Source organism: Balaenoptera musculus, chromosome 10 (assembly GCF_009873245.2).
Source record: "Balaenoptera musculus isolate JJ_BM4_2016_0621 chromosome 10, mBalMus1.pri.v3, whole genome shotgun sequence".
Taxonomy (NCBI): Eukaryota; Metazoa; Chordata; class Mammalia; order Artiodactyla; family Balaenopteridae; genus Balaenoptera; species Balaenoptera musculus.
In genome coordinates this window covers 70507089-70579177 of record NC_045794.1, presented here as the reverse complement: position 1 = coordinate 70579177, position 72089 = coordinate 70507089, and the positions used below count along the sequence as shown (strand labels likewise).

At 35.4% G+C, this 72089-nt stretch overlaps 2 protein-coding genes across 2 annotated transcripts in view; one reads left to right on the top strand and one right to left on the bottom strand.

Moving 5' to 3' along the window:
* NTS (neurotensin) overlaps positions 1 to 314 on the bottom strand; it is an 11289-nt gene extending 10975 nt beyond the window's left edge. Inside the window, exon 1 of the mRNA XM_036866565.1 lies at positions 135 to 314. Within this exon, the coding sequence (XP_036722460.1) occupies positions 135 to 207 (73 nt within the window). The 5' untranslated portion in view covers positions 208 to 314. The remainder of the gene's footprint in view (positions 1 to 134) is intronic.
* A 27453-nt stretch (positions 315 to 27767) lies between these two features.
* On the top strand, positions 27768 to 58284 carry RASSF9 (Ras association domain family member 9). Its single transcript, XM_036864805.1, has 2 exons — positions 27768 to 27955; positions 53818 to 58284. Exons 1-2 carry the CDS (start codon positions 27909 to 27911, stop codon positions 55079 to 55081), a joined length of 1311 nt encoding a protein of 436 aa, XP_036720700.1. The 5' UTR covers positions 27768 to 27908; the 3' UTR covers positions 55082 to 58284.
* The last annotated feature ends 13805 nt before the right edge of the window (positions 58285 to 72089 follow it).

Here is a 72089-nt window from a genome sequence, read left to right as displayed (position 1 = left end):
TTCTATCACTAAAAAGGAAATCCAGCATAAGGGAGAAACTCTTCTCCCTGGATACATTAACGTTAAGTGGCAACACGCTGTAAAAATGGAAAAAGAAATCACTTCAGGGAGTTGTGAAATGCAGCTGAGCTTACCTGAGCACAGACTCCAGGAGCTGAAAGCCAGGAGTATCATACACACCAGGTGGACTTTCATTCCTGCCATCATCTTCTTGAGCCTCCTAGCAAGCCCAGTCCATAAACGTCAGAGACAGGCTGAAGGGGGCTCTCTAGTGCTTCCTCTTGCCTCCAGCTGAGTTTGGAAGTGACTGAACTATGAGAGATGCTTTGACCATTCCCTAAGTATATATATATATATATATATGCAGGGGATGATGTCATCAGTATACAGGGATTATCTCTTCAGGATGTGCCCTTCATTTCCATCCCTCCCCTCCACTCCCCACTTCCTCCTCCCTTTCTTCTTTGTCCCCCCGACACCTCTCCCCCACTTCTGAACCTCCAGTAACAGCGACATCTTCCCTAATTGCCACGGCTGCTCCAGATTTCTGACACACAGGAGTCATTCAAAAGCAATTCCATACAGAGCATACTGGAAAAGAACTTCCAGTACTATTCTTTCCCCATTTCCTCTTATTCTCTGACTCGAAGAAGTTGTCATTTTGATTTTGTGAAGCATGAGATCTGTTATTTCCAATAGAATCAAAATCTCCAGGATGAATGCCTAAAATCAGTAATTCTTTAGGTTTGGAAGTTCTTAAAGAGTCAGGATTCTTTTCTGATAACCCATACTTTTGAACAAGTGTTTTGTGGTTTCAGGACTGATAAGGTCTTAGACAATACATGCTGGAAGAAGAAAGCAAGTGGAAGATAAGCAGAAAATCAGTTATAATATTGGGTTAAGCAAAAGAATTTAGAGAAAGGAGAGAGAATCAATTTTAAGAAAAGAGACTAGTAGCTCTAAGCAATAGGGTATTATTTCCTAACAAATTGAAAAGTCTATTTTAAGTAACTGAAAGGATGACTGAATTATGTATGCTGATTTATGGTTGAGTGTCTTAGAAAGACAATTTCATGTTTACAAAACCCAACTATAATTTATTTACGTGTTAGCAGGCAGAAATATGTATTATTGTATCACTGATTGCTGTTTTCTGATACTTTCCTCTTTTCCTGTCTGCATCGCTCTGCTCCTTTAGATTCATTCTTGCTGCCCCATCCTATTCAGTCTATAATCCCCTTTTCACTGGTTTTCGCCATTGCATCAGATTTCTTCCCCTGTGATAGTGATAAAGATGAGACGGTACTTCTGGAACGGAGACAATCTTAAATAACCACCATCCACCCGTCGCATTCTTAAGACCGCATCTTCATATATTTCATGAGTTACAATGACACTCTTTCCCTCTCCCGGGTTCTCAATAGAAAATTGCTCAAAATGTCTTCTGGAGTGAAGTTTTCTTCTTGCATTAAGTATTTCAGGATACATGGCATGACTGGAAAAGATGGTGCTGTTAGAAATGTGAATATTTGAAGGTAAATGTGTCTGAGACTTGTTCACTTCTTAAACATATCAACCAGATAGTAACAATTGAGAAAAGAAGTCTGGATTGATTTCTACAGAGAGTTGATTTATATCATATGGTATATGTCTATGGAAATGACTTCTCCATTTTACCCTACACCTAAGAAGAGGGACTAATTCCAAACATGTAATAATAATTTAAAATAGCAAGGAGTCATTCATGTAACTTAATGTTTAGGAATTTAACAATGGCTGATATTTTTTACTTCTTTTAGTTTGTTTTACAGACTTACATACCACACAGCATTGAACACGACTCACTTGAGGAAAGTTTTATATGTAAAGGGTAATTAATTGGCAAAGAAATTTGAAATATGTACTCTTAATTTTTGCCTTTCTGCCACTAGGGGGCGCAATAGATGTTTACAAGGTTTTTTATTTTCACTTGACGGATCACATTAGAATTCTGAGCATTATGCTTACTTTCTTCTCATGATCAGAGCATCTTTGTGACAGAATCCTTTCAAAGCCACTTTAATGAAGAAGTCAAGAAATTATATATTCTTTGCATGATATTTAAATTAGTTGTTTTATGAGCTTTTGACATGCAAATACAAAGAATAATCTTTTAAAATGTGTGATAGCAGCCTAATGGTAAAAAGAAAGTGTGAGTCCTATTTTTCTCAACTGATTTCTTTAATACATGAAGCTCAGGGAAATGTTGACAAAATTTATTCTTAATTAATTAGAAAAAAAGGGGGAGAATTAATAGTGGGAATTCATTTTGTTTCAAATATATTACTTCATTAGCTGTCAATGCAGAAATGATAAGTCTGAAAGAATTGGGGGAAATGTGTTAGCAAATGTCAAATGATTGAAAATCAGATAGATGCTATACACTATTTTTTCTTTTGGGAGAAAAAGAAGATGTGTAATTTTTATGGTAAAATTATGATATAGATAAACTTTATCTGACCTCTAAATGGTATTTTAAAAAACATCTGTTACACCTTTGCTTTTCAGCTCCAATGCCTTCGAGCTATAGAAAAGCCAATTAAACAATTTGTTTTAAGAGACAGTAAGTTAAGTGTGGATATTTGCCTTTAAACGTATTTCAGGAAGTACTTCAATGATGCCTTTTATGCAGGATTTCAGGCACCTTTCTATGGAGATGGGTGAAATATCTTTATTCTAAAGCCTTTATGCCTAAAATCCTTCTAATTTTTATTTAGCTTTTAAAATACTAATGAAGAGTTTGAACATTACCCTTGGACAATCTTCATGTGTTGGCCTTCTAGCTTGCGGTCACCATGAAGCAGCTAACTCTGAATAGGTTTTATCTTTTTCTCTATCTAAATAGGTTTATCTGGGTACCTGTAGGTTACATTTCTACTGTAGGTAGATTTCTGAGCTTCTACTGTGACTTAAATCAGACTTTTGCTAGCTAATTCCTTAAAAAAATCAACAGAGATGCCTGAAAGATTGGCAATTAGAAAGAGTGGTCTGTAACCATATTTAATTTGGAGATGGGAAAGTTCAAAAACTATTTGATAAATAGTGTGTCTTCAGTTTCAGATGATTTCTTCCTGTACCTTTGGAGGCTTCACCATCCCATTTATATACAGCTTCCTGGACACTCCAATCTTTTTATACCATAATACCAAAAACTTACACTGTGGTGTTTCTACCATCTGGAATCTGCCCTCCTTCTTCCCTTTGACCACTCTGTCTCTCACTTTCTGACTTATCTTTAATTTTTAAAAGATTCTATTTTAGGCCTATTCAAGGTAAACCTTTCCAAGTTTGAATCCTAAAAGTTTCATCTACTTCTACTCTTCCCAGTTTCTGCTAGCCGTTTGTGGTAAACTGAAGAGGAGCAGAATGTGCCCCCCCCCCCCCAATATGCCTCTTTGGCATATTGATTACTTGAGCTGGTTATTTTTAAGACACAGCCAAGGCGAGAGAAGCTCTGAAAACAGAGTAGAAGTTATCCTTTTATAAGGGACCTTTACGTTAATAAGGGGAATCTGTTTGAAAGGGTATCTCCCTCACTATACTATACCTGGAAGAGAAGGATGACTAAATCTCTGAAAACTCACCTCAGTGGAGAAGGCTCAGACTCTGTAACAATCATACCCTGGTTTACTGTGCTTTGCCTGATAATCTCCCATTAACAGGCCTTCCCCAAGCCCCTCCCCAAAAATCTTTCTTTTGTCTTTAGCTAAAGATGGTGTTTAAGGTGGTGGGTTGGACCATTTTGGGGAACCACTCAGTTTTCCTGGGTATCTCCCATGGATACAGGAAGTGTACCTGGTATTAAACTTCTGTTTTTTGTTTGTTTGTTTGTTTTTATTTTTGGCTGCGTTGGGTCTTCGTTGCTGTACATGGGCTTTCTCTAGTTGTGGCGAGCGGGGGCTACTCTTTGTCGTGGTGCACGGGCTTCTCAATGCGGTGGCTTCTCTTGTTGCGGAGCACGGGCTCTAGACGCGTGAGCTTCAGCAGTTGTGGCTCACGGGCTTAGTTGCTCCGCGGCATGTGGGATCTTCCCAGACAAGGGCTCGAACCCGTGTCCCCTGCATTGGCAGGCAGATTCTTAACCACTGCGCCACCAGGGAAACCCTAAACTCTGTTTTTAACTGTTAATCAGTTACTACGGTGGCGATGGTGGGGTGGTCTCAACCAAGAACCTAGAAGGGCAGAGGGAAAATTATTTTTCCTCCCCTACATCTGTAAACTTCTAGAAGGAAAGGATGCTCACACATCATTGTATATCCTCTTTTTCCAAGGCTTACAGACTGTAAGTGCTCAATACATATTCACTAGGTTGAATTGAAAAGCTGATTATTTTAAATTTCTGACTTGTTTTACCATGTTTCCATTTGTAATAATCCTTTTGGCCACATCTCTACTTTAATTTCAATTACTAAAAACTCTTTTGTTATCACTAATCTTAATATTTGATATGAGACTTTAACTAAGTCAGTTTTCTGAGACTTTGCTCTAGTCATTCTTTTTCTCCCTGACTGGGGAAGTCAACATTAAACATATTTAAGAAAGCACCCTGGGATCATGTGCGTTCGCCAGTTGAGTGCTTAGGATAAATTGCACGTTTACTCCATTCCTCTAAATGAGTCTCTGGTTTGGAGCTGTGACTGTGATTCATCTGAACAAACAATGATGCCAATCTCTTTGCAAACTCAATTGATTTTTCTGTTCAATTAAGGTCCATTTTCTAGACATACAGACGGTTATATGCATGCACAGACCCACACCCACATATACTATCTTACACACAAAATGCATATAATCCTGTCCTTGGAGAGTTAGGTAAATGTAAACCAAATGTCCAATTTTCCAATCTATGTGTAATCATGCTTTACCCATAATCTCTATAAATTCCCAGCTCATTTCCCTTTGGCTCTTCCTGTCTCTGCTCTTGCATCTGTATAGGTAATTAATTCGGAAAAATTGACCATGGATTTCTGTAGTCAAAGCATATTTTGCAACTTAAACTCCAATTATAACACAAGCTTTGCCTGGGATTCACATGTTAATGGGTTGCCATATTTAACTAAGGATATTCCATATTGTAGGTACTACTGATCTCACTTATAATCTTGTTTCTCATATCAAAGAAAAATATCGATATGTCCATGAAATCACTCCCCGCTATGTGTATTGCTCAAGTAATTGTCCTTATAAGCTTCCTTTTTGAGTAAGACCAAAATGAAAGCATTCCAGGAAAAGTTCTTAACAATTTTCAACTTTTATTTTTCTTAGTTTTACAGATTAGAGTGTAATTATTTAGAGTAAAAAATGAGATGAGTTTTTCTTTTTTAAAGAAAAGCTTCCGCTCTTTTTTTTTGTTACAAAATCTAAGAAAATTTCTGTATCACCTGTAATACACAAAATAGTACAAATGTACTTGAGCTACCATTTACCAGAAGCGGATTCAGTGAAATACTGTTTTTTTTTCTTTATCTGAAGAAGATATTAGATGCTGAACTTGGAACACAACGGTTTATATTATTAGTCTTGGTCCTTGGTCTTATTATTTTTTCAATTTAGATTCTTTCCCTGCTGATCTTGTTAAATCTTATGGCTGTGGATCCTACCTATTCCCTAATAACCCCTCAATTTTCATCTCTGACTACCCAGATTGCATATCCAATCACATCCGCAACAGCTCTACTTGGAGGATCATTAGGTAATCTTACTGTCCAAAATAAAACTTTTTTTTTTTTTTTGAGGTAAGGAGAGACTTTATTCAAAACAATTATTGCAAGGAAGGTAGGAGGACTATTGCAATAGGTAGATTGCTCTGATCATAGATAGGTCATAAGATCTGCAAGTATCTCCTAAACCAGTAACTTTAATACAGTGTGAGAGGTACTGGAATAGCACACACCTAAGAAAGAGGCCTAGGACAGAGATGACGGGGTGGTTAATTCTGCTGCTAGAGAAAAGTACAGAACGATGGGAACAAGTGAATTGTGTCTTGAAAAGCAAGAAGTCATCCTCAGAATTAGCAGTGGCTTAACTGAGGGCTTACCTCAGCCCTGATATGCTAAATTGCTTTCCGCATGATCTCATTTATTCCTCACCAAACTGTAAGTTGGGTATCAATACATTTCTGCTGAATTTGGACTAAAGGGTCTTCCGAGTAAAGCGCAAAGACACTGAGGCAGGAGGCTGGCAGCTTTGGGAGCAGGCAGAGGAGCAGGGAGGGGGAAACGCTGAAGCTGCAGAGGTTTCCTTCTCAAGCTCTTCTTTAGCCAATGCTCCCTGAGTCGTTGACTCCAAAGGAATCGTGGGTACACTGCTCATTCATTTGTGTATCTATTCAAGGGTCTTCTGTGTGTCCCGCATTGTGCTAGGTGCCGAGGCTACAACCAGCGGGCAAGACAGCATGGTCTCTACCACCCATCATGGAGCTTATATTCTGGTCAGTTCCACCCCAGCATGATAAAGACAAATAAGAGGGTGCTGGGAGCGACTCCTGGTTTTGCAGGATGAAGGGGGCTTACTGAAGGACCTCAAGTTCAGGGTAGCTGAGCACCATCAGGGAGGCACAGGTGCTGACATGGTCGCCCTTCACAAAGGACGTGTCCACGCTCCTGACCCTCTGCCGGCCCGAGAAGGCGGGTCCCGCTGCCACCACTGCATGCCCAGGTCCACAAAAAGGGCCTTCAGCGGGGCTTGCTCCTGTTTCCAGAGCGACAGGGTTTCCTCTGGTGGTCATGGTGCGGCCCCAAGCACTCAAAATAAAACCTTTGATTCCTTCCAACACTTTTCTAAAAGTATCCTCCTCCCCCAGTGTTCCCCATTTCAGTTACTAGCACCATCATTCACTGAGCTGCACAGATCAAATAGCTGGAAGCCATTTACAATTTTTTTGTTTTTTAATGTAGATCAATTCTTACTACTCTCTGTTTAAAACCCCTAAAGGTTTCCTATTGTACTTAGAACAAATTCCTGACTGTGGCCTATATTACCCTGAGTGGGCCTCTGCCTCCCTCTCAGCTGTCATATCCTACCACTCTCCCCTTCCGTCTGTCTCAAGCATACTGGTCTTCTGGCTTTTTCCTAAACATGCCAACCTTTTTCCTCAGAGATCGTCAATGAATGTTGTAATTATATTATTGTTCAGCAAATACTCATCCCCTGCCTCCCCCCAGAGTGGGTAGAATATACTTCCCCACTCTTGATCATGATTTTGGCCATGAGGCTTGCTTTAGCTAATGGGATGTTGGCAGACATAAGGAAAACAAAAACTCGATATGAGTTTGCAGCTTCTGGCTCGCCCTCTTCCTCTTCTGCCATTGCCAGAAGAAGAATTTTCCTGGGTGGTCCCAAAATGAGAAGAAACATGAAGCACAGTCGAACTAGCCAACTTGCAAAACTGCAGTGTGAAGCAGAGCTTCCTGAGCTGAAGGCAGAATCACCCTGGCTAACTCACAGATATATGAAGAGAATTAAATTATTTGTTTTAAGTAACTGAGTTTTAGGGTAGTTTGTTATGCAGCATTTTTGTGGCAATGGTTGACTGATACAATTGTCTATTTTAAAACCTATCCCACTGCTACTTCATTCAATCGCTATAGTCTTTATTTGTCCACTTATTTTTGTCCTTTGTGAATAAAAGCAGGAATGTTTTTGTTTTTTGGTTTTTTTTTTTTTTTTGGTCTTATTTCTTATATTCTCAGAACACAAAATAATGCTTCTCCATAGTAAGGACTCAGTAAATATTGTTAATTGGATGAATTAATGAACTAATGAAATTCTAAGCACCCTTCCCTGATGGTTTTAGGGTGGCTATTTCTCCTTCACCTCTCACAAAGACATTTTCATTCTCCAAACTGTGAACAATGAAACACAGGAAGTAAGTCTCTTCTGGAGAGATTTTTAGCCAAATGGTATAAGAGAATGCTTCCTTTCAAGGGAGTCTTGAATGTTATTTTTGACTGCAATTGACATTTTGTAAGTTATCATTAAGGAAGAGTGGGAGTATGGTGGTCCTAAAGGCACTGGCTTGATGTTTCCAACGTGGTGAGCCAATGTGTACAGAAAGAATAAGGAGGGGCAAGTTGTTAGAGGCAGAGGACTAGAGTCAACAATATAGCATTCTGAGTCTAGAAACATCCACCGTAACCAATACCACAGGCCTCAGAGTAATCTAAAGATTAAACTTGAAATTAATTTCTTGAAACCCTACTCTGTAACAGGCAACGTGCCAGATTAATCTGATTTCATGTAACATATCATACTATGAAGCAGGGTTTGCAGAATGATGTCATTCTCATTGTGTTGGTTAAAAAAATAATAAAGCCATAGAGAGTTTAAATAAGGATAAGGGGACTTATTAAGTAGAGCTTAGATAGGACTGAACAGCTTTCATTTCTAAAGCAACAGCTAATCTTCGTAATATTAATACTGGATCCAAGCACAAGTCAAAAAAAATCTTGTGTTAACATGCTGTAGAAAATACTATGCCAAATAAAGGCCAGGCTAATATTTTTAACCTAAAAGTACATTTAGTAAAAAGTCAGATTGGATTCTATTTTCAAGTTGATTCTAACTCAACAACTTATCCTTGTTCTTCTCCCTTTCCAGGTTTAGGTGTGCTACACATATTAAACAAATGAATAAACTTAAAAAAAAAACTCAGACTCCTCCTTCTTATTATAAGGGCTATGTAGAACCTAAATTGATCTGCATGCATTGAATTGTTTTAACTGGGGTAGTAAATTAGAAAGTATGAAAGAGGAATCAAGAAGTTAATTGAGGTTGCAACCCGTGGAGAGTTGGAGTGAGTGATCTGAAAAGAAGAACCCTTCCCACTTTGTACTTTGGGTGGAGGCACTAGTATGTATAGAGTAAAAATACCAGACAAGCACTGTTGGAGTACTAGGCCGTATTTCAATGTCATCCTAATTCATGTAGCTAAAGAATGTCGGAACCGAAAAGGTCCGTTATGGAATAACCAGTTTTATATTATGCTTTAATTTTACAGAGAAGGGAACATAGACCTAGATACTCTAAGGGGGTTACAAATTTCCTCCGCCTTCCTACTCTTAATTACATTGGTTCTGACTGCTCAGAGTCTAACCTCACTTCTTATCCCAGAGGAAGGTTATTCTTCAGTATCAGTCAAGCAATTTTGAGAAATTAATTTATCTTCTGTGAGTCTCTCTATTACAGTATAGCATCCCCACAACAAGCTGGAAAGCATCCAATGAGTATTACTCACTATAAAATGGGCTTTCCTTTTGGACAGGTCTCTGTTTTTTGTCTTTTTCTCTTATATAATATCTTGCTTTGGGCATTATCAGGTTTTGTTGCTATCTTTTAGTAAACACAAATCCCTTAGCTCCTAAATCATAGACTCCTTACTCATATGATCTTTTGTCCCCCCTTCACTGTGCAATATCACCTTTTTTCCCATGTCTTCTCTGGACCTGAATTCAGATAAACGCAGTCATAAATTAGGTATCCATACTCAAACGCTTACAGACACAAGCAGGTAACATGTCCTATTTAAGTCCTGTTTAAGGGGACCATCTGCTTGACACTGAGCTTCAGATGATTTTTCTGCATGTGGGAACATAGGCCCAACATGGCAAATCTTCCAATTTTCAGTATTTTCCAGAAATTCAGATTTTTATGGAAATGTCACAATCTTTAAATGCAAATATTTACTTCAATTTTCTCTTTTGCAATACCAAGCGGACAAACTGAAATGTCTATGTGCTGAACTCAGCCTCAAGATCCACCATTCTGCTAATCCCTGGTTTAAGTCCTATTCCGATAACTTTCTACCTGTGGCTTTAGACTTCAATTCTCTGGTCTCTATGATCATCTATAAAATAAAAATAATAATTACTATCTAAAAGATGGTATGCATATATCACAAAATGTGTATGTAATACATACTCAATAAATCTTAACTTGTGCATCTGATTATAAGTTACACACACTCTTTCCATTTATTCTTTTTTTTATAAATTTATTTATTTTATTATTTTATTTTATTTATTTATTGTTTTTGGTTGCTTTGGGTCTTTGTTGCTGCGCGCAGGCTTTTCTCTGGTTGTGGTGAGTGGGGGCTACTCTTTGTTGTGGTGTGCGGGCGTCTCTTGGTGGCTTCTTTTGTTCCGGAGCATGGCTTTAGGCATGTGGGCTTCAGTAGTTGTGGCACATGGGCTCAGTAGTTGTGACTCACGGGCTCTAGAGCACAGGCTCAGTAGTTGTGGCCCACGGGCTTAGTTGCTCCGCGGCATGTGGGATCTTCCCGGACCAGGGCTCGAACCCATGTCCCCTGCATCGGCAGGTGGATTCTTAACCACTGCGCCACTAGGGAAGCCCTTCATTTATTCTTATTTCCCCTGACTTTCTACTTTGTATTCACATACTTTAATCTTTTAAAAATTATTCCAGTTCTTTCCCTCTTTTGTTTTAATGGTAGTCCAGTATATAACTTTTGTCCTCCTGTGGCTTGTTTTTAATTGAGTTATAATTTACATACAGTGAAAGGCATAGATTCTAAATGTAAAGGTTGATGAGTTTTGACAAAAGTCTGAACTTGTGTTATTCAAAACCCAATAAAGATGAAGATCATTTCCTTCATAACAGAAAATTTTCTCATACACATTCCCAGTAAATTTCCCTGACATCACAGGTAAACACTTAATTTTGCCTATTCTTGATCTTCATATAAAGGTAGTCAAACATTATGTACTTTTTGGTGAGTGTTAGCTCCTAGTTTGCTGTAAGTTTTTATCATGAATGTGTGCTCAGTTTTGTCAAGTACTTTCCCACATCTATTAAGATATCATATGAATTTTGCTCTTTCTTTCTATTAATGTGATGAATTATTTGTACTCATTTTTAAAAATAATAAACCAACATTTTGTTACTGGGATGAACCTTGCTATGTCTTGTCATAGTATCCTTTTTATATACTGTTGTATGTGTTTTGCTAGTACTTTGTTAAGGATTTTTGCAAATATTTTCATGAGAGATAGTGTTCTGTAGTTTTCTTTTCTTGGAGTATACTTGACTGATTTTGGTATCGGCATTATTCTGGTCTCATAAAATGAAGTGGGGAGTGATCTTCCCTCTTACATCTTCTGAAAAATTTGTATAAGATTGGTACTATTGTTTTAACTTTGGTTAGAATCTATCAGAGAAAACACTTTGGCCTGGTGAGAAATTTAAATTTTGAATTCATTTATTTTTAAACAAATCTACTTCTATTTATATGTTCTATTTTTTTTCCCACCAGTCTAATTTTATCTAAACTAATCATGGAAGATGACATATGCTTATTTGTAAGTATTTTGATGTGGGTCTGCAAGATTCTGAGGGGGTATCACAGATTATTTAAGGCATGGATAACCAACAGTTTAAATGAACATAAATGCTAAGACCAACACTTCCCAATAATTGTCTTTCATCATGATCATTATAAGAAGTTGTCTATTAATTCTGACGTGATCCCAATACCAGTTTGAGATGCCGCCTCAGTATTTCACTGTTCTTAAATGTGTATATGCAACCCGATTGAATTTTCCTTGTTTTAGTTATTAGTCCCCTTCAATGAACTTTACTAAATTATCTAAGTTATCATCAGACTTATTCATATACCTTTATTAGTATCAATATTATTTCTTTATTATCATTTTATTGCTTGGAGGCTCTACAGCAACATTCTCTTTTTCATTGTTGATCTTGTTTGTGTTTTTCTGTTTCCTTTTTTCTTGATCAATTTTGTTAGATATTTTTCAGTTTTATTCAACTTTTCAAAACAGCAACTTTTGGCCTTAATTTTTTCCATCATTTGTTCTTTATTTTATTGATTTTCAGTCTTACCATTATTATTTCCTTTTACTTACTTTTGGTTTAAATTATATTTCCTTTTCTTTCTTTTGAAGGTTAGGCTGAGGACATTAATTTCAAACCTCTTCTTTTTTTCAAATATAAATATTTAAATACATAAATTTTATCAGATCGTGGTTTTAGCTGTTTTTCACTAATTCTGATTAAGTTGTATTTTCATTACCATTCATTTAAAACATTTTCTAATTTCCTTGTAGATTTTTCTTTGATTCACAGAGTGCTGGATCCCACCTGGTGAGTTCCTGATTTTGTAGATCAGGTTGGTGTCAGAGAATCAGCGTTTCCAACGAGTTTCCAGGCGATGCTAAGGCTGCTGTTCTGAGGACCAGATGGAGGGACCACCGCTCTCAGGCACAGTTCTTATTCTCAAGGGGTGGCCTTTCTGAAGAGTCTTCACTCTAGCAGTTTGGAAATCCGATTTCTTCCAGCACCTGGCTACTTCCAGAATCTCTGTTCTGCTCTCATTCTCCCAACAATTATTCTCTGCCTGGTAGGTGGAGTCAAGCCTTGTACAGCATTGCCATGTGTTTGTTTAGTCACATATCTGGAGGGGCCACTATGCAGATTTCTGCGGCTCCTCTGTGCAGCTCCCTCATCTCTGCTCCCCTGTGCCATGGAATACAGCAGCCTCAGCAGCAACAAAATAGAATCGCTGTTTTCTTTGGCAAGCAGGTTTGCTGCCTTCTTTGGAGGCTCTTCGTCCCTGTGCAGCAGTTTGAGACGTTCCCAGGCAGAAAACCAGAGTGAATGCGGAACTCGGCTCAGGAGTTATCCTTCTTTCAGGAATTACAGTTATATGCTGTGTTTTTTCCAAAGCCTGAAAAGAGTTGTTTCATATATTTTATCCTATTCTGTTGCATTTTATGTCAGGAAGATAAACCTGATATTCATTACTCTGCTGTGTCCAGAGCTGGCTGTGTATATACATCATTCCTGCAATCCCTTACCCTCAAGTGAACGAAAGATGTTCTCTCAAATAGCTAGTTGCTTTTCCTTTCTTCCACTTCTCATTTTCCACTCTCCAATTCCTGCTCCAACTGTAAAAGACACAGCACAATATTCAATAGTTGGAACTCAACTAAAAGGGACCATCAATGAACCAGAAATAATTCTCTAAGTACCACTTTGATTGAAACAAGGTAAATGGCAACAAACAACCTGATACAAAGAAATCTGTTTTGTGATTGTTGATTCATTTTAAATTCATTCATTCAATCATTTATAGTTATTGAACATTGACTTTTTGTCAAACACTGTGCTAAAGATTGGGAATTAAACAATGAGTAAGAGAGACATAATTTTTTTTATTACAGTTTTAAGAGGGAAAGTCTGAAAGAGAAATCTCACAGTGAAAAAAAGAACATTCCAACTGCCTAGATGCCAAGAGTTCTCTTTGGTTGGTGACTGTCTTCGTGAATTCACCATGGTTTAGGATCCAGAAAAATAATCATGTCTTAGTTCTAGATATAATCAAATCCTAGGCAACTTAATTCACGATAACTGGACTCACCGAGTGTAAAGTACTTTAATCAGAATAGCAATCTCTTAATTTATACTAAGGTCTCTAACTACCCCAGTGTCTGCTCTTACACCCTCAGACCAAGGCCTTCTTTCATTTTACACAAGTCTATTATAATCAGCAATTGCTTTGTGAGAATGAAATCAGCACAAAGATTAAATGATAAGAATGGTTTCTGGCACCAGCCTCTGGTAATCTAATACTTCACCTCCACAGTAATAATAGCTAATATTTATTCAGCCATTACTTTCTCACAGCATTTCAATGTGGTACATACAATTATAATCCCTGTTTTACAAAGAGAGATACTGTGTCACAGAAAGATTGAGTACCTAGTAAGTGGTAGAGCTGGGATTCAAACACATGGAGTCTGGCTCAAGACCCCAAGTCCTCAACTGCTCTGCTACAGGGCAATACAGAGTCCAATATATCAAGATCTGATATATTGATTGATATATATCAATCAATATTTATTGATTCTTGGGATGGGCAGTACCTGTATTGAGGAAACATTTCTTTCTCTCTACTTTTCTATGTTTCAGTGGCTGGCTACTGTCTCTTTGACTGATATTATTTTTTTAGATATGATAATGAATTCAATCAAGTTTCAGTAAAGTTTGTCAAGTAGTTTTGATCTCCTTAATCCATTATTATGGATCTCCTCAATCCATTATTGTTCATTTATAGGGTGATCTCAATCTGGAACACTGTGGGTGGTGTCTGCATTCAGAAATATTATATTTGGCTTTAGCATCTTAAAAAATTTAATTTATTATGTGTTTAATATGGCAAGATTTCACATTAAAAAAAAATCAAAGTTTCATGGATTCTCTTGAAAAAAAATCATAAAATTTAGAATCGATGGACCCACGTTTCACATAGTTCCAATCTGCTAGAGCAGTCCAGGCCACTGTATTCATTAGCATCACCTGTTAACAACTTCAGGCATTTTCCTTAGCAATCCTTAATATGTAGCTTAACTTGAAGGAAAATAATTTCTGATATCATTTCATCAAATTGTATATAGCTCTAACATTACTTTTAATAGAGTTGTCTATAAATGGAGTGATTATTTATTTATTTATATTTCTTCTTTTTTTAAATTTAATTTTTGTTTTATACTGGAGTATAGCTGATTTACAATGTTGTGTTAGTTTCAGGTGTATAGCAAAGTGATTCAGTTATACATATATCCATTCTTTTTCCCATAGAGGTTATTACAGAATTTTTTTTTTTATAAATTTATTTTATTTTTATTTATTTTTGGCTGTGTTCGGTCTTTGTTGCTGCACACAGGCTTTCTCTAGTTGCGGGGAGTTGGGGCTACTCCTCGTTGTAGTGCACGGGCTGCTCACTGCAGTGGCTTCTCTTGTTGCAGAGCACGGGCTCTAGCCATGTGGGCTTCAGTAGTTGTGGCGCGTGGGCTCAGTAGTTGTGGCTCGTGGGTTCTAGAGCACAGGCTCAGTAGTTGTGGCACACGGGCTTAGTTGCTCGCGGCATGGGGGATCTTCCCAGACTAAGGCTCAAACCCTTGTCCCCTGCATTGGCAGGCGGATTCTTAACCACTGTGCCACCAAGGAAGCCCTATTACAGAATATTAAGTAGAGTTTTCTGTGCTATACAGTAAATCCTTGTTGATTACCTATCTTACATATAGTAGTGTGTATATGTTAATCCCAAACTCCTAATTTATTTAAATATTCTCTTATTAAAATGTATCCAAAATATTTCTTTTTATGAGAGGCAGTCTACTGTAATTGATAAGAGCATAGCTTTGAATCTCTCCTCTGCTGCTTAGTAGCTTTGTGACCTCAAGGAATTTATTTCACTTCCGCACATTCCAGTTTCCCTTATCGGTAAAATAATGATTAAAAAAATGAGCTTATCTCACAGACTCTTAAAAGGATTAAGGAAAGTGCTAACATATAATAAGTGATTGTTACACAATTTGTTTTTCACTATTACACACATGATACAAAAGTGCACCCTTTTGGACATTTACAAATACTCCTTTAGGTTAGATTTTTAGAAGCAGAACCACTGAATCAAAGATACGTGTGCTTTAAATTTTCATAGATAGCACATTGGAAAATTATTCCCCAAACAGAGCATTTTGATTAAATACCCAAAAAGTGTATGCTCTGGGAAATACTGGGAATTACTATTTTTAAAATTTGGCTAATGTTTAAGAAGGTACTTGACTTTGTTGTTTTATTCAGCATTTCTCTGGTATCTAGTAAAAGTCTGATTACAATAATTGTTTGGGCTTCCCTGGTGGCGCAGTGGTTGAGAATCTGCCTGCCAATGCAGGGGACACGGGTTCGAGCCCTGGTCTGGGAAGATCCCAGATCCCATGTGCCGCGGAGCAACTAGGCCCGTGAGCCACAACTACTGAGCCTGTGCGTCTGGAGCCTGTGCTCCGCAACAAGAGAGGCCGCGATAGTGAGAGGCCCGCGCACCGCGATGAAGAGTGGCCCCCGCTTGCCACAACTAGAGAAAGCCCTAGCACAGAAATGAATACCCAACATAGCAATCAATCAATCGATAAATCTTAAAAAAAAATAATTGTTTAACTCTGTGTAACAGTGTGATTTATAATAAGAAATATATATTTGGTCTTTGTCCCCATTTCTGGCTCAGAGGTCCTAAAACCCTTGAATTTACTAAGTGAGAATGGTAAAGATGTCTGTCTTTTTTAACATAAACAAGGTAAATTTTGGACCCTCCTGAAGGATAGGGGGCTGGCTGCCAGGGTAACCAACCATTTGTTTTAAGGGTTGGACCTTTCAGTCTCCTGGCCTCCACTGCCTCCAGGGAGGGGAGAGGGGCTGGAGATTGAGTTCAATCGCCATGAATCATTCATTTCTATGTAAGAAAGCCTCCAGAAAATCTCAAAAGGATGAGGCTCAGAGAGCATCTGCATTGGTGGACACTTGGCAGTGCGGGGAGAGTTGAGCACTCTGAGAGGGCATGGAAAGTGCGCCCTTTCCCCATACATGTCCCTACGCTCTCTTCTACCTGGCTGATCCTGAGTTATATCCTTTTATAATAAACCAGGCATTTCGTAAGTAAAAGTGTTTCTCTGAGCACTCTAAAAAATTAATCAAACCCAAGGAGGGGGTTGTGGGAACCTCTGATTTACAGGCTGTTCATCAAAAAAGATAGGTGACACCCTGGGTTTGTAACTGGAGGCTGAAGTGAGGGGTCAGTGGAGTCTCGTAGGACTAAACCCTTAACCTGTGGAATCCAAAGCTATCTCCGGGTAGATGTGTCAGAATTGAGTTAAAATGTTAGGACACCCAGCTGGCATCTGCCTAGAGCATGGTTTGGTGGTGGGTGGGCAACTCCTCCTCCCCCATATGTTGGAACTGTGATCCGTAGACAAATACTCTGTTTAAGAATTTACCCCAAAACTTAGCAGCTAAAAACCTTTATTAACTCGGACAGTTGTGAGAGTCAAGAATCTGAGAGCAGCTTTGCTGGGCGGTTCTCTCTCAAGATCTCTTATAAGATTTCAGTCAAGCTATTGGCCAGGGCTGCAGTCTCTGAAGGGGGTGGGTGTCATCTGCTTCTGAGCTCACCCACGTGGCCACTGGCTGAAGCTTTCAGTTCATCATCGTGTGGGCCTCTCTAGAGGGCTGCTCACAGCGTGACTTACCCCAGAGCAAGACAGAAGATACAGCCTTTTTATAACCTAATGTTGCAAATGACACACCATCACTTCTGCCGTTATTTGTTAGAAGGAAGTCACTAAGTTGAACCTACTGCTGTTCGTTAAAAGAGTGTCACCAGACCTGTCTACACACAAGGGGGAGGTGGGATTAAGCTTTCACCTATTGAAAGGAGGAGCATCAAAGAATCTGTGGACATATTTTTAACACTTCAGCACTGAGCTTCTTTAATCTTTCTGTGAATTGCCTGTTTATAAGAACGACAATTTTTTTTTGAATTGTAGTTTTAAGGCTCTGTTACATGTGAAAAATCTGCAAGCTCTAAGCCACTAGATCGGAGTAGCAATAGAGTCACATTTTTAAATATATTTCTCCCATCAATCACTTGAGTAAATGCCTATATTTATCAGGAAATCTAATACCACCTCTCCCTCTTTCCTTTACTTCCTTGCTTCTTTGTAAAAACAAAGCAGTCCTGCTTACAGAGAATACTGGGAAGGAAATTTTGCAAATGTGAACGGCTTACTTGCGGTTCTAGTTTTTTAGCTGCCCTTGTTCTATTGCTCTCACAAGGTTTCAATCTCAAAAACTGGAACGACAAAGTCGGATCTGTGCCCACTGCCCTAACAAGCAAGTGCAGAAAAGGCGACTTGGAAGGTCACACATTTCTTCCTAACCTACACTAACAAACATAGCTAGAATTTGAAAACCTATGGTGGCAGTGTTTTGAAAGTTTTCCAGAATAAGTCTTCCCTCACAGGCTACAGGTTTTTCTGTAGAACCCTAGTGAGAAACATGCAACCTGCAAACTTTCTCCCAGTTGGACTTGAATCACCTTTGGCAACCTGGGTATACTTTCAGTCCAAGATGGCACTTTTATTCACTGAGAAATTCTATAACATTAAATCTCAAGGGGAAGGTGTGCACTGAGACCCCTGAGCTTCCCAGGAGGTTCCCAGATCCAGGTGCAAACTCACCCACCTCTTCTACCAGAACACAGGGGGTATTAAAGGAGGTGGCTTTTTTCCAAGGGAAAAAAAGGTACTGGTTTGTTCTTCCCCAAGGAAAATTAGTCCAAGTTCATCTGCTTCATATTATTGGTGTCTGAGTCTACTTGGGCTGTCATAACAAAATACCATAGACTGGGCCACTTAAGCAACAGAAATTCATTTTCTCAGAGTTCTGGAAGCTAGAAGTTCAAAATCAAAGTGTTGGTAAATTCTGTTTCTGGTGAGGACGCTCATCCTGACTCGTAAACAGCTAACTTCTCTCTGTGTCCTCATGACCTTTCCTCTCTGTGCCTGCAGAGTGAGAGAGCGCTGGCGTCTCTTCCTCTTCTTATAAGGACACCAACCCTATGGGATTGGGGCCCTACTCTTATTACCTCATTTAACCTCATTTAGATGATTCCCTAAATGCCCTATGTTTGAATACTGTCACATTGGGGGTTAGAGCTTCAGTTTATTAATTTGGGAAGACACAATTCAGTCCATAACAATTGGTACTGGTGCTTTGAATACATATGAGGTTAATATGTTCTCCACATCATAAAGAAAGGTGGCTGATAGTGGTGAATTAAAATTACATTCACAAAGTCTTTACTAAGTTTGGAAAGGAAACATTCCCAAATCTACTTAATAAAATATCTCTTAAGCATCAATTAAGGAAAATTTTTCCAAAGATTATGTAAGTGATTGTATTATAATTCTAAGCCATTATTGTTGCTAACAGTCATAAAATGGCCGTAATAATACCTAGTTCTCAGAGTTATTATGATTTTCCTCAGCTTGCCTTAAAAGATTTAATTGCTTCTCTCCCATATCACCACTGTGCTTTATGCATATTTCTATTCAAGGAACGATGCTTTATATTACAACTGCTTTTCCCATTCAACTCAAGCTCTTTGAAAACCAGAACTGTGCCTTCTCATCTTTGAATAGTAGACTTCTAATTCAGTGCCTTGCATACTCTAGGTGCCCAATAAACATTTATTGTATCAAAGAACTAATTAGCCTCAAGTCAACGTGCTTGTTAAACATGAACCAAACATAAATGGTAAGAAATACTGATCAGCAAATGTATTATTATGTTTGTATCTTTTTTAACATTAATAATTTAAATATTTTTAACCTTTGTTAAAAATCATCATTTGTCATTCCATAATATTCTCTGCAAATTACCACAGATTAATTTGAATCACTCACATAATGCATTTCAAAGGAGAAACCAGATTTCAGGCTTTTATTTTGGGTATTAATAATATTTGAGGCAAACCCCAGAGTCTTAAACCAATAAATGATTGCCCTTTGTAACATATTTTTAAGTGCTCTGAATTGAAGAATATTCTAATTATTTCCTGTATTCAGCATACAAATGTAAACTCTTTTTTAATATTTACTGATAATATCTATAACCTAGTCAGACCTGAAGACTGACAACCAACTTAAATTTTTCACAAGTAATAATTCTAGCAGTTTCATGTGTGAGTAGTTGAGGAAGTGAGAAAAGAAGAGGTGATTCCAATTCTGTCTAGAACAATCCATCCAACAGGGTCATTTTAGCCTGAATCATACACACCCAAGTGGTAGGGCCTGCAGGGTGATGGAGCTGACTTTTATTGACCATGTGTAATGGACTTGGAACGTTATCTCTGTTACTACATTAATTTTCATGATAATCACATTAGGTATGGATTCTATCCATTTAGATTAGTTAGGAAATTATATTACATGACAAGAGTTCTCTCTCTTAGAGCTTTTGATCCTTCCCTTAAGGAAGGGAATATTGCCTGGGAGCTTTTATTACCAGTATGAACCAAGTCTTGAGCACCCACTGTTACAGTTTTCTGTTTACAGCAGTCATAAGATGGGACAGTCATAAGATACCAACAGTCTGACACTTTACTCAGTCTCTCTCCTTTAGACATACATACCACATTCCTGAAGTATTTTTCTCCCCCATTTAGTTCATACACAGAAAGCATGTCTTTTGTCTCTATAATCTTCCAGGTAGCTCTACACTGAAAAACTATTTACCAAATGTCAAACTGTGTATGATTTAATTGTTCTTGACTCCATATCATTCTCTATTTCCCCCTGTGCTGACGGGGTTAGGCGCCTACAAACTATATTTCTGAGAGGCTTTGCCAAGCTAGTGGCTTCAGTGCCTACTTTCTCTTAAGTTCTCACACTGAGAAATATGGGCAGAAGTTTGGAAAGTGGGAGGAGCTGAGAGATTTGCAAATACTGACCCAGTGCTGTTGGAGTGCACACTTCAGGGTTTTCACCTGGAATATTGTAACAGTATTGGAAGGCTGAAGAAGTTTCTCCAACAGCTGAGAAGCCGTTGCTGGCTCACGGGTTCCAGCACAAGCACGGTAGCAGCTTCTTGGTATTCTGCTTATGTTTCTTTATTCTTTTCAACACCCTTGTAAACAATTCTCTGCATCAAATCTTGCTTGGCTTGAACGATCTAAAGTGGTGTTTAATATCCTGATTGGAAACATATGGTATCACCTTTTCTTACCCATTCCATTTCATATTTACTAAAAGAGAGTTCCAAATTTCAAAATTATTGTCTTTGACACGTTAAAATTTGAAGAGTAAATTTCTAGTAATAAGCATAACATATATCTCTATAAGACACTATTTTTTCAAGAAAAACTCTGCTAGTGCTTCATGAGCACATGAAAATTCTTGTCACTGGATTAAAACTATTTTCTTTCTTTATAAACTGTGAAATAGATGTAGTTTAGGCCTGTGAGATTTGAACCCAAGTCATTTAAATGCTTGCAAATAGATTAAGCACATACAGTTATATAATTTTAAAAGAAAACTGAACTGGGAGAACCGTGTTTCAAGCCTAATACTGCATGAAGTATGGAAATTAATTTATTCTCTTTTGCACTTAGAGTCCTTGGCAGGAAAATGGGTCCTTGCATGGATGAATTCTAAGGTCCATGTTAGGCTCTATATTTTTTATTTTGTTCTATTTAAAAGTTAATTGGAAAGGTGTATCTGAGTTATTAATATAGTCAACAAGGTCTGTTCTTGGTTCTACTTCATGCTAACACATGTTTTTGAGCAAGTGCATTTATATCTGAGTCTTGTCTTCTTTATTTACATAATGAGAAATTTGAAATAGAGGATATCTATGCTCCTTACCTACACTTAAGTCATATTTGATTCCAGTTTGTTTTTTGTTCTGAGTAATAGTTAAATCATCACATGGCTCTACACCTCAGTTTTCTTATTCATAAAACTAAGATAATATTTTCTCTTCTGCTGACCATAGTGGAATCAGATATCAGACATGAAAATGCTTTGCATAAAGCACCAAAACACATTATGACTCTATTATTTCATATAGCAGGTGAATGTATATTTGAGGGTGTTTATATATTCATATGCACACATTTTATTTTATTAAAGTATCTGTGTTTCATAACACTTTCTTTGAAGTTGAGCGATTTTTTTTTAAATTTTTAATTTTTGGCTGCTTTGGGTCTTCGTTGCTGGGCATGGGCTTTCTTTGTTGCGGTGTGCAGGCTGCTCATTGTGGTGGCTTCTCTTGTTGCAGAGCACGAGCTCTAGGCACGCAGGCTCAGTAGTTGCAGCACGCAGGCTCAGTAGTTGTGGCGCACGGGCTTAGTTGCTCTGTGGCATGTGGGATCTTCCCGGACCAGGGATTGAACCCATGTCCGCTGCATTGGCAGGGGGATTCTTAACCACTGTGCCACCAGGGAAGTCCCATGAAGTTGAGCAATTTCTAATAGCAGCCTTCCTTATATGGATGTCACTTTATCTCATTTAGAGTTAATAATAGCTATGGCTACCAAGTGAAGAAATTTGGCCTTTTATTTAGGACACAGGTATCTGGCCAACACCCAACCAGCCAGCTATTCAAATACTGTTTAATTAATTAAAAGCTTGGAGCCACCTATTGAAGCTGGACGACTAATTAGACATGATTATGTAAATCCTACAAAAGCTTAGACGGCCATTCTAAAGTTCTTTTTGGAGAATCAAAAGAGTATTGCCAGTAAAAGAATCCTAGAGATGAAATGGGATCTCTGCTTCTGGGCTTTTCCTAAACCATTCAAAATAGTTATCTCTTCCTTGCTCAAAACTTTTAGAGAGGTTATTTCATAACCCATGACACCTACATTCATTATTTAAAAGATTCTGTGAGAAAAAAATACATCTGTTCCACTCTTTAGACATGTTTTCTATTTCCATGAGCAACCTTAAGATAGGAAAGAACTTCAGAAGATAGACACTCATTGGAATAATAATAATAGCTCTGGAATTCAGTTTAACCGTATCCTCCACTAACTTTTTTGAGATTTTCTATCTTTTGCTATAAACAGCTCTGTTCTACATGGTGCCCTTTTGCCACATCTTGATTGTCCAAAGATTCTCATTCAAGTTTGGATTCCACTCTTCTGGCCAGTTTTAATTATTTCTGAGGTCTTTATTGTGCAAACAAAACAGGTTCTCTATCTTACTCTTTTCCCCTTAATTGAAAATGGGGTTTTCAGTAAATCAGATAAACTGATTGATTATAACAAGCTGTGTAGTATGTTATTTCCTCACAGATTACCATATGAGTGGTGACAAACTGGCTCAGAGTCAAGTACCTGTGTGTAATCCAAGATCTAGAACCTCAGCTCTGCTATTTTTTTCATGCAGGCCCTGGGGAAAACTGGCTCTTACCAGCACAGATGTGTATGATAATTACACCAGTAAGCCATTTTAATCATTAAAATGTGAAGAGTAAATTTCTAGTAATAAGAATACAACACATCTGTACCAGACAGTATTTTTTTAAAAAAAGTTAAAATCCTCCTAAACTTGCGTCTAATGAAAAATGAGAATGCATTATTATTATCAGAAATCTGAGGCTCAGACACATTAAGTAATTTATCCAAGATCTTTACTAGGAAGTGGCTAGGATCTTTACTATGACGTAGATCTCTGTGGATACAAAACTCATGCCCTTAACCCCTATAGTTATATCTGCTACCCTTTTAGTGAAGTCATATGTGCTAAAGCTTAAAGTCAGAAAAGTTCATATAATAAAAAGTCTTGAGTGTGGTCACTAGAAGTGAGGATGGGGTTGGGGGGAGGGGGAATTGGAGGTAGGCGGTACAAACTTCCAGTTACAAGATAAATAAGTACTAGGGATGTAATGAACAACATGATGACTATAGTTAACGCAGGTATATAATGTATATTAACGTTAAGAGAGTAAATTCTGACTTCTCATCACAAGAAAAAAATTTTTTTTTTCTTTTTTGCTTTCTCTTTTTATTGTATCCATGAGATAATGGATGCTGGCTAAACCTATTGCAGCAATCATTTCACAATATATGTAAGTCATTATACTGTACACTGTAAACTTATACAGTGATGTATGTCAATTATATCTCAATAACACTGGAAAAATTCAATTTAAAAAAGATTTCCTAGGGAATTCCCTGGCAGTCCAGTGGTTAGGACTCTGCACGCTTCCACTGCAGGGAGTATGGGTTTGATCTCTGGTCGGGGAAATAAGATCCCACATGCTGCGTGGTGCAGCAAAAATAAAAAATAAAAAAAAAAACAACTTCCTAATATGAAGAGAGGCTATGAATGAACTAGACAAAAAATTGATACATTTGTCTGTTATACCTCCTTCAAAAACAGGGCTTTCTATCAGAATACATGTTTTAACACTGTTTAGCTTCCGATAACACCTCAACCACAGATTAAATAATGTTCATTTGATTGAGGAGAATATTCATTCATTCTTTTATTATCAAGTATAATGTACCATCTTCCCTGTTGATTTTTCATGTTAATTTAAATATGTAAGGAAATATACCTTTTCTATTTATTTTGGCTGAGCTGTATACTTAGAGATGATTGAAAGAACATTCTATTTTCTGCCATCAAAACACATTTTACACATAGGGAAAGATAGGGATTGTATAGATAAGTAACCATCTTTCTTCTATGAAGATTTCCTATTGGTTCAGAAAAGGACAGATGCATGCTCAGAGTTTTTCAAAGTATAATTTTCAAAAAATTGCAGTTATGAATCTCATACAAATATATAGTGGGCAAGTGTCAAAGATTGACTTATTAATGAGGAATTCAGCAGAATTGTAAAACTGGCCCAAAAGAGGATAGGGAAGACTGCTATATATAGTTAGTGAATTAAAGACAGAAGGCTGAAATAAAATTAAGTTAGATGTAAAACTGGTTGATGTCCTACAGCACAATAAAACTATAACCTTTTGAGTTATCTTTCTACTTGCATCTTTCCTTTTTTTTAAAACACAACTTAAACCTTAATTTCACAGAGTCTGGGCCTAATCAGTAGTAAATAGTAAGTTTAAAAAATTGCATTCTGGAAGCAACCTAAGTGTCCATCATCGGATGAATGGATAAAGAAGATGTGGCACATATATACAATGGAATATTACTCAGTCATAAAAAGAAATGAAATGGAGGTATTTGTAATGAGGTGGATGGAATTAGAGTCTGTCATACAGAGTGAAGTAAGTCAGAAAGAGAAAAACAAATACAGTATGCTAACACATATATATGGAATGTAAGGAAAAAAAAAATGTCATGAAGAACCTAGTGGCAAGATGGGAATAAAGACACAGACCTACTAAAGAATGGACTTGAGGATATGGGGAGGGGGAGGGGTGAGATGTGACAGGGTGAGAGAGTGTCATGGACATATATACACTACCAAATGTAAAATAGATAGCTAGTGGGAAGCAGCCGCATAGCACAGGGAGATCAGCTCGGTGCTTTGTGACCACCTAGAGGGGTGGGATGGGGAGGGTGGGAGGGAGGGAGATGCGGGTGGGAGGAGATATGGGAACGTGTGTATATGTGTAGCTGATTCACTTTGTTATAAAGCAGAAACTAACACACCACTGTGAAGCAATTATACTTCAATAAAGATGTTTAAAAAAAAAAATTGCATTCTGCCAGGGGACTGGATTATCTTTGGGAAGAACTATTAGACAAGGCTCCATTATATCACTGGAAGGACATGCAGTCATTAGTTTGCCTTATTTTCACTTTGAGATAATTTTTTATCTACTTTCTACCCTGTAAAGAAAAATAGCCAGTTCCTTGTCTAATACTATGTGTCAACACTACTCTGACCATCATACTGACAGAGCTGAGAATCATCATTTTAAAAATCAGGCAATTTGGTAGATGCAAAATAAAATCTCATTTCAATTTTCCTATACAATATCTGGTTACTAGTTTTTTTTTAAACATGGTTTTGTTATTTTCTTTTCAAGTTGTTATTTGCTTACTTTTCTATTTAGATATTAGTGCCCATGTTTTTGATTCCTTTCAGCTTTTAATATCTGAGGGATATTTAATTCTTACACATCAAAGAGCTTGTCATAAATAGTATTAATAGAATATTTTATGTGAGGGATAATAACATCTTAAATGAGGTTCATTTGTGCTAACTTGAAACTCAACGTAAGATTATGCTAATAAAGAAGTAATGTTGTTTCCCCTTGTTCCATTAAACTCTTCTATTAAAAATTGCTTTATATGAAAACTACATATACAAATAATGTTAATAAGGGTGGAGAACTGAAACTACAGGAAATGCAGGGATATTTGTAAATGCAACATTCTTTGCAAATTGGCTGCAGCCATCATCATATTAATAAGCAAGCAGTATAGCTTTAGGGGATTCTATTTTGAACAACTTAGAGTAACTGGGCAAGTTTCCATGATAGTTTAAATCATTTTTTGTGATGTGCTTGTAAAATAAAGTCAAGAACTGAAACTGAAGTACACCCAATATGGTTTTATTTATGTTGCACGTAAAGTGTGTATGTGTATATGTGATATATATATATACACACATACATGTATATATGTATATATATATAAACATATAAAACAAAATATGTCATTACTACTTATGACTTTCAGTATTTTAAAGGTTTTCTCTGGTACGACTACCACAGATCCATTTAAAAGATGACTGTATTTTAAAAAAAAATTATCCTACCTTCCAGGAGTAGAAAAAAGGTAACTGAATTAAAGCATTGGCTATTCTAATAAATTGGCTAATTTATAACAGTTAGGGATATATATATATATATATATATATATATATATATATATATATGGCTTATATATAATATTTATGTACAATTACAAACAATAAACAAATTTTAGATAATAATGTTATATAAAATACATATATGTGTATACAGTATAGAGGACTAGAGAAGAATTATGCTAGTAAATTTTGGGAAAATGATTTTTTTGAGCTCTGTATAATTCTGCATAAATCAGGACATATAAAAATTATAGAAACCTTTGAGATCACTTTTTTTGCTTGCTTTTGTTGAGGGTGGAGGGTGTGCTCCCAAAGAAAGTCTGAGCCTTTTGTGTTTCTAGTGGTCCAGAGATCCCTCAGCCTGAAGTGGTATTCAGAGTGAAGCCACAGTTTCTTTTCCCTCCCTCCCTCTGCTACGGAAGCCCAAGATTAGAAGCGCGGCAGGGCTGGGGGCGGGCAGGAGTTGGGGCGGAGGGGCGGAGGGCAGAAGAGAGGGGAGTCGGAAACGGAATCCTAGAAAAAATGTCTTGGGAAGTTTCTGCAGGGCCTCGCCCCTGGTCAGCGCTTTCCCACGGCGTCGCGGTGCAGGGGCGCTCCTCCCGCGCTGCTCGCTGCCTCCCGCATCCGCGTGCGCTCGCCCAGCTCTGCCGGGGCTGCCGTGGACCAGGGTTCGAGCTCACGTGAGACTAGGTGATGTCAGCCAGCCCCTCGACCTGCACTGCACACTTCACTTCCCTGAGTCCTCCCTTTCTCAATTTACTACTCGAGGGGCGAGAGCAAACAGTTGGCTCATCTTTCAAACTCCCGTGGTCTAAAAGGGCGAGTAAGTGCCAAAGATGGGGCGGGGTCGGCACCCCAAACCCTGGCTGGTTCCTGGGCCAGTGCTGTGATCATTCAGCCCTGGAGCCCTTTGGTCCTTCAGGTCCTCCAACTTTTGGAAGACGACCTTGAAGAGTGGAGGGACGGAGTTGGGGGAAACTCGGGGGCTCAGATCCCTCAGGGGTCTGTGAGCCCCCCCTTGATCCAGCCTCCAGCTTCGCTCCTCGATGTATGTTACAGCACTGACACCCCGGGCGGGGGAGTTTTGTGTCAAACCGCTGGGCAAAGACTTCTTGGCCCTCACTCCTGCTTGCCTCGGTCAGATTACTTTTCACAGACTGGAGCTGGATGGGAGGTGGGGGTATTTACTTTTAAATCTTTTATGTGTGTTCACTTCACCCTGTGTGGTTGGGCGTGGAGAGCGGGAGAGGGGGGTTTCCAAAGCGAGTGAAATTCCCATTCCGTGGGTATTGCCATGCCTGTGGGGTGGCAGCTCTTTTAGCAAGTCTGCAAATAACTATAGAACACAATAGAGTCCTCCTCCCTTCCTCTCGCTCTCTCTCTCTCTCTCTTTTTTTTTTTTTCTTTTCCTTTTCCTGCCTCCAAACGCCTTCTTCGAGGCTGAAGCTGGGCAGGTCTCCAAAGGTGCAGCAGCCCAGCAATCCCGCAGTTCAAAGTTAAGCAACAGTTGCACAACTTCCAGCAGCTCCCTTCAGGCGGCTACTAATGAGCAGAAAGCCAGGAGCATCTGAGGAGGTGAAGAGGAAGCTTCCAGGTCTCTTCCCTTCACCCTAGAAATCCAGATATCCCCCCATCCCCACCTCCATCCCCAGAGAACTTTGAGATACTGTCCTCGCTGTTCGCTGGCCTGGCGGATCATGGCTCCCTTTGGAAGAAACTTGCTAAAGACTCGGCATAAAAACAGGTAAAGTCCAGCGTGTGTGTATTCGGGAGCTTCTGTTGTGAAAGTATGTGTTTTGTTGCAGTTAGATTCTGATGAAAATTGCTCCTGGGGAACAAAGCTCTAGGGAGTTAGGACTAGTATGTACACTCAACTGGTGAGGATATTGTTCCAGTAACAGTGATTGCAGTGACCAGTTCAAGGATGTCTGAAAATAAAGGATGATTATTTTGACTCCTTTTTTCTCCCTTTGGCCACTTCTGGTTTCCACCACTAGCACACCCTCTTCGTGTTTGTTGCCTTGCCTGTTTGAGAGTAGTGGGATGGCAAGTTTTATTTTGCTTTAGACAGAATTTTAGTATATTATAGGAAGAGTTAACATTTTGATGAAGATATAACTAGAATTTATTAGCCACTAATTAGAACAGAAAAACAGAGCTGCTGATACAATCCGGAAACAATGCTTTGCCTCCCTTTTTGAGTGGGGCATTCCTAAAACCTGGAAAGTTCCCAAAGTGAAAATACTCTGTAGAGAAACTTTTTGTGAACTCATTCTTTCAAAAATCTTTGAGAAATTTAGGTGATTTTAGGCACTAAAAAAAGGCACTGTCCTTCTTAATCCTTATTATTACTATTTTACTTTGATTTGATTTGCTGTTTTCAAGCCGGCAATGCCCATTGTGTAAATAAACATATTTCACCCACACACACAGATTTTTCTTGAGTCAGTATGTGTGTATCAGTCCTATTAAATATTTTATTAACTCAAGCGCTACATTTTTATGCCTAAAAAAATGTGAGGATAATTGTAGACACGGACTTTACTTTTTAAACATATTTATTTTGGCATAAGGGCTTTTCCACAACTCTTCTCTCAATCACACCTGTTTGTACTTGTCATAATTTACTTAGTGTCTATTTAAAAGCATCAATTACATGGTAGGAAATGATACAATTATTTTAGAGGGTCTGCATGACAATATAGTGGTACAACTTTAAAGTAAATCTCCAGACTTTATTTTGGGCATGAATGTCTACTTGAAAAATTCTGTTATTACCTCATTCCAAAGTCTTTATGATTTAGTTGACTAGCTTAAGAAACGAAAGCAGCAATAATCAATACTATCAAACTTTCTAAACCTGTTTTATTTTCTAATAATTTGATATGCCACAAATATGGTATTTATGATAATTAATGAAACTGTGTGTATGTTAAAATAAAGAAATATGTCTGGGTAGTATTAAAAAATATGGTAGTGATAGTTATCAAAAATAGGCTTGTGTTTTCATAGTGTCGATGCATTAAAAAATATTTCAGACAACTCCCCTTACCAAAAGAAAATCCTTCCTACTTTTTAAAGGATTTTTCAGTAGCATCATTTTTGAAGTGTGTTTGTTTAAATGTTGTAAAAATATATAAAAAATTACTTCAGGAAAGTTCATGGTATTACAAAACAAGTTATGTTTTTGGCATAGTGATCTTTCTGAATACTATCCCTGTAGTTCAGAGTTGTTGTGTATTTGTGTGTGTGTGTGTGTGTTAACTAATTCAAGAATTCTGTCATTGGTACGCCAAATAACAGTGCAATAAAACTGCATGCACCCCTGTGAATTTCCCTCACATGGACACTTTTGTTGCCTTAATTTGCCACTGCAAAATCTACTCTACCCATAAAACTAGCTTTCGTTCAGGAAGGTGAGTATACAAACATTTTTTAATATTTTTTCTACGCAAAATTAGGAAAAAGTGGAAGGAAACAATAAAAGATGGGGAGCTTAATAGTATTTCAAGTTGCTCTGAGAAAATGGAATGGTGCTTCCTGAAGGTGATGTTTTTTTATGAACATGAGTTTTGGCGGAAAGTGGTAATAGTGAGGCTGTGCATGAGTTGCTGTAATAACTGAGTGCCTCCCTTTAAAGATTTGTATTTTTCCAATCCTTAAGGTACACTTAAACCACAGGGGTGGCTAGGGACATAAAAATATGGGTATTTCAAACTAAGCAGTAAATAAACCACATGGTGTGTTGAAATAGAATTAATGTATATTTGTTTTTTTCAAGGTTAAGTTTTGATATAGATGAGATATTTTTGTTTTGTCTGTTTTGTTTTTTCACCTTCACAAAGGTGAAACTACAGATGAAACTCAGTTACATGATTAAGTTTATCAGTTTCATTTCCTGGGCTCCATAATGATTTAAATAATTCCACTCCAAAATATAGAAACCAAATAACTTTCCTTAAATGACAAGTGATTCATCCTTTGATAGATTCATTCTTCGATTGATGATAAAACAGTTATCTGATAACAGCCAATGCATTCTTCAAATATATAGTATAAAATTCCTTGTAGAATGTAGAGGAAAAATTTGAGCAATATTTTTGTATACATTGTGATATAACATTTATACAGTTAAAAGAACAACTTGAACATAATTGTATCTTTGTCAGCAGGAAAAAATGAGGATTTTTTGAGGGAATATTAGGATTTTGAGATCATAAAATTTTGAGAAAGTTTATTGAATTTTTCTGCATCCTGTTCTGTCTTTTCAGTTTTGTTCACTCTTAGAATATTTAATCACCCAAGATTGAACCTCCTAAGGTACCTCTGTAAATAGTCTCATAATACATGGATATTTGAGAGTTTTAGAGACAGATGGAAAACAAATGAAACTTCAAAGTATGAGGCATAAAAAGCTTTTAGAAAACACACACTGTAAAAGTTAAAGAGGGCAGGGCCATATCTGTCTAGTCCCCATTGTGTTCTAATTCCCAGGACAGTGCCTGGTATGTGATGGACGTATATAATATAGTTGTTTATATAATTTTATAAACAAAAATTATAATTTGTACTCAAATCAAAAACACAGTAATCATTTTATTCTCTAGTCATCATCTGAGATCAGCTGGTATTATATAAAAGTGAACACTTTATAAAGGATTGGTTGATATTTGATAAAATCCAAAAACCAGGGAGATGGACAAATAATTATACGGATTTGGACACCAAGCTAATCCTACCCTACCAGAAAATATTTTCTAAATGTTAAGAATCATTCGATTTAAAAATCTGGAAAACAGTCTTCAGGAAATCTGAAAATAATACTTGGTCACAAAATGATTTTATTTGGACACACAAACATTTTATGCTTTTCATTTCTTTTTTTAAAATTATTATTGGGGTATAGTTGTTTTACAATGTTGTGTTAGTTTCTACTGTACAGCGAAGTGGAGTTCCCTGTGCTATACAGCAGGTTCTTATTAATTATCTATTTTATACGTATTAGTGTATATATGTCAATCCCAATCTCCCAATTCATCCCATCCACCCCCGCCCTGATGCTTTTCGTTTCTAACTTTCATGCAAATAAAAGAAATGGAGCCAATCTAAAATCTTTATGCTTACAGTCAGAATTATTTTTTTAAAGTTTTCTAATTGTCATAACATTTAATAGGAAGAGAACAATTTTCAGAAGACCTTTTGGTCTCAGGAGATGGATTGTTTACTTTGGTTCCATAATAATAAAATGTTCTGTGACTGAATCCCAAAGATTGATAATTACCTTCTTAAGCAACTTTTTGTTCACATGAAGAATAAAAATGTTGGAGAGTCTAGATATTTTCTTTTCAATAAGCTATTCAAGTTTCTGAAAATATTTTCTAAAAGTCACTAGGTGGCTTTTGTTTCTCATAGAAAACCCAAAGAAGCAAATAATGAAGCATGAATTTACTTGACATTCATATGGTCATTCAACAATTGAAGTTAGATTATTAACATATTCAAGTATTCACATAAGTTCCATCTGTAGGTTCTATTTTCAAAGCAATGATTGCTATAAAAGCTAATGCTTCTAAATAGCAATCAGCAACATATTTTAAAATTAGTTCAGAAAAGTGGAATGTCACTTTAAAGATTTTGGGGATACTTGGTTGTGAGTTATGATTCCTTGGTGTTTTTTTTTTTTTTTTTTTTTCCTTGGTGTTTTAATTAATAAAATTTGAGGGCAGAAAGTTGGTTGGACTTTTTACCAAACCTTGCTAGAAGCAAAAAATTGCCAGAGTAAAGCAGTATTTCATATGTTTGTTGGAAATATAAAATTAGAATTGTTCTTTCAGGTGATTCATTGATAATAACAATGAATATGAAAGGATCTAATTTAGTGAATAAGGCCTTATAATTATTGTTAGGTACCATTCAGTCAGCTCTTGGCTTTCTTTTGGCTTTTCCTATACCTAGATCACAAGTGATAACAAGCATTGTCCTAATATCAACTTGAAATCAAAAAAGTCTCCAAAAAAATATATTTGTAATAAAATTATTAGAAGTAAATAACACAGCTCTATTGTTGTATAATTGATACATAAAATCTGCATTAAAATTTGCTTTTGAATGAATTAGAACATATCTAACCAAGTTTTTTAAAACCAGGTGCCTCATATTGCTCTCTTAAGCACCTCATGCCACAGTTACTTCATCAGAAGGAAGAATTGACTTTTGTGGTCATGGTAGAAGTTGCTGGCAAGCTGGATGTTTTCTTTTTGTAATTAGAAGTATGGTAATTTATGAATTCTGCAGAACAGGAAATTATCTTGTACTGTTTTGTCTAACCTCCAATAAATATTTGAAAGGGCCCTGAAATTGGCTTGAGAAATGCTGGATATTTGAGTACATACATCTTTTTAGTTCCCAGGTGTTCCTGAAAGAGATTTCCCCTGATGATTCCTAGTAACTTAAGTAGTTATTACTTGACAGCAGACAGCGCATTAGGAACAATGATTGGAATGCTCTATCCCTGGCAAAAATATCCTGAGAGCAGTGGCAGAGGTGAAACTGAGCTCTAGGTTAGATCTTGAATTGTTACTCAAAAAAACTATAACCCAACTTAAAATCCACTACATAAGATGTTTTATTATGTACCGTATCAATTTGTGAAGCATGTCAAGGTGAAAATCTTAAGGATTTTTTTAAAGTTTTTAAAAGTATATAGCTGGTTAACAATTTTATTTACATAGCCTCTTTATTAGCTGGACTGTATAACTTCGAAAGTTTTGATGTTATTTCATTGGTATGTAGTTTGGGAGATCTGATAATGGCTCTAGGTAATTCACAAAAGTATGGCTCTCTTCTTTTGATTTTAGTTCTAAAAATGAAAGAAAGTTGAAGTAGGAGTATGAGTTTACCTCTCCCAGGTGAATGTGTATTCCAGTCCTTGACAAGAGATCTCTTTGTCCCTAGCATATTGGCTTTCTAAAATAAGGCAACATGCCATCTGCACCGAGTACATGTGAAAGGAAAAAGTTCAGCATACTTCTGTGTGCTAATGTTCTTTCATGTATACTTGCTTAGGAGTTTTAAAAGACACCGCTTTGGCAAAACACACATAACACATACAACATTGATTTCTTAAGAGTCAATTATTTGGTTTTTTAAAATAGATTGTGATTCAATTATTGTGGAGCCTGTTGTAAGGCTACCCCTTCTAGAGAAAGTTTGCATATCTGGTGATAGTAATTTAAAGCGATTAGTAACGTGAATGGTCACCCTTCGGCAAAGTAATTACTTATATGAATGGAATAGAGCCTTGGGGAGACATTTAGCATTGGCAGTGATAAGAAAAATATTTCAAGAATAAAAATGAGCAATGGGTATTAAATATGCTGACAAACAAGGCAAATTATTCTCAAAGGTTTATATCTGCAGGCTAGAATGCCCTCTGTTTTTATAAGTAAAGGGACTTAAGATATCTATAAAAAAATTGAGTATACACTCAGTGAGATCAGGGACCTCATCTATCTTGTTTCTTTCTAGATAAACAGTGAGTAGGTGCTCAATAAATATTTGTTGATTGAATAAATGAATTCAACATATACTCTCCAAATACAGCTGGTCCCCATAAAGCACTTGTGTCAGAGTAGTAAATCAGTACATTTGTGGTGAATGGATTCATGGGTAAGTTAAAGAATGAATCCATAAATTCAAGGTTGATCTCTCATCATCCTTGCTTCTAGGCTTAACTCCTTGCTTTCAAATGGTTAAGGGCCATATTTGAGAAATAGATGCTGTCAGAGACTGTACTGGAGTTCTGGTAGAGAACAAACCAAGGTGCAGGGTAACTCATTCTTCTCTAGGGATGCTCTCACTTCCTTTCATGCTCCTTGAATGCAACCATGTATGTATGTGAGTGAGGTTTGGTGGATGATGGTAGTTGGCTACTATAGACCGCACGGTTGAATGTGGAACATTTCCTCCTCCTTTGGAGGTAAAAGGGAAATACAATTGGGGAAATACTTATTTTCTCACACGAAAGGAGGATTTATGCTCTTTCTATAAGATAATTACAGTTATAAGACAAAGGGAAAATGCTAGAAACAGGCAGAAAATTATCTTAGTTAAGAACTCCAGCTCTTTAGTCACCTAGACTTTCGGTCATATCTCAGATTTGCCATTACTAGTTGTATGCACTGGGGCAAATATTTCATCTTTCTAATATGACAATAACAATAATAACAAGCAAAGGCAAATTTAAGTTTGACAATTGAAGGGGTTGCTCTTTAAGTTGCTCTTTAAAGTTCTGATTAATAATATCACTAAGGTCGTTATGGGGCCTCGGAATGTGACTATGCAAATGAGGAAGCCCTTGTGCTTAAACTTCATTAGCTTCAGGGTAAATCCACCTCTGCTAATACTTCTTATAACACTTACTATGTGCACTGGTCTAAGTAATTTACATACTTAAAATTACACTCTGAAGAAGGTACTAGTATTTCCCCTATTTCACATGTAAGCCAATTAAGACCCAGAGCAGTGCCACAGTTAATAAGCGGCAGAGACAGAATTCGAATCCATGCACTTAACCATTACTCTGTATGGCCTATTTAGTATTTAGTTTTCTCATCTCTAAAATAGAGTTAATCCTAAACCATCAAGAATTTGGATTAAATCTGATTATATATAAAAATTTAGCACAGTGCTAGGACATAATAAAAGCTCAGTAAATATTCACTCCTTGTTCAGGCCTCTTGGATTAAATATGTTATGAAGTATATCTAAGTTTTTAACACCTAAACATGACATTAGGGGCTTCAAAATCTCAACCTTGACTCACTAGAACATCTGTTCTCTTTTCCTGATCATCACTGATCTCTTTTCCTCCCTAGATACAAAGAGATACATTATAAATTACTGACTATAATTAGAAGTGAGTCTATAAATGTTGTGCAATACTATCCTTGGATCTTGATGAAATATTTCAACTCTGACAGCTTTTATGTTTAATCCTCACACCACATCTGAGCAAAATTATGAGACTATTAATGATTTTGCAATGCATAACGTAGTTTAAGAGACAGTTCCTTATGTGTCTTTGTGGACTTTTGATAAGAACAAAGGATACATAATTTGAATATTTTAGTGTTATCTTTGTCTAATAATATGAGAGATTGAATTGGGTACTTAAGGTCCCTTTCATCTCTAAGCTTCTGTGGTTTTAAAATTCCCTCTGCAGAGTAGAATTTAATTCTCTTGTCCTGCTTTTTTTCAAGAAAACTTTTTAAAAAATAGAATTGAAAGAAGTATTTTTTTTGTAATTTTATTTTACCTAAACATGATGCAATGCCACATAACCTCCACCAGGAAAGGTACCATTACGGTAAAAGTCAAATGTGTTTATTTCCAATTATAAAGAGATACGATTAGTTTATAAATTATAATATCTAAGAATTATTGAGTGTTTGCTAAGCACAATTTTAAGTTTAGTAATACAAATACAAGAATGTTAGGAGTAGCTATCTTTTTATTTTATTTCTTTAGGACTGGTAAACTCTGTGTTTTGTATTATACCAAACATGCAAAGACACCACCTCATTCCTAAGGGATTAAACTCCTAATTCAGAAAAGAGCACTATAGTTTAGTATCTCATGCATGAAATTTTTAAAAAAATCACTCTTCCATGGGAAACTATCATTGACAGGGTAAATAAAGTTATCTTTATAATACAATTTATAAAATGAAAGTATAATCTCTTAGGAAGGCTGTTTCTCTATAGAGTAGGTGCTCACTAAATGTTTTTGATTGACTAAGTAGAAGTATATAAGAGAGAAGTGAATGGAGATAAAGAAAAATAAATGGAGCATCATCACATTAGATAGTGTTTATGAAACTTCCACAGTTAGGTGACAGGCTTGGACAAGAGAAGGGAACACAACAAGGTGTACAGAAAGATGTAGGAGGGGCTGAAGCACACAAAGCTAAGACTGATTCAGGATAATCAAAAGAAAAGAATTCAGGAAGCAGGCAGTAATATGGTCAGTTTGGTGAGAATCCAGAATCTTGCTTGGTTGGTGAAAACAGTATTTTACAATTGAAAAAAATGTTAAGGATGTGTTTATATAACAGTAATAGACTTACAGTCAACTGTAATTGACTGCTATTTGTTCTAATAATCATATTAAACTAGTCAGTGTATCAGCTTATAGAATTAAGTTATTCTACTATTTTGTGGATCTTTTAAATGGTAATTCCACTAATGCAGATAGCGGTCCAATTTCAACAAATTTTTATTCTTATTAATGGTGGTATATAATCGGTAGGAATTTTGTGTCTGGGGTTTATTGATGTACTGCACAGTGTATGCTTGTTGTTCTCAACCAATGACTAAGACATTTTACAGCCCTCTCCAATATCTTTGGTTACTCTAATGCTCCTCATTTACTCTGACATTTGTCAATCCTTCTGGAATTCCCTGCAGTTATGGTTAACTGAGAGTACTTTAAGATCTAGCAGCAGCACATCAGTTTGGGGGAGACCACAGTCCTCAATAGTAGAAACTGAAGATACCTATTTTTAGCTCTGCATATAATTACATTTGTGTGGAACCTATGAGAAGTGCTATTGAAAAACCATGGATGTCTTCATGGAGTAGACATATAATAACTACAGTCTCATATGAAGAAAAGAGTTGTGTGCAATTAGAAAAAGCACTTATGAAGCTATACTGGGCCTTTGAGATTTCATCATTTTTAAGAGCACAGGAAGTTAGGCACTTTACAGCAGTGGACCACAAAGTATTAGCTTTAATTTCTTGACTGCTTGTTCTTTTACTTTAGTGGTGAAAGTCAAAGAACATTTTCCTAGAATTATTAATAATCGGCATGAAACTTAGACTAAGTTATTTTTTTTAAATGATCATTTTTAGTGGTTCTACTTTTAGTTAGGAGACCTTGCTGTAATCACAGTTTAGAGAATTAAGTAAAATGGCAGCTTGTGCTATATAATGCTTTACATAGTCTGAGCAATTATAGTATTGCTTTCTTATCTACCTTAGCATCTAAAAACAAAACATTCTAAACTATCCCACTCTATCAGGTTGGGCATCTGCTTGTATATATTTCCCTTTTTGGGACTCAAGATAATGGTTATTTGATGATTTTTAAAAATTCAGAAATATCAAATGAACCTCATACTTTGAGGGCATTATTAAGATTAAATGTGAATCAGATATGGACCATACTTTAAGGAACTTGTTGATTAGTAGACACACAGACATACATAAATAATTAAAATACAAGGCAGGCATTTTAAAGTATCATAATAAAGTCCATGTATTCAACAAAAAATAGTTATTTACCTTATAATGTGTGCTACATGTTATTCTAGGTGCTGGGGATACAACAATGAGAAAGGCAGTCAAGGTCTCTATTCTCATTGAGCTTATAGTACAGTGGTGGACAGGCAGACAGCAAGCAAACAATAAATGAACAAGAAATTTCAGATAGAGATTACAGTTATAAGAGTCACTATAGAGGCGGAATTTATAGGAATTCAAAACTGAGTGTATGGGGACAACAGAAAGTATCAGGATGGAAAAAAGGATTCAGTGATAACTACAATTTGGGGTCTGAGTAAATAGGAATATAGTTGCATTATCATAGAGAACAGAAAAAATGGCAAGGGTAATTCGGGGGAGGGAAGAACATCAGGGTGAAGAGTAAAAAAATTCAAGGTGTCACTTGAATGTTTCCACATATTCCACCTCCAAACACCTGGTGTTTGGACACACTGCGCTGTGAAAGCAGCCTTTCATCCAACCTACTGCCATCGCTCCTGACATCCATATGGGACTGATTAATATGGAACACACTGCACCTGGAATGGGACTTTAAAGGCAAAACACACTGGTTTCCCAGCCAAGGCCTTCACGCTGACTAATCCTATGTTAAACCCACTCATTCTCCATGAAGCATTTCACAGCCATCCTCTTAGTGAGCCTTCAGTCATTGCCTTTGGTTGAAATTACTTCCAAACAAGGCCGTGACTTCCATGAGATCATACATTCTTCTGTTTAAAGACCACATTATTTTTACTTTCTTGTCCCCTAAAGAATAATACACAGAACTATTGTATAGATATTGGAGTTCAAATGATATTTTAGTATTTAAATAAACAAAATCTAGATTTTTGGTGCAGGTAAATCATCTAGGTCAAGAGTTGGCAAACTTTTTGTGTAAAAGGCCTCATAATAAATATTTAGGTTATTCCAGCCATAATGTCACTGTCTCAGCCACTCAACTCTGTCAATGTGGTGTGAAAACAGACACAGGCAGTACATAATTAAATGAGCATGACTGTACTTAAACAAAATTTTATTTACAAAAATATATGGTGGGATAGTTGTAACCACCAGGCCCTAGTTGACTGAAAAATTCCCTTTATATACCTCCCTCACAACCCCCTTCCTCCTCTCATGCTCCAAAAAATAAAAGAACATTTAACATTTATTGTCTTAGGCTCTTAGGCTTCAAAGATGAAAGAGTCAGTCCAGGACCTGACTGGCAAACTAGCAAAAAACGAAGGTAGAAAATGCTACCACTCAATGTACAATGGGTTCTGTAGAAGCATCAAGAATGGGCATCCATTTCCATCTGGAGTGGTGGGAATGGGGTTATTCAGAGATGATAGGGGAATTTTCCTAGAGGAAGCAACATTTGAAACAGAGTAAGAGTTAGATGAAGAAAGGGGAAAAAAGGTGTTTCAAGCCAAGGAAATAGGTTATGGAAAAGCCCAGAGTGAAAAATAGAAGCATGGCAGATACAGTTCAATCCAGTCTAGCAATTCATAGGGTGATAGATGTTACAGTGACAGCCAGTTACCCTCACATTAGATCTGTCAGAGATCAGCAAGATGTTAGGAATAGCTAGCTCAAGGTGTCTATTACAGAGTGCTTGGCTATGAGTTGGAGGAATCAGATCATGGAAGGAATTCTAGGAACAGGCAGGAGAGAAACAGAGAACAGAAGAGAGAGTAAGAGAGAGACAGAGACAGAGAGGGGAGGGGTGATGAGGGAGAGGAAGAAAGGTAAACAAATTGAAAATGCAGGACTTGGAAACCATTTAAAGATTTTAAACAAGGAAGGTACACAACTAGATTTGCAGTTTAAAAAGGGAAGCCTGACAATATTATGGAGCACAAATGTGAAGTGGGCAGGAGTTTATCATAACATAATATGTCCGAACTTACTACAGTAACTTATTGTAAGACGGGAAGGTGTCCGAATTGTAGTAGTGGTGATAGATAGGAGGGTGCATATTTGAGACATTTGGGAGAAAGAGTAAAACAGACATGGGGGCTGGTTGTTAAAGGGGAATGAGATAGACAAGGGAATCTAGGAAGACTCCCAGTTTTGAAACTTGAGAGAAAGGGTGGGGAGATAGTGATTACATTCAGTAGGATGGGAAATCAAGAGGTGGAATAGTTTGAGATATGAGAGGAGAGGATGGTGAATTAGTTTTGATGGGCCAAATTTGAGGTGGCTGTGAGTAACAGAAAGATCAAATCAACATGTAAAAACAAAGTTTGGAATATCGGTCTAGAGCTCAAGGGAAAAAATAAGTAAATTTGGGAGCTATCATCATTCAATTGGTTGAGAAAGCTGTGGGTGATATTACAGTCACCCATAAGGTGTATATAATGAGACAAGAAATGAGTCATAGAAACCTGCGGGGTGCCTATTGTATCAGTTATCACTTACTGGCAATAAGACATCATAAAAATTAGTGGCTGAAAACAACAATGTATTGTTTGCTATGATTTTCTGAGTAAATTGGGGTGGTTCTTCTGAGTTTTACTTTAGCTATCTCATGAGCAGTGGGTTAGTCAAGGGTTAGGCTCCGATGGGACAACTGAGATGGCTGGGTCTCTCTCTCTCTTGATGTGGTCTTTCATCTCAAGCTTTTTCATCAAACAGCAGTCTCAGGACAGCATTACAGGAGGAAGAAGGCAGAAGCTGCAAGATTTCTTGCAGCCTGGACTCTAGAACTCACACACATGGTTTTTTACCATATTCTATTGGCCATACTTAGTCCCAAGGTCTAGTCGAGCAAAAAGAAATAGACTCTATCTCTCAATGGAAGGAGCTACAAAGAATTTGTGGCCACCCCTGCATGACATCTACATTTACTGAATATACAGAGGAAGCAAGGCCCATGTCGGAACGGAGAAGAAGCTAGAAAGGGAAAGGAAGAGCCGCAGAGAGTGAAATCAAGAAGTCAAGGAATGGACTGCTGCAAGAATGGGAGGAAAAGGTCACAAGGCATAATATTACAAAGAGGTTGAGGCAGATCAGTTCCAAAAATGGCACTTGGGTTTGGAGGTTAGCTCTCTGATAAACCTAGGAAGAAATATTTCTGTTGTGGGTGTCTGTGGGGGGGTGGAAGTCACTTTATGGTGGTTGTTCCTGGAAAGAGGTAAACTAGAGAAAGTGACTGTGGGTTATTATTTGAGTTTGTGAAAGATAGTTAAAGGAAGGATAGGAAAGATAGTTGAGGTGTGTATGTGGTCAAATGATGGTTGTTATAATGTGACCTGGTAGTAGGAAGGCCCAGAAGTAAAGGTAGAAGATAATGAGTTTAAGAAGGGATAAATTATGAAGCAAAGTCCTAGAGGAGGTGAAAGCAGTGAAATTCAGAGCATATTAAAGAGTTAAAAACTTTGGGAAAGTAAATGGATATAAGATACTTTTGATGTAGATGACCAGTATTTTTCTCTGATCAGTGATGTTTTCAAGTAGCTCCTTTTCCTTAACAAAATGGCATGATAGGCCCTGGTATATTCTTGTTTCTAAAAGTTATTAATTTTTTGTTGCTCTTTAGGTAATTGATTTGTGACTAATGTGAAGAGCTGATTATTTTCGATGAAGTTTCCAATTGGAAGTCACAGTTTATTACTGTTTATTATAGAGTATGTTCAGAACATGGAAATCAGGGATAAAGGAGGTCATCTTGTATTTTCAGCTATCCTACTGGATAATTCAAATTCTTACATATTTCTAGTGCCATTCAAATCTGCCAACATATTTCAGAATACATTTAGAGAGGGAAGAGTATGTGGCTGCAGGCAGATACAAGCTGAAAGTCACCATCATTAGGAAATAGCTTCCACTAAGAAGGCAAAACCAATTATGAGCTTAGCTGCCAAAAGAAAAACAAATGTTAGTAGTTGACATAACTACAGCTATCGTTAAACTAAATATTCAGGCTAGGTAACTTTCCTTTAATAAATATGCTTTGTTATTATGAAATGTTTCTTTACAAAGTATAAATCAATAAGGAAACTTTAGGTATTTGCCAGGCACAGGTAACACTTGGAAGTTAGCCCTAGAATTTCCAATGAGATTAGATATTTTCTCAGCATTTCATCTAGTAAATACTACATGTTAAATATTTACATTTTGAGTATAATCAATTTCTGGAATCTTGACTATGAGCTTAGTTTACTTAACCCCCATAGTCCCCAATACACATTCTTTACATATTCCCTTCCCTTTTCTCTGTTTGTGGGGATTGTGTACAGTATTATAGCCACCCTGCAGATATGGAATGTCTAGCATTTTTCTTGTCCTACGTGACTGGCTTATATTATTACTCCCTAGAAAATTAAACTGGTGTTAGTAGAGCATAAAACTAGTGATTTTTTTCTATGCGTATGTATGTGTAAAATTTTAATTTTCAAGGTAGTTTTAATTTTTGACTGCCCCAATTTTTCATAGAGTGATTAATTTTCTGAAGGACTCCAATTTTAAAACTGTTTTAATAAAATGTTAATAGTCTGTGTTCAGTGAAAGTTATTTGATAGCACTATTTTCATGCTTCATCTATCAAAACAGTGATCCAAATTTTCATAGCGACCTAAGAAAAGACTTGTATTATTTGTGGCTGACACGCCCTGTGATTATCTTCCTGAGACTGCAGTACTGTGATCTCAAAAAATATTACTTCAGAGGGCACGTGCCATACTCTGCGTAAAATAACCAGAGTTGAGTTAGCTTGTGGGTCAGAGTTTCCTTACCATTTGCCTGCTTCATTAATTTTAATTTTGCTTAAACTTTATTTTGTGTGTGTCTGTGTGTGTGTACTTTACAGAAAGAATCAAAATTGTCACTTAACTTTTTTTTTTTAATTTTATGCATAGTGTAGAGGAATAAAAAGTTTTGCCTGACACTCTTAAGGTCCCTGACTGGCTCTGAAAATTAAACCGACCAAAACAGACTAACAGGAGAAAAGCATTCAAGTTGATTTAATATAAGTTTCGCATGACACAGGAGCCTTCCTAAGGAAATGAAGACCTAAAGAAATGGTTAAACCTGTGTTGTTTTATGCTAGGTTTAGTGAAGAGTGGACATTCATGGAGAAGTGTGGTAGGTAGGTCAAAGAATATGAAGTAAGCGTAGTAAACTGGGAGAAATTTAGCAGGGCCTGTTTGTTTGGATTCTTCTCATCCCTTTGTCTTCAGAGATAAGGATGCTCCTTTCCTTCAGGTATAGGAAGGGCATCTCTCAAGTGAGGGTGTTAGGACCTGTTTCAGGGGAGAGGCTTGGGTGGAAAGTCCAAGTGAACTCCCTGTTTCTCCCATTTTCTAAAACACCTTCAGCTTACCATATTCAGTATACCAAGGTGCCATATTTTGGGGTATCATGTCTTGAATCCCGTCAATAGTATATTTGGTTTACATCAAATGCCTTCAGGGTGCCTAATTTTTAAGTACAGAAAATAGCCAAAACAGGGGACTTCCCTGGTGGTGCAGTGGTTAAGAATCCGCCTGCCAGTGCAGGGGACATGGGTTCAAGCCCTGGTCCGGGAAGATCCCACGTGCCGCAGAGCAACTAAGCCCGTGCACCACAACTACCGAGCCTGTGCTCTAGAGCCCGCGAGGCACAACTACTGAGCCCATGTGCCACAACTACTGAAGCCTGTGCACCTAGATCCCATGCTCCGCAACAAGAGAAGCCACCGCAATGAGAAGCCCGCACACTGCAACGAAGAGTAGCCCCCGCTCACCGCAACTAGAGAAAGCCCACGCGCAGCAATGAAGACCCAATGCAGCCAAAAATAAATAAATAAATTAATTTTAAAAAAAACACACAAATAAAAATTTAAAAATAAAAAAATAAAATAGCCAAAACAAACTTAAAATAGGTTTTAAAGGTTAATATAGCTTTTAAATGAGTAGGGAACATATCATGCTGTAGAACTTCCTAAAAATAAAGTATATGTATAGAAAAAATATAAATAAATGTTAATTATATCTAGGTGCTGGGATGAATAAAATACTTTTAAAAAATCTGAATTGAATGGGCATTCAATATTTTATCCAGATGTCTACCAGGGAAACTGCAAAATAACTTTATAGTTGTTTCTTAAAAAGGTAAAAGAATTAGGAGTCTGTGTATTGACAAGCCTTCAGATTTCCAAGAAAGTCAATCATTAAATATTGTATTGATAGACGATCCTGTACATATTGACAATGTATAGAAGTAGGTAATAAACAAATGAATAAGATAAATATTTTTCTCATAATGCCACAAAAGCCTTTTTTTCTCAATAGATTACTACATCTGAATCAGATTTGGTATCTTGTTTGCAGAGATAAAACTTAATGAAATATGTTGATTATTGTATTAGGCAATAGGGAGTTCCTCAGTATGGATTCAATTCTAACTCATTTATCCAAATTATTCTTATTTTCCTTAGTTCCACATTATCCTTATTTTCCCCCACTTATTAGCTGAGGGTGGAATTGAACAAGTCCTTAATCTCTTGTGTCTCAGCTTTTCAATCTGTGAAATGGATTTTACTATAGGACCTATCTGATAGGGTTGTGACAAAAATTATATGAGTTAATATGTATAAAGCTCTTAGAACAATGTCTGGCACATATTAAGCATTCAATAAATGTGAGCTATTATTATCTAATGTCTCCTTTTACACACATCCCATTGTTCTTCTCCCTAGTCACCTTACTATTTTTTCCAAGTACCTTTTCCTCAACTACCAGGCCCAGACATAATCATGTTAAGTAAAAATCTGAAAGGGTCTTCCTTAAAGACAAGCTCCAAATCAGCATCCTGTCCCAAATGAAATCTCTTGAGGCTCTTTTACCTAATCTGACTTTCTTCAAAGGGTTATGGGAATTGAGAATGAATTGAAGACATTGAGGTCAACTTCTATGTCTTATTATTGTTTATTAAATATTACTCAACTTTGATTATTCTTGTTTTTATTCTTTAAATTTTGTAGCATATTTATACAGAATGTATCTCATGATTTCCAATAATGTTTAAGATGGTCTTGAATTTTTAAAATCTCTTTCTCTCTAAACATATCTTTTCTCCTTCCTATGTATGACACATTTCCGAATGTAAAGATCATCTTCTTTTCTTTTTTTGTTAAAAATTTACTCCCTTAGTATTTATTCTTTCTTTTTTAATACATTTTATGTGTAATGTGTGATGTGTATATAAATGTTTTTACACAGAAATGATATAATTTTTACATACATTTTAATTTTTCAAAATGAATAGTTTTAGAATGTATGAATGTAGATCTTGTTGGATTGTTAATAACAAACAATGCTGGATGAACAGTTTTATAAATGAATTTTGATGCACTTTTTTTTCTTATTAGTTATCCATTTTATACATATTAGTGTATAGATGTCAATCCCAATCTCCCAGTTCATCACACACACACATCCTCCCCACCACTTTTCCCCCTTGAGATCATCTTATTTTCTGTAGCATTTTACCCTCAGCATTTATTTACATTTACTAAAACCACAGTTCTGTTAAGAAATGAATGTTGAATCCAGTTATAAAAAGTTGTATACCATAATTCAAAAGGACAATTTATTTGGGGGATAACTAACTTAGAATGGATTCAGTTGATTTATGTAGAACTTTTTTGTCAATCATTTATTTAAACTTTTATCTTTACCAAATTCTGTCTTGAAATTTCCGTGTTTGGGTCATTCCTTTTCTCTTATTAAAAGCCAATTATAGTACACAAAATATAAATTTTTCTCTTACATAATAATAGTGAAGCTAAGTAATTTATTACCTAAACTCCCTGTAGTTGTACTGTGATAATTTTGATTATTGGGAAGAGATGTTATTAAATTTAGAAGTTTGATCTTTTAGTTTGAAAATAGCCGTGACATGTAATTTAAACCTTCACCATCCAAACTATTTATGGCATCCTCAGTATTTTAAACTTCATAATTGGTATAGAGCTGGGTTTGTAAATTCAAATACCAGTTTATAACATTTGGTATGGAAAGTAATTTAGTAAACTTGCTCTTTATCTTCACCCATCTTTATTCTTTAATTAATTATATGCTTTTATTCAAAGCAATGTGAATTTCTACAAGGTATTGTTAGATTTGAGCCTGCAATAAATATACTGAAATCAAATTTCTTTTATTACAGTTTTATTGCTCCCATTCCTAATCATCATTTCTGAACCTTGCATTGTTGAGTTAGTCTATTCCAAGTGTTATTTACTGACATGTTTTTAATATGAGTGCCACATATAGTGGGTTATACACTGAAGAGTTATATAGACTGGATCTCATTCCCTGTGATAACTTATTTGGGTAAGATGTCTTGAGAACAGACTGCCTAAGAAGGGTTTTTATAATTTCACAGACATCTATGTTTTCCATGAAAAATCTGACTATTATGAGGCATTAAAATCTGTTCTCCACTGGATCAGAATCTCTATGCAGGATGTATTTTTTTCTCTGTATTGTAATTTTTTATTACATTTATCAGAATACAGGATATATAAATGAATAACATGTATTGTATTAATTCTGGTTGTGTTCCTTGCTATGGCTTTGAATTGCATGGTGATATCAGTTAAAATAAATGTATGTCTTTTGAGGAGTATAAACATGTTTTGAGGTTTAATCAAAATTTCAAAGGGAGTTAATTGTATTACGTGTTAAGAAAATGTTAAAGAGACAATTCTCACTTCCCTATGGAATGAGAAGTTTGACTGAAAAGCATTAATTTAATTTCAACTGCATGGGACAAACATACTAAGACAATATCTTGGTTTGGCCGAAAGTCAAATAAAATATAGAATAATAGAAACTCTTGTTTTGTATTCAGCTATCAGAAAGCACAAATAACCAGACTTTTTAAATATAGTGTTGCATGCCAGTTCATTTAATGATGGTGACTTCAAGACAGTATTATATTCCAGAGTGTCTTCTGAATAACCAAAGCAAGAAAATGTTATATTCCATGTAGTTTTATTGCTAAGGTATTTTAAAGGCTGTTTCTGACTTATCTAGGCATATCTTACATGCCTGCACCACCCCCAGCCTTAACTAGGTGATAGTTTTTTTTTTTTTCTCATTTCCCAAGGTTATCTCTGGGAATTTTCCTTTGGTCCTCTAAAGACTGCAGGTATTATCTTGACCTCCTCGTCCCCTAAACTCAAGGTGTCTCAGAATCTTCATTCTTAATTCTGGTCTTTGTCCCTTCTGTCCAGGGCAGAATAGACTGCAAAGAAGCAGTAAGGGAGAAATATAATGAAACCCTTTCTGCTGACTTCCAACCCTCACCACGCCCTGGCACTGCACTGGTCGCCTTGGCCATTTCTATCATGTCATTTCATTCACACATCTTTTCACCCCACTGTCCATTCCCCATATCTGGTGGCCAGACACTCAAATACTATTCTTAATGAGGAAGAAAGATTTACTGTTTCTTAATGAAGTGTGTGAATGCACGTTTTTTCCTGAACTAAAATTAACCCTATTTTGAATATTTGTGGTTCTATAGCATCTTAATGCAAATATTAGTATGCCTTAGGACCAGCTCTGGGATTAACAGAGGGAAGTCCAGTTAGGCAGATTAATAATAATAAGCATAAAGATTGGCTATGGGGTGAAAGGAGAAAAAGTTCCATTTGCATTCCATTAAGTAGAATACCAACTTGCATTGTTTATTTTAGTCTACTTGAGATTGGAAATGTCTCCCTTATTTGTTATTTTTATTTTCATGTATTTTACTCATAGATTCTCCAGAAGATGTAAGAAAAAAAGGCTATAGATAAAGCTGTGATGAAAGTATATTGTGTTGTAAATATGGATCAGGATTCCTCAACAGCACAACTGTTGACATTTTGTCTAGATCATTCTTTGCTCTGCCCATACTAGTAGCACCCCCAGACCCTAGTGTGAAAAGAAATGTCCCCACACATTGCCAAATGTCTCTTGGGGGGCAAAATCACCCCTAGTAGAGAACTGGTTTATAAGGAGAGTGTTCAGTTTAAATAATAAGTAATGGTAATAAAAAGGAAACAGAGGACAGTCTTCGGGCATTGGGCCAACATTCATATATGCCCCCAATATGCCCCCAAAGCTTCACAGGTCTTTATCCTTCAATCTGTTGGAGACTTGTGCGTCACTATTTGCAGACACAGGTGCCACCAATAGCTTGGAACTGAAAAAGTTGTAACTCTTGATTTCCAAGCATGGAATATGATTCTGCAGAGAGTCAAGCAATAAGAGCATTTCAGAATCACTCCTATATATGGCAGCTAGATTGTGTTAGTATCATACTTTCCAGGCTGGCTTAGGAAACAAAGAATTATAACATAGGTTCTATGGAAAGATGTACTCAGAAATCCAAATATTTTCTATAAATACCTATAGATTGCTAGTTTTCATATACTGTGTTTTAGAAGCATATCTCATAATGTAATTATTCTTAATTAATAATTTATTATTTTGATTCTTATTTTTTTGAAAGTAGGGGTCAATATGAAATATTTGTCCTGATAAGTTTTATACATCAAATTTCAATTAAACTTTAATGTCTGCGATACTAGGAAGAACTGTTATTCTTTGAGTTATTCTCCTGGGCCCCAACTTCAATGCCTTTTATTTTTTCTGGACAACTGAATAAAGATAACCAAATATTATCCATTTACCTTTATTTTTCTCTGCCTTCACACTTAATCTTTTTTCTGTAAATACTTGTTTTGTGGAATCTTCAATGTGACATCAAAATATCCTATTAATACTTTATCTTAAAGTCTTAAGATAAGACTTAAATAGTTGATTTATTTAAATTGTTAAATAGATTTAAATAGTTGATTTATTCCCCAGTGCTTTGTGCACCATACTCAGTGAACGTTTGTTGAAGAAATATTTAATTGTATGAATGTTGCATTTGTAATTCCTAGCCAACTCATCTTAATTCTGTGTGTTTTTGTGGTATTAAAACTAATTATCACTGGAGAAATATTTTTAAGTTCCTGATTGATAATAGAGTAAATGCAAAAATTCTCACAAAAATTCTCATATATTTTCACTCTACTTCAGAATAAATATGGAAAAGTGCCTGTAAGTGAGGCTGACACACGTTGTTGAAGAGCTGCATTTGGCATATAAATTTTCTTAATTGTCTGATGAAGATACTCTAAAAAGGCAAAAACTGAATAATGAAATAGTCGTAGAAGAATAATCAGATAAATGTATAAATCTATGTATATATTTATTTTCAGTGTAATATGCTTCATTAACACACTCAGTCAAAATCAGAGAGTTATAAATCAGAGAAAGATTAAATGCATTCTCAGCTCATCTGTGATCCAAAGATTATATTAATGATCTTTCTAAACATCTCTTATTAGCTAAACAGTTGTGTTATATTGGAAGTGTACATGCAAAAATATTGACTAGTCAAAGCAGGTGAAAAAATATTGTGGGATAGGTTGGAAAATATTTATAAAATAATATTGTTAACTACTGTAGCAAGCTCAGTAAAGTTACTGAATAACAATACTAAAAACACTATACCCTTCTCTGCATTAAGTAATAATAACAGTAATTTTACCATTAGAGTTAATAACCTATATTTAGCCAGTACATTTTTCACAATTTTCAAAGCACTCTTTTCCTTTCACTTATCTGATATTTGAAGCAATCTTGTGAGAAATGTGAGTCAGATGTATATATACTGCAGTATTACAGTGAAGGGTACAGGGGAGTAGAAAAAAAATGATTTATCGGAATTCAAAATGAGTTAGTGATAGTTAAGTTAGTGATAGTTAAGAGGAAATCATATTTTAAAATATCAAGGATTGTTCCCACCATATCTATTTTGCAAATCTTCACAAATAAATCTTGTTAATGTTTCAGAGGGAAAAAAAAGAATTTAAAGCATTAGATAAAAATGGGTACTGTAGCATTATGAATGTTTTTTTATTTTCTTCTGTATATGTAAATAATTTTCAAACATATTTTGTGATTATAAACTATTTTAAAATAAATTAAACAGAGCATGCTAAGCAACAAAACAATTCTTCCATGAGAATCTTAGGATATATTAATATTATCAAATTTAATAAAGTGTTTAAATACATACACAATTTTTAAAAGTATGTGCATGAGAAATGTCATAATGTATACTACATAATCATAGATGTAGTATAATATATATTTAGAATGTGTAGTAAAATCTGTTGAACAGTGTTTCAAATTACTTTTAATTCAGTTTCCAATGACTAAAAAGTAGTTAAAGATGATTGGGTACAACAGTTATGTGTTGGTGGGAGTCACAGTTTAGATATCAAGAGAATTTTCTCTTTTCTTATGAACCATTCTTGAAATAAACAAACTAGTTCAAATCAAGACAAAACACAGCCATAATCTTATTCAATTGTTAATACTATTTCATTGTAAAATTTCTTAAGCTTTATTGGTTTTTGTGTGTTTTAATCATAAGCAAAATTTGAGGTACCCTACGTAACATTATGCAAGGCATTTTAAAACATTTTATGTCTCCTTTGTTTCTGCCTCCCTGAAGTGGACGTTAAGAAGATATCCTTGCTATATGAAACCATGACCTGATTAAATTCTGGCTTATAAACTTTCATATCTACTTTCTAATTGTATACATAAACATTTAGCAAATTAACCTAAAATTTAAACTGGTGTGAATTAAATGTCAGTGTGGTAGTTACTTTATTTTTATTAACGTAGTATTTTTAGGTAAATGCTTTTACCCTATAATGTAACATAGGAGTTATACATTTTGAATCCTCTTATCCAAGCAGTTCCCAATTTATAGCCAGTTGCACTGTAAATAACCTATACTTGTGAACAGCTATTATATTCCTATATAGCCTCCTATCTTGATGTCCACCTGCTGTTACTTTCTCCAATAGTATCTAGAGAGAACCACTCCTGCAACCTCCATCCATGTTAACCTTACATCTGCTGAGAATCTCTTTGTCTCTACTCCTTTAATATTACAGAATCAGATACATGGGATGCTCTCAATACTTGCCTTTATACTGGATGTTCAAAGAAAAGAATGATAGAGTTGAAGGAACCAAATTTATACTTTACCTAAAAGCATTCAAAACGGGGATTTCATTGATTATATAAGGTGGAACTTTAATTTTATAGGAAAAATGCACTGAGTTTCAAGTAATTAAAAAAATCACATTCGAAATGTAATCAGTTCACAAATCGGGAAATATTTGTGAGTGGGTAGTCATAATGGCTATTGTAATTTATTTTCAGGGATTAGTTGTAGGTTAACATCTAAAGCCAGAGTTGGAAGGAATATTTCTACTTTCTAGCTCTGTGACTTTAGGCAAGTTACTTACCCTGTCTTTATCTCAGTTGCTTTATCTGTAAAATGGGGATGATATTAGCAACTACCATGTACATAAGTAAAATCAAGAATGCTGCAAGCCAAGAAATTTCTAAAATAAAAGTAACTTTGTTGGATTGGAAATAGTAATTATCAACAAACATTCCAATATACAGAAAAAAATTTAATTTGCACCATTAAGTAACATTGAGTGAGCAAAGGTAAAATATGAAAAGAAAAAAAAAAAAATTAATCAGATCAACAATGAAGTTATTTATAAATGGAACTAAAACACTGGGATAAAAATAGAAAATAGAAGTAAATTATTGGAATATGCGATTATATGAATTAAAGCTTTATGATTTTTCAGTCTTTATGTGGTTATAGTATGTTCTCTGGGAAGTTTAAGATCCAGTAAAAATCTTTATCCCTTCCTTCCAATAAACATACAGAGAAGCAAAGCAGAGCAAAACAAAACAAACACTAAGTCATGCAATGGATGTGTTTATTTTTATTTTGTTGCATTAGAATTGGAGGTTATATATCTTAACTGCTAAATTTGAATCATTAGGTAATGAGTTTGTTACATTATATTGCATAACAAACCAAATTATCTAGTGTAAGTTTGTATTTTTAACCTTTGTTATATATGTGTTTGGAGATGTCATTACTTATACTAGATAGTAAATTTCCAAAGGTTGGGAAGGGAGCATTTTATTTAGTCCCAGCTCTAGAATTAAATTCCTTACTTATATCAGATGACTAGGTTTACATGGATCTAGGACCAAATGAAAACAATTATTTTGAAAAAGTAGTGATTCTATAAGATTCCTAAATTGGTTTATTTTTAATATTTATTTTGCATCTTTTATATATTTCTAATTTTTTTAATGAAATAATACCAGGGGTCATCAGTCTAACATTTGGGAACTGCTGATGTAATAAGAAACTTAGCATTAGAACTGACATGTAAGTGTTTCCTTCCCAACCCAAGCAGTGTTTCCCACAATAAGCCAGGGATACTGTCTAATAAATCGTACAAATCTTTCTATGATCCACATTTCCATGACAGTGTCAAACACAGAGGAGGTGCTCTGCAAATATTTGTCAAATGAATGAATGAATAGAAACTCAATTGGAGCCATACTATAAAATAAACACAATTTTCAAAATCCTAAGCCTGCTACAAAGTAGAATTAAACATGATGAAGTTTATACTAGGTATGGAAGATTTATTGCCTACATTCAATAAAGAATGGTCATTACTTTTAAACATGCTCAGTCAAGTGGCAGAAGTTTTTGAAAATTACCTGGTTTGAATGATGGTTGTAAAAATTCCTCAAAATATAACTGACTTAAGAAAATACAAGGACATTTAGAGCAGACTTTTTAAAAAAAAGGGGTTTGGAACCAGTTGGACTGTGAGGCTATTAATAAAGGCACTAATTTTCTCATATGTTATATGGAAATAATAATATCTTTCTTGATTGTGCATAATGACTGTCAGTGTTACATAATCCACATGAGCTGAAAACTAGCAGATCTCTAGTGGAAGCTGTAATATATAAGAACTTGCTCCTTCCAAAACAAGAGAATCCCAATTAGAGCAGGGATCCTGGAAGTATTGGGGAATTGTCATGTATGTCCTTATTATTATTCTAGTATACAGAAGGACTCCCTGATCCCTGCTTCCCAGTTTTCACAGCTGCAGTGTAGAGCTGAAGAGTTTATAACTCATGTGTCATCCTTAGCTACAGACCCAGAACTGATGTTTCCCGAGCCAGAAAGTGGAACAGGACGTAGGGGTTACTCTAAGGAGATAGCAGTAGGGCTTTTATATATATGAGAGTTTTGTCAGCTAAGGGAGTCATCTAGGCCAGTCAAAATCCTTTATTACTGCATCGAAGCAGGAACAAGATTAATAAGAAAAAGGCACAGAAGGTAACACATTTCCACATACTCTTCTCCATGGCTGACCATTGGGAAAAGTCCTTCCTTGACCAGTTGGGTGCTCTAATGAGGCGCTATGGTTCCATTGCTATCAAAAGTGAATTTATGTTACAAAGTTCCTCTTTAAGAAGTAGTTTATGATTTTTTTCCAATTTAATCTACACGTCTAAACCATCAAACTTGTAAACTTGTTTTTATAGTGTATCTGTTAGAAGTATACTCTGGAGCCAGCTTTCTTCCTTGGGTTGAATCTTCACTTGTGTCACTGCTAACTGTGTGAATTTATGTTCCTATTCAAATGTCACCTTCTTAGAGAAGTCTCTCCTAAGCTCTTTAAATAAAGTAGACCTCTCCTTAAGTAATTCTCTATCCTTTCATTCAGTTTAACTTTCTTCCTAGCATTTACCACTATCTGATATTATATTAATTACACATTTGTGTCTGTGTCCTTGTCTCCCTTGCTTATTGCTGTATGTTTAGCATCTTCAGACATGTCTGGCACATGGTTGGCATACAATAAATACTCGTAGAATTAAATAATCACTAATTTCAGTAATGGACTATTTTCAACTCTATGACTTTAATAACATCCTACTTATGCTTCCATGGTTATTCCCCAGTCCTAAGGCTCCAGCAAAATAGTCTTATTCTACTTCTTATTAACCTCCACTTTGATTATTGTCTTAACTCTGCCAGTTCTAACTGTAGTTATATTGTGGCTGACTTCTAAAGATAAAATAGCCTCCGTTGTCTTTGATGACAATTTGCTCTTTCCAGAGCCCACTAGGAATTAAAAAGGAAATTAAGATATGTTTCATGGTCTTAACTTTTTTTTTCTTGCCATACAACTTCTGATTATTATGTAGTCTCAACCTCAAAATGCATCTCTCATTAAGGGTAAAATCTAGAAAGGGTATTAAAGTTAAATCATCTTTCTGAGTTTACACAGGTGATGACTGTAATATAATGTACTTTGTTTTTCTTTCAGATCTCCAACTAAAGACATGGATTCAGAAGAGAAGGAAATTGTGGTTTGGGTTTGCCAAGAAGAGAAGATTGTCTGTGGGCTAACCAAACGCACCACCTCTGCTGACATCATCCAGGCTTTGCTTGAGGAACACGAGACTACATTTGGAGAGAAACGATTTCTTCTGGGGAAGCCCAGTGATTACTGCATCATAGAGAAGTGGAGAGGCTCTGAACGGGTTCTTCCCCCACTAACAAGAATCCTGAAGCTTTGGAAAGCATGGGGAGATGAGCAGCCTAATATGCAGTTTGTTTTGGTTAAAGCAGATGCTTTTCTTCCAGTTCCCTTGTGGAGGACAGCTGAAGCCAAATTAATGCAAAACACAGAAAAACTGTGGGAGCTCAGCCCAGCAAATTACATGAAGACGTTACCACCAGATAAGCAAAAGAGAATAGTCAGGAAAACTTTCCGGAAACTGGCTAAAATTAAGCAGGACACAGTTTCCCAAGATCGAGATAGTATGGAGACATTAGTTCATCTGATTATTTCCCAGGATCATACTATTCATCAACAAGTCAAGAGAATGAAAGAGCTGGACCTGGAAATTGAAAAGTGTGAAGCTAAATTCCACCTCAACTGGGTAGAAAATGATGGAGAAAATTATGTCCAGGATGCATATTTGATGCCAAGTTTCAGTGAAGTTGAGCAAAACCTAGGTTTGGAGTATGATGAAAACCAGATTCCGGAGGACCTGAGAGAAAGTGATGGAGTTGTACAGCTGGAAGAACGACTAACATATTATAGAAAGCTCATTGATAAGCTCTCTGCCGAAATAGAAAAAGAGGTAAGAAGTATTTGCACAGAGATAAATGCAGATGCTGTGGAAGGGGCAGCTTCAAGTGAACTTGAAGGCTCTAATTTAGAAAGTGTTAAGTGTGATTTGGAGAAAAGCATGAAAGCTGGTTTGAAAATCCACTCTTACTTGAGTGGCATCCAGAAAGAGATTAAATACAGTGACTCATTGTTTCAGATGAAAGCTAAAGAGTATGAGCTCCTGGCCAAGGAGTTCAGTTCCCTTCATACTAGCAACAAAGATGAATGCCAGCTAAAGGAAAACAGAGGAAAGGAATCTGAGGTCCCTACCAGCAGTGGGGAGGTTCCTCCTTTTACTCAAAGAGTATTTAACATGTATTCAAATGACACAGACTCGGACACTGGTATCAGCTCTAACCACAGTCAGGACTCGGAAACAACTGTAGGAGACACGGTGCTGTTGCCAACATAATTTGAATGGCTTCTTTCTGACCTACTTTAATGTTGTTCGTGTTTGTTTAATTTAGTAGGAAACTTTAAATATTCCATTCTGCAAAAAAAATAAATAAATCATGTTAAAGTGTTCGGTAGTTAATAAAAACTAGAGAACTTTGTAAGTTTGTTTTTGATTTAAGAGTTCCAATGTGACCTAATTATTGCAAGTTCAAACAATGAACTCTTTATTAAGAATGCAGCACAAACAGCTTGCAGGTATATAACAGAGAAATAATTTGATGGGAATTATCATCTCATAGCTTCTGTGAGAAATGATTTATTCAAACTGCAAACTAATTCTTGATATTAGTCAATATATTGAAACTATACACATGAACAAGTAAAATTAAAATGTACTGTTATATATTTTTCAACAATGTATCACTGGAATTTTATAATCTGTAAAGTACATGACGGCTACTATATTGTAACTGTATTAATTCAAATCCTGATTCTTTTCATTGATATTTAGAATGTATATCATCTCTGTTACTTCCTGAACCCCTCTACCTGTTAGGCCTAGGTGACAGGAAGTGGGAATGGTTGCTATTGGGACATGTACAAATACCAGAGGTGGATCAGAGAGGAGTATGTAGATGAGGAAGGCCAAGTGCTGCAGACAACAGGAACTTTTCTAAAGAATCCTAAAATTATTAAGGGATATGTATGTGCTTTCTCTCTCTGATATGCAAAACTTTGGTCAGACCAATGGTCTGTGCAGTTTCATTCCTTGAATGAGATATGGCGTGGGTTACAGAGAAAATCACAGGGTCCTAGTTCTGTTAGATTATACCTTATCTACAAAAGTTGAAGGGATGCAACTTGGGGTCCTTCGTGTGGGTAAAATAGAGTTCTATGTGCCATATGTATTAATATTAGCATTTTGTCTCTGAACATATAGATAGGACCTAATATGGACAAAAATCTTTTATTCTGCTATACTATAATTCAGATTGTCTTTGTAGTACTTCATCTAAGGTGCAAACTGAAAAAAAAAAGTGCTAGCTCTACTCTCTACCCCACTCTCAAGCGCGATAGTAAATATTCAACAAATTGAATAGATTATTTAGATCCTATCTTGACTGACAATCATTACAGTGCCAGAAGAGGCTTGGTTTTGCTTCATTTTTAGTTAGGAAGTTCCTTTCTCCTTCTCTCTCTTCTCTCCTTCTTCTTTCCCTTCTTTATTTCTTGCTACTGAACATATATTATATTGAAAACAGTTTAATTGTTTTATTGTACTGTTAAATGAATACAGCTGCAGTTTATTTTTTCTTTAGCTAACACCTTTCCCATATGTCAGTGCACATGTAAGTAGAAATATTATTTTACTTAGTTTTAATATGTGGATATTGGTTAAGATTCCCAGTATTTCTCATTTCTTCCCTTTTATCCTTATGTTTACTGTAGTGTATGTTTTAACTCAATTTCCTAATCTATTTTAAAATTTCTCCATCCCCCAGATTTCACCAATCTTTGGGAAGAAATTTAGAACTTTCTTAATATTTCACTTTTGGAGAACATCTAATGTTATTATTTTTCATGCCAAGATATTGCTGAAGGCCTTATTTGAAGTTGTATGGTAAGAAAAGTAGGAATTTCCATTCTAGGGAAACTAAGGTGATAAACAGTAAGTAATAACACTAACATGGGTTTAATTTAGAAGAAATAAGAAGGGAATTGAATAGTCATCTGAGAAAGGGAAGTTTATTTGCCTAATATCCCATTAAATCATTCAGCACTATGGTAAGCTATTGAGATATTTATTGTTCACTACTGGGGATTAAACTCAGAAGATCATCATCAAAGATAAACCAATTGTAATGTTGTTTTTCTAAAGTGAAAGTAATCTCTTTGTATTACTCTTTAGTGAGAAAATAATGTAAAGAACTCTGTTATCTGCTATATAATTTGATTAATTATCTGAATTCAAAAGAGGTTCTGATAAGAAACAGGACTAGACAGATAATTTCATTTTAGAAACTGCATTAATGTCTGTCTTTATACAGTTAAGCACAGTGATGCATTCTAAGGGCCAATTCTCCTATATTTTTAGAGTAGATAACGTTAAAAACTCTTGTCAGACAGCAAGACCATCAAGTTTTAAATTCACATTAGAATTTCTATTTGTTCTTTAGTTATATACAAATGTATTTGTGCTTTTGATTCATTACAATATTAAATCATCAGTTACCATGGTGAATCTCTAATTTAGAGTAATATATTAATACAAATAAAAATACTAAAATACGATGCACTCATCTCCGGATACTGAGCTATTCTTTATCAAATTAAGTGAGAATTTATATGATAAATTTATAACTTGATAGAAACCTTAATGTTTTAATTATTTATAGAGGCTTTAAAATAAAATGTTTATAAATTCTTGAGTAACCTGACAGGTTAACTATGAAATTGCTATATGCAGCTAGAAGTAGCAAACCAAAGCTGACTAATCTTTCCTATAACAAGACAGATTTTCATTGACTGCACCTTGTTCATCCTGCCACTTGGAATGTCTCTTTCCTCCATCTGCTATACACTGAAATCCCACCCATTTCAGGTTTTTAACATGTTATCTCTTGTATAAAACATATATTGTTCCATTCAACCTGTTGTAATATCTTATCTCTGAACCCACAAATATTTTAGTGTATTTTTCATAGAGGAACATTTATATTCTAGCTTAGCTTATGTTTATTTATGTACTTATCTAACTTCCCTCTCACAATGTATTTTTGATTGTATTACTTTGTCTTCTATCTTGTTGACCTTATTCCCTACAACAACCTCTTTGCCCCTACTCAGTTTTGGAATTGAATTGCTAAATTTTAGAAGATTGTAAACTTTAAAAAAAATTATTTCCATACATGGTAAATGATGCTTGTGCATTTTATACAGAAATATGCATTTTAGCAGACTTAAAATATTAACAGTAATTCTACTTATATATTCTTTGGGGAAAGCACTAAATCTTAGGGTTATTATGAAAAGATTTTAATGTAGTGTCAATTTTCTATTTTACTTTTAATTTACAGAGTTACTGATTTAAAACAATGGAAATATTGTCTTTTTTTAAAGCCTCTCAGTGGTTAAATTATGGTATTTTCCTCTGCATCCCTTGCATGTAAGAAAAATTATATTTCATAGAACTAGATTTTAAGTGGTAGACACACAAAATAACTTCAAAGTATCTTTTAAAAATATCTACTTTATTTTCTCTTTTTAATTAAAAACATAAATGGTTCCTCATTAGTGTGCAGAACCTATTCTAATCCATTGAAATTTTATTTTTATATTTATTTAAACATCTACTGTACATGACAAAATATATTTCTGTGGCTGCATTTCATAATTTTTCTAAGTAGGATTATTGTTTTATTTAAAATATTTTTCTAGTGACAAAGGAATACCTTTTAACATAGATTTCTTTTAAATATTAGGCTATTTCATTTCATACTACCTGATTGGTTTAATAACCTGATATGACAAATATAAAGTACAAATAATTTCTTCAAGTGTAACTGATCCAGAATAATAAAAAGGAATGGTTGTATTCTTTCATGTGATATTGTTTGTTTTTCTGGGTGTGTTACTTGGCTATATTAAAAATAAATTTTGTAGCAGTTGAAATTATATAATTGCTGAGCTAACTCACACAAGTTAAGACCAGATATTGTTTCATGACAATATATATAGCAAAAAAGATCTAACAAAACTTTTTGTTAGGTTTCATACATATTTGTTTCAATTTGTCATGAAAGTATGTCCTCACTTTTACACTGGACCGCTGGTTTTATGGCCTGGTATGTTGTTTTCTAGAATGAAATCCATTTTAATGTAAAAATACTTAAGTGTAAATCTTACTTGCTATTATTCAGTTTGTCACTACCCTTATTTCTCAAAATAGGCCTTTAATTTTGACTGTCTTTAATAACTAAATCAGTTGAAAATTAAGGAAACTCATTTGCTCCTTCTATAAATGACCATGAAATTACTCTATTAAAAGACTGTATATAATGTTCAGTAATGACACATAGAAATAAGTTAACACTATTTTCTTAGCCAGTGTATCTCAATAGTGAGAGAAAACATACAATAGTCATTTTGTTAATCTAGCATTAATTTGTGTTTTCAACAACTGTTGGAATTGAGAATCTCAATTTGTAGGTTTCATAATTAATAGTTCCATATCAGGAAGTGAAAAACTAAATGATTACCTTCATATTTTAAAAAAAGCAACTTAAATATTATATTTGTCCTAAATAGAAATATCAGACACATTTTTACAAGACTACTTAAGTCTCTCCTTACATTTCATATGTATATATAATGCATGTGTAATACTATTGAATTTATTTTCAAGTAAAATAGACACATGATATTCAAGTTATTATTATTATTACTATAACTCAAACTACTCAAAAAATGTGCACCATGAAAAGTAAGTCTCCCTTCTATCCCATGGCCTAATTACCCAGATATCCTCCTCAGAAATATCACTGTTATTTATTGTTCTAGAGATAATCTATGAATATACAGATCTATACATATATATTCCTACAATATTCATGTAGAGATTCCTTATTCTGTTTGATGGCAGCAGGGAATTTCACTATATCAATTATCATAATTTTATTTCACCAGTCCTCTTCTGATGGGCATTTATGTGTCTCCCAATCGTTTACTATTATAAACAATCATTTACTATTATCCCATCAATGCATTTCTGTGAGGCTAGATTACTAGATGTAGAAATGTGTCAAAGAGTGACAAATGGATTTTTTTAAATTTAATAAACACTGCTGGTTATTCTTTATGGAAATTAACTCTTTAAGAACTGAGTTGAAAATATACTCCTCCCTCCCACGGTGTGTGCTGTTTGTCTTTTTTATTTTATTTGAATGCAAAATTTTTTTTTAATTTTTTGAATTTGAATTTATGGATTTTTGTCATTAACAACACATGAGGGTTTTTTTTCTTGTTTTTGGTTATTCCTAAAAAGGCCTTTCCATTGCATGATAAGTAATTTTAAAAATAAGTTTCTATCATGTCTCTTTTATACTATGTTTTATGTTTTACTTTTAAACATTTGAACTGTCTGAAATTCAGTTTGTTACAATGTTCAGAAGTAGAAAGAATTTTTTTTGATAGTTACCAGTTATCCTACATCACTTACCAAATAAATGTGTCCCACCTTTCTTTGGTGAACCAATCTCTGGTATGTATTTGGGGTCTATTTCTGGACTTCCTATACCATTCCATTGATCTGGCTGTGTATTTTATTAGAACTTGTGCTATTACCATGTACGGGCCCCACCACTCAGATTACTGAAGAACTTCTCACTTTGGAAGTAGAATACAGTTGACTCCTGACCAACACTGGTTTGAACTGCACAGGCCCACTACACTTATATGCAGATTTTTTTCAATAAATATGTACTGAAGTACTACATGGTCTGTGGTTGGTTGAATCTGAGGATATGGAACTGTGGATGGCAGAGAGCAGACTGTGAAGTTATACACAGACTTTTCAACTTTTGGGGGTCCGTGCTCCTGACCCACGTGTTGTTCAAGGGTCAACTGTAAATGAAATGGCCTGCTAGTCACCTAGATTTACTTAAGGCAATTGCTATAACTAACATTGGAAAGTAACTTGGAAATATTGGTATCTATCAATAACTCTCAATTATTCACAGCTTTCAGTCAGTACTCCTATTGTTCATAATAAATGGCAAGAAAGTATTCCAAAAGTTATGAAAACACATATGCATTTAGGTTTTATAGTTTTATGAATAATAGCAAATTAAAAGCCCAATAATAGACAAATTATTAGGTAAATTCTGAGGTATTATTTGTGTGAGAAATTTATAAATATTAATTCTGATGTTTATAAGACCATACAACAGTGAAATTCTAGTTTAAAAGAAAGGAATTAAAAATGTATATAGACCAACTCTGTTTAAAAAAGCCCCATGCATACCAGAAAGCAAATCATATAAAAATGTAGATGCATAATTTTTGCTGAGTTTTTATATTAAAGTGATAATTTGGGGCACAATATGCTTCATATATATATATATATATATATATATATGTATATATAACACATATATATAATCTTTATATTTTAAACACATTAAAAATGTTTTTTGTATAAAATAGAATATCCCTCTGACTCTCTCATTTCTTTGCTGAGGCTTTCCAGAGACCTTCATGAACACCAAACAGCTAGAGAGTGATGAGCAATGACAAGGTCAACCAACTGGGAACAGAAAGCCTGAGTGCTGTAAGCAAAGCATTTGAATCCCAGGAGGTCAGATACCTACCTATAAAATAATTTTAAAAATATATATTCCAAAGTTTGTGAAAAAACATGCAAAGTTTTGGGAACACACACACAAACTATGATATTTATCATAGTTTTAGGGCTAATAACAAATTAAAAGCTTTAAGAAAAAGAAAAGTTAAAAAATAAATTAGATAATCCTTAAGGTTTTTTTTTTAAGCTAGGTTAAATTATGTAAGGTAATGTATTCAATGGATTTGGTACATGCACAACACATGTTTGGTACATGCACAACATGTTATTGTTCTTGGCTCTATTCTCTTTTTTATCTCTGGCAGTGCCTACACTGGCAGAGTCTACACAAGGTTAAATTAAAGTAGCCCACTAACTGACAAAAGAGGAGTTAAAACTCAAAACTCTGCCTCTCCCAACATTTTCACTCTTATCTCATTTCTTTCCAAATTAGTTAGGGCAGGGCTGTAGGGCTGTTAGTAACAGTCTTGATAGACAAAAAAGTCATGGTTACATTAGCTAAACAATATATGGCCAGGAAAAAAGAACATCATTTGTGTTTCCAGAACAGAAAAACTGTGCTGGAAATAGAGGTGGAAAGGAAAAGAGCCTGTATTATTTATTTTTATATTGCTCTAGTGTCTAACAGAGATTAGCACCTAGTATTCACCAAAAAAAAAGTGTTAGTAAAATCAGATTCATAACTCAAAGGGCTAGCACAGTTCCTTGAACATAAAAGTTGTTCTGTAAATGTTAACTATTATTGTAAGTAATGAAAAAAAGTGAAACTTCTATCCTTGAGTAAAATACACTTACATACTATATTCAAAATGAACACTACCTCTTTCCCTTTCTATAAATTAATTATTTCCATTTTATAATTTAAGTATCTTGGAAAGATTATATCATAACTGTCTATCACTCAGCACAAATACATTGGCACTTATACAGATGCATATTCAAGGTAAGGTTTTTCCATTCTGAATCCTATTTTTAAAGTTTATTTTTCACTCTTAAGTAGCATTCATCATACCCCACACAAGACAGTGGAGAAAGTTTTATACCATTTCAGAAACTAAGTACCAATATTTATACTGAATTTGAAGCAACAACCAAAATTTTAATAAAACTTAATAAGATAAAGTTGCACCATATTTGGTCATTGAGACAAATTATGAAGGGATTGTCTATTCACAGAACAGACAGTTAAAGGCAGCAAAAATTTCCAAGAATCTTAGAATAGACCATGGAGTTAAGAGATGTTGGTGTGAGTAACTTATGTGTTGTGAAGACTATCTCTCAGACACCAAATGACGATTTGTCAAAAACACCTGACTGATTTTCAGGAAAAATTAATTTCCAGTAATATTTAATTAAGTTAAGGAATCAAGTTACTACAAAAGAGAGGTGCAGAATGTTTACATTCTCTGTTTTTTTTCAAGATAGAGATCAAGTTCATAAATATTTTTTATGAAAACCGGCATTTTATATACATAAGAAGGAGTCATAATTTCTAATGCTTCGTGACTTAGAACAATTTAGGAGTTCTTAACAGGAAGGCAGACCTACATTCCTGTTATAACAGAATAAGAAAGTGATATAATTTTTGGCTAAAAATGCTATCGCATGAAGTGTTTCTTTTATTTCTCAAGAAACATTATTGAGCAAATATGCATTATTCTATGTATAGTACATTTTACCTTACAACTATTATTTCATAACAGACAACATTGAGAAAGACATAATCAAGATCCCAATTTCCAAAGGAAGCAGGGGATTGCTGACCATCTTCCTCTAATGTTACTCACTTTAGCTGAGCTAGAGAGAAGGCAATTTGTAACTTTGGCACTTGAGGAATTAGATGATGGTTATGATACAACTGGAAAGAGAACAGCTCTGACCTCTATCTCAATGTTACAGTTTTAAAAAAGATTTTTTTAGCAATTAATATTTTGGAGATACAAGTGATAAAAATACTATAGGAAAAAAATTACATGGCTATTACATTACAACCAAAATATCAATGATAATGACTCAGGATGAAGAATCCCAAAATACTGTAAAAAGATACAATGATCTACTTATTTTGAACTAAAATCTTTCAGCTTTTCACATATACACACATAAATAAGTAAGCAACTTTCCGTATATAATGCAGTTGGAGGATGTGATGTGAGTTAAATACTTTAAAGCCTTGATGCAGTGCTGTGTCATTACAAAGAGACTTTTACAAGCACTCTGTGTAGGCCTCAGTCACCATGGAAGCTCGGCTGAAACTGGTTCTGTAAGTCTCTGTCTCTACCTTATTGTACTTAATACCACCATTAGCTGGGATCATGGGTGGTCACTATTTTACGCTTTACTCCACTATCTTAAAATCATAATTAGAGCCCACGCTTAGCATTCATCATTCCTTGTAGATACAAATTAAATGAGGCTTGAAGAGTGTATGCTTACTCCATGCTAGGTGAGTAATGAGTTTTTATGCATATGCCAGTGGAATTTTTCTAGATGGGTAGAACAAGAACACACAAATCAGGGAGAGGAAAAAAAAATGATTGATTATAGTTTTCTTAGGCAATCAGTGCTCAGTTGTCAAATATATGAATCATCCTGGCTGCTGCTTTCTCCTCAGTTCACCTGTATTTTGAAGGAGTTAACAGTTAACTAACCTCTCTAGAACTTTTACCCAGACATAGGTTATCCTGATTGGAATCCTCAGAATCTCCTTAAACTCTTCACTCTACCAAATCCTCATATTCCATGTCCCATTGCTTTTTGTCATCCATGTAGTTCTCAAAAATCCCACCTTTCTTTTATTATGGTCTCATTGCAGTTAGTGTCTGAGACAACTTTAAGAGTCCATGTAGTCCAAACATCTCATATTACAGAGTTCCAGACAGCTGAAGTTTTATAGATAGTTAATGGCGGAATTATAACTGAGATTCAGACCTTTGAATTCCCAATAGAGTTCTCTTTCCACCTGTTGCCTTTAGGAAAGTGGATTATTCGCAGTCTGTGTTAATGTAACACTTACTGTCCCAATTATAATAGTCTAAGAATATTTATCTTAGTGTCATTTCCTTCTTTGGGGAAAAAAAAAAAAAACAGAACTGATAGAAAAGTGTCATGTAGCCTTGGAAGAGTTAGAGTCTGGGATCAAATCCCTCTGTAACTCATACCAACATACCCACAGAAGCAACAAATGGACAGGTGAAGCATCTTGTTTACCTTTTCATCCTTAGTAACTAGAAAATGCCTAGAACTGACAAGCATTTCATGAATATTGGTTGGATTCAAATGAATCAATCATTTGACAACTGGTTGTACAATTAGAGGGCGTACACCTTCTCCCCTGTCTCAATAAACAGTTTACAATTTTCAGTGTATCTACTACAGAAAATCAGCAGCAGTTTCCAAAGGGGCAGAAGAAATATTGTTTTGTTTTGTTTTTTCATAAATTTATTTATTTATTTATGTTTTTGGCTGCGCTGGGTCCTCGCTGCTGCGTGTAGGCCCTCTCTAGTTGCGGCGAGTGGGGGGCTACTCTTCGCTGAGGTGCACGGGCCTCTCATTGCGGTGGCCTCTCTTGCTGTGGAGCACGGGCTCTAGGCGCGGGATTCAGTAGTTGTGGCATGCAGGCTCAGTAGTTGTGGCTCACGGGCTCTAGAGCGCAGGCTCAGTAGTTGTGGTGCTCGGGCTCAGTTGCTCCGCGGCATGTGGGATCTTCCCAGACCAGGGCTTGAACCCATGTCCCCTGCACCAGCAGGCGGACTCTCAACCACCATGCCACCAGGGAAGTCCCAGAAATATTGTTTCTGAATGTCATAAATATTGTAAAATCTTTAAAGAAGTACTATTCCATATTTAGCATTGATTTAAAAATATTTCGTTATTATTTGTTGCCTTGTTGCAGTGAATATAGTTTACAGAACATATGACAGAAATGTCTCTCATGGAAGTCTAGCTTCCTGATATAAGAGTTTGCACTACCAGAGTCTTTCTTCAGAGAATGCATTTATTTACTCCAAACTTAGGATGGAAGTAAAAGAAGAGACCTCTCCCCTGCTGGAGCCACACCAAGTCAATCCTCTCACTCACTCATTTGCTCAACAAATGTTTGTTGCTAGAAGCTCTCAGTTTTGTCAGTCTTTTTATCCTCGAGGTCGGAATGACAAAGGGACATTCCAGAAGTTATCTGTTGAGCCACCCTCTGGAGCTCCAGTCATTGTGAGGAGTCAGCCTGCCTGTTTCTCTCACCCTACCCTTTCTGCCACTCCCAGGGGACACCCTGGGAGAGTTTACTCAAAGTGACAAATCTCCAAACCAATCTGTTATATAGGCTCTCCCAGTAACCCATTATCATAGATAATTGAGAGCTTACTGTACTCTAATTATAAAAAAAATCTTGAGATTTAGTCTGACACTTAGTGCACACAACCTTTAGGGATGGTTGAAGCAGCTGAACTTGGAGACGCCTGAACTTCAGGGAGCACATTCATCAAGAGAGTCAGGGAAGGAAGAGTACATCATATCAGGTATAATGAATGCCATGTAAATATGAAATCATGACTAATAAGAAGAAGTTATAAGAATAAATTAATATTATAAATCTATAAGAAACACATCTATACAATATTTACAGTATACACAATGATGATCTCACTTTATATATAGCAGTTCTTTGAAACTTTCCAAAAGTCTCAAAACATTTCCACATATGATATTGTCTTACCATCATAACTCACATGGAAGAGAGTTAAAAGTGAATTTACCTGTATTTTAGAGTTGCTGAAACTAAGGCACATCAGAGTATTTTCCTCCAAGCATTACCATACTGTTAATGTTGTAGGCAAAGAATAAAACTCGTTTTCTAGCTCTTTCATATCAGTTTCTCATCTTAAACTGTATATACATTTTGTTTTTCAAAAACCAGATTTTAACTGTTCTTCTCTTTCTCCCTTCCTCCCTTCCTTCCTTCCTCCCTTTTGTGTTTTCTTTTTAAATACCAAAAGTTAGATGGCTTTTTTTTTTGTCATCTACAGATTAGGAGCCCAAATGAAATCCTTCACAACTTAAATTTTCAAGATTTTAGTTTGTACTTCAATAGAAGATTTTATAACTTATATAGCAAAATCCATTCAACTAATATTTGATGATCCTAACAATGAATATAATACATGTTATATACTGTGGTGGAGACAAAAGAAGTATGATTCAAGATGGGTACAGTCTCTAAGAGCTTACTGAAGAAGCAAGGCATACAGCCATAAAAGAGTGGAAGTGATGATTATGATAAAAAGTAACATGACAGAATTTTAAAGAAAGCCTATACGGAAGCGAAAATCAGTTAGGAAAGGAACCTAACATTTTTGAGGATCTATATTTAACAAGGGACTTTGCAATCATTATCTCACTTCAACTGCACAAGGCTGAGATAGATATTATCACCTCAACCATACAGATTAAAAAAACAAAACAAAATTGAGGCTAAAAGAGGATAAGCAAATTTCCCATGATATTATAGTCAGATTTGAAACTAAGTGCATGATGTCAAAGATCTTATTTTGGACCCTGAAGGACTTAGAAAGCTGTAGGTAGAGAGAAAAAGCATAAGCAAAGGAATACAAAGATTAACAAATGAGCAAGAGATCTGAGTAGTCTAGCCTGGCTAAAGGAAATAGACTTGGCAAAAGTGATATATAAATGTTGCATTTGCTTGTATTTAATTTAAATAGTCAATAAATTGGCAATAACATGACCAAAACCTTTCTGAGACTATTATTCTGGAAGGACACACTGAATAGATGCTATTGCAAAAGTGTAGTTAGGAGCGAATGAGGTACTAAACGGTGGCTGCTCTTGGGGTTACAAAGGGAAAGACAGGAGAGATATTCAGCAATATTAACTGTAGGAAAGTGTTTGAAACTTTGGGTTATGATTGAGGAAGCAGACAAAAGATATATAAAATTGTAAACTGATTGGGACTTAGGAGAACCAAGAGTAGATAAAAAAAATAAAGGTTCTGATTTGCTGATTTTGAGATATTGTTAGAATTGAAAAATTAGTTTCTATAACTAAGAGAAAATTCACAGAGCAGTGGCCTTAAGCCTTGACTATCCCTTATAATGACTTTAAGAAGAGCTGTGACTGGTTATACTGATAAAACCAAAGAGGAAGAAAGAAGGAAGAGGTGCATTGAAATACCGATGTCTAGTAATTGGGAATTTGTTCAGTCAAGTAAAGAAGTGAAAGAAGAAGAATAGAGGAGGTGATAAAAGAAAAATATTTCAGAGTTTAAGATTAAGCCGTGGAAATTAACATCCAAATACCTTGGGGACTAAAGAGTCAGAAGGGTAAAGATCACTGAATTTAAAGAGTTTAAAGGCATGTGAGGCTATCAAGTTAGAAAATTTGCACAAGGCTTCTAATCTAGTTTACATAGACCACTAAATAGAAGCTACTAAAAGAAACAACATGCTAAACATTCAAGGAAAATCATTTCTGATATTTGTACACAAGCATTTGTCAGGAATTGTTCATTGAAACCCTTGTCAGTTCTTTTAAATAAAAGAAGTGGAAGAGTTCCATGGCCCAAAATTTTGGGAAATATTGTATCCTACTTTCTATTATTGGATATTTGCAATGTATATTAGCGTATTAAAAGATCTGAGAATATCCGTGTTAAGAACAAGCAAAAATACACAATCACAAACAACAACAACAAATAACCTGCTTTACTTAAGATAACTGAATATGTCCAAAATTATTTGGTTTCTGAACTCCGTTTTTTTGATTACACCTAAAAAAGATCCACTAAAGTAGCATTTTATGAAGCATTGTGGGAAACACCGGCTTGCCTAGTCCAAATTAAATTGTAGTCTTAATAATTGTTCTTTTCACATTCACTGAGAAATAATTAAATCATTTGGGAATTTTTTACTTTTTCTACTTTTACTTTATTTATTGAATTAAGTAGCCAGCTAATTTCTATTTTGTCTTTAACTTAGTAGACAAAGCTTCATTTCTATTATGTTTGATTTTACATGTGTCAAAGCACACCTTTGTGTACCTGCGTTATAGGAATCTACAAATACTCATATTTCTAAAACAATGTGAGAGAATAGGTGAGTGTTTGCCTCAAAATGTTCATAGATGCAGAGGAGTAGAGGATACTACAGTAAGAAGAATTCATAAAGAGAGCATGTTAACAGGTCCACCAACCATTTCTTTTTTTCTATGCAATTGTATATACACACATGCACGTACACAAAATATATGATACAAGTGCATATGCTGATTTATGTAAATATAATATAGGGGAAGAAAAACTAGAAGAGCATACATCAGAATAGTAACCTAGGTATTCTATGTAGAAATTGGTTTTCATTTTTTTCATTTGGTCCAATTATATATACTAAGTTTTTACAGTGAGCATATTCTATATCTGCAATTAAAAAAAAAAATCGGCTTGACCAAATGTTCCACTGATCACAAGAGAAATTCAATCCTGGCTTTAAAAGGCTGATTCATGTTCTCATAGAAAATTACAGACAACTGAAACACAAATGTAAACCTACACCAGCAGAGGTCCACACCTGGGTCAAGAGGTAATCTAGTTGGTGTTATATATAATATTGTGTTGTCTCAAGTCTGAATACGCTGAAAAGTATGATTATAAATGAGTTTGGAAAAGATAAAATCTCATATGCAAAGGTGTTCAATGGATTTTAAAAACAATGTGGGAAACAAATAGCTCCTTTCAAGTGAATAATAACCCAAATGTAGGTTAACATTTCTTAAAAGAATAATTGAAAATCAGGTATCCTGCTAGGTTAAACAATATAAAGTTACTGCTATTAAACCATTTTTCACTTAAGAAATCTGCAATTTCATTTGGCTCAAACTAACACTTGAACATGCATGTCATCAGGATGTTAATAATTTACAATAGAATGCATCTACTGAATTGAGGGCTAGTTCCTGTGCAGAAAATAACTTGAAAAAAGAAAGTAAGTAGGACGTTTGTTGTTGTTTAGGATTGAAAAGTCATTCTGTTGTTTTCCTTTTCTTATTTCCTTATATCTGATGGTAAGGACTTCCAAGGACAAATAATTAATAATTTGATTTGCATTATACTTAAGACATAATTAAGCTCCAGGGTGTAGTTATACACAGAAACACATATTACTAAGTGATGGGCAGGGAATGGGAAGGATACAGTAGTTTTCTTTCAGGAATCTAATGAGATGAAGGGTTTAGGTCAGATTACAGTAAACATTTAATTATATACAGATGTAGCATAACTCACCAACAGGAGAAAAGGGCACAGTAATTGCTGTCTTTCTAGGATGAAACTATCTTAAATTCATAAGATTCTCTCTGTTTTCAATCCTCACCTGTTGAAAACTGAGCATATTTTATCTGATCCCATGATTCTCTTCCTAGTCAAGATATTGACCACCTACTTCTTTCATGAAGGTTTAGAGACAGAAATTCTAGGTTAATGATGCTGGTTCTGTGACTTCTAAATTCTATTAACTTTAGCTACATTCAGTTATTTTTCCTTTAAAAAAGCTGTTCTTGAGTTTCTTGTTTTTACAAATGATCTGTTATTGTGTTGTAACACAAATGTGCTGAGGTGATTTTGTTGAAGTATAATAGTAACCCCTAAAGCCTTGGTGGTCTTTGTGGCATTTTTGTTTGTTTGTTTGTTTTAGTTGTAGTTTGTTTTGCTTTGTCTTGTTTGAATACAAGTTCTTAATTACATAAAGCAAAAGAAGAAATGCTAATATACCACTGTGAGGGGAAAAAATTCCAGTAAATCAAAAGAAAATAGTAGTGACTCACAAAGAAAAAAAGTGGTCATAAAACTAGGTGAGAGATTTTGTAGGCAAAGAATAATCTCAGAGATGTGCCAAAAACAAAAACAGAATAAACAATCAAAAAGCCTCTACAAGAGACAGGAAATGGAAAGTTCCACAGATAAGCAACTTCTCTTAGAAACAATAGAATAGAATATGTGGAAAACAAACTGAGGACAATAAATAAATCAGAGCATATTTAACCTTTGCATATAATATATGATAGAATAATTTCTCTAACATCTCCTTTATACTAAAAAAAATGAAAAAGTTTTCAAAAAGTTTTGATTATTCTTAGATCTGGGTGATGATGCCTGGGTGATGAAGAAACTATACTTTGCTAATGATAAATTTCTGCACTGCCAAAAGGAGAAAATATGTCTTTAGAAAACACCAGAAAAACTTACATTTCAAGTTCTATGCACGGATAAATTCATGCAAAATTACCTAATCTGATTATTTATCTATTGGTACATAACAAATTATCTCAAAGCTTAGCAGCCTAGAAACAATACAAATTTATTATTTCACAGTTTCCTAGAAACAGCTGAGCTGGGTCCTCTCCTTCAAAAGCTCTCACAAGACTGTAATCAAGGTGGTCTTATCTGAAGGCTCAAATTAGGAAGGATATGTCCTCAAGCACTAACCTGGAAGAAATACATCATATTTACCTTAAAGTCATGAATCTAACTCCAACTGTAGAATTTGTCCAAATTATTTAGAATAAAACCCACAAACTTTGAAATGAAAATGATAGAAGTAATGACAATAGTTAGAAACTTTCTTAAATGCCTCACTATAGGTTTTATTTATTTATTTATTTTTTATTTATTTTATTTTATTTATTTTTGGCTGTGTTGGGTCTTTGTTGCTGTGTGTAGGCTTTCTCTAGTTGCAGCAAGTGGAGGCTACTCTTCGTTGTGGTGCTCGGGCTTCTCATTGCAGTGGCTTCTCTTGTTGCGGAGCACAGGCTCTAGGTGCACGGGCTTCAGTAGTTGTGGCTCGTGGGCTCTAGAGCGTAGGCTCAGTAGTTGTGGTGCATGGGCTTAGTTGCTCCACGGCATGTGGGGTCTTCCTGGACCAGGGCTTGAACCCGTGTCCCCTGCATTGGCAGGCGGATTCCTAACCACTGTGTCACCAGGGAAGCCCCTCACTATAGATTTTAGATGCAGCTACTCCATTCATTCATTTGTTCTTTATTTATCTATTCTTTCATCCTGTAAATATTTTTGAACCCTTACTTGTTTCTGAGGATATGTCAGTGAACAAAACAATGTCCCTGCTCTCATTCAGCTCGTACTGTAGTTAATGGAGATAGAAAAATATTCAACATTTAGCTAGTGTAACTTGCTATGAGAAAGCAAAGCATGTTACAGAAGTGCAGCTAATTTTATGTACAATGGTCAATCCAGGTCTCCCTGAACAGTTGAAATTTGTGCAGATGCTTGAAGAAGGAAATAAGCAAGATGTATATATAACAGGGTGCAGAGCACTTCAGAGGGAAGAGAGAGTGCATAAACTGCATTGTGGGCATGCATGATGTGTTCGCAGAACAGAAAGGAAGAGAGGATGGTTGGAAGTATGGCGAGGAGGATTCAGTAATGGGAAATTGGAGAGGAAACTGCTAGACTGTGTCAGCCTGGTAGGCCATCATAAAGGTTACCATTTCTCTGGGTAAACTGGGAAGACATAGGAGGGACAAAATCAAAGCAATGTTTTAATAGGATCCCTATGGATATTGTATGTAGAAGAGAACACTAGAGGTGGGGTATACAGGACAGTAAAAATCCACTGAAACAATTCAGGTGGGAAATGGTGGC

Coding starts and splice junctions, on each gene's coding strand:
- RASSF9 (XM_036864805.1), top strand. CDS start 27,909: ATGGCTCCCTTTGGAAGAAACTTGCTAAAGACTCGGCATAAAAACAG. Junction 27,956..53,817: donor AAGACTCGGCATAAAAACAG/GTAAAGTCCAGC, acceptor TTTTTCTTTCAG/ATCTCCAACTAAAGACATGG.